This window comes from Chenopodium quinoa, unplaced genomic scaffold, assembly GCF_001683475.1.
Source record: "Chenopodium quinoa cultivar QQ74 unplaced genomic scaffold, ASM168347v1, whole genome shotgun sequence".
Classification (NCBI taxonomy): domain Eukaryota; kingdom Viridiplantae; phylum Streptophyta; class Magnoliopsida; order Caryophyllales; family Amaranthaceae; genus Chenopodium; species Chenopodium quinoa.
The window spans coordinates 2,345,524-2,401,506 of record NW_018743285.1 but is presented as its reverse complement, the minus strand read 5'-3'; the positions used below and the strand labels follow the sequence as shown (position 1 = coordinate 2,401,506).

General features: G+C 37.9%; 1 protein-coding gene, 1 long non-coding RNA gene and 1 pseudogene across 2 annotated transcripts; all 3 read left to right on the top strand.

Annotated features, from left to right (window-relative positions):
• Window positions 1–11,111: 11,111 nt before the first annotated feature.
• LOC110735804 lies at window positions 11,112–12,749 on the top strand. The gene has a single exon (XM_021915990.1). The coding sequence runs from the start codon at window positions 11,112–11,114 to the stop codon at window positions 12,747–12,749; it is 1,638 nt and encodes a 545-aa protein (XP_021771682.1).
• Window positions 12,750–14,091: 1,342 nt separating this feature from the next.
• Window positions 14,092–15,703, top strand: LOC110735711. Its single transcript, XR_002514157.1, has 2 exons — window positions 14,092–14,419; window positions 15,218–15,703. It is a non-coding gene; the product is annotated as an uncharacterized LOC110735711 (long non-coding RNA).
• A 31,327-nt stretch (window positions 15,704–47,030) lies between these two features.
• Window positions 47,031–52,657, top strand: LOC110735710 (annotated as a pseudogene).
• The last annotated feature ends 3,326 nt before the right edge of the window (window positions 52,658–55,983 follow it).

Below are 55,983 nucleotides of genomic sequence, written 5' to 3'. Positions count from 1 at the left end.
GGGTCTAGGTGGGTGGTTTCGGGGGTCGGGAATGGGTGGTAGAAGACGGCCGACCATTTTTGGTGGTTAAGGAGGGGTGGTCGGCCGTTTTCCGGCGAGGTTAGAGGGTGGGGTTAGGGTGCCGGCGTTGTTAGGGCAGGAATGGTGGAGGAAGTGTAGCGTGATGGGCTGTTGCTTGGCTTTGGTGGGAGCAGGGGATGGTGATGTTGGTTAGTTGGTGCGGTGTAGGTTAGTTGGTGTGGTGTAGGTTAAGAGTTGGAGTAGTGGAGGTTAAGGGGGGCAACAATCAGGTTTTTTTTCAAAGATTTTTTGATATTTTTTTAATTTGAATCAATCACATGTTGACACGTGTCATGGTTGTTTCGGGGTTTTTTGAGTCCCTCGAGAGAGTTACAATTCTGGAAATGCGCGCCTGACGTTTGTACCTGCAAAACCACGAAACTCCGGTTGGATGGAGCTCCGCCTCCGACGATCAAGTTAGTATGATTCCGGATTGGTAAAAGTGCGGAAAGTAAATGGGTTTTTCTCCCTGATTCAGATAGATTCCGCAGTTAATATTGCTTGGTTTTTTGTGTATGTATTTACGAATGTATAATAAATGAGGAATTTCCTCTATTTATAGCAAATGAAGATCTGCTCCCCTATTAGGGTTACAATGCCACGTGTCAGCATCCGATTGGATCCCAATGGGCCTTTGAAGGGCTGCCACGTGTCAGCACGGTATTAGGCCACATGGCATAGGGGTTTTTACCCCAAACATTTGCCCCTCACAGGTGTGACGTGGCTTGCCACGTGGCGCTTGTGACGGTTCGCCTTCTGCCCCCCTCCTATAAATTGGAGGCCTCCTCCTCTCATTTGCTACTTTGCAAATTTTCACAAAAATTACTTTGAAAGAAAAAGGCTCTGACACCGGCTGCTTATTCGTGCAACTAGCTTCTTCTTTCAGACGCATCCGATTACCGGTTGAGTACTTTTTTGACCCTTTCTAAAGTACCGTCTGACTTGATCAATTTCTTAATTTCAGTAGAGCCACAGCCGGTCTTACTCCATCTGGGGCACTTTTAAGCAATTTATTTCACCAATTGCATGCAATAGACCCACAGCCGGTTTTACATCGTCTGGGGCACTTTTAAGCAATTTATTTCACAAATTGCATTCCATAGACCCACAACCGGAAATATTCCGTCTGGGGGATCTTCAAACAATTGTCTTCGACAACTTGCATTCAACGGAACCACACCCGGAAATATTCCGCCTGGGGCATCTTCAAACAATTGTCTTCAAAACTTTCATTTCATAGACCCTAAACCGGAAATATTCCGTCTAGGGTATCTTCAAAAAATTGCCTTCAAAGATTGCATCCAATGGACCCACAGCCGGAAATATTCCGCCTGGGGCATTTCTGAGCAATCTTCATAATTTGCTTTCTATAGACCCACAGCCGGCCTTGTGCCGTCTGGGGCATCTTCAAGCAATTTTTTCTTTTTTGATTTGCTTTCATAAGACCCTCAGTCGGCCTTGTGCCGTTTGGGGTATTTTTGTGCAATTTTCTTCAAATAATGCACCTTAAGGATCCGCAGCTGGTCTTATACCGTCTAGGGTATCTTGGAGCAATTTTTCAAAAAATGCGCCCCATAGATACCGTCTAGGGTAACTTGGAGCAATTTTTCAAAAAGGCACTCTATAGATACCGTCTGGGGTATCTCTGAGTCATCTTCATAAACTGCTTTATTTAGATACCGCCTGGGGTACCTTTGAGCAATCTTCAAAAACTGCATTCTATTTGATACCGTTTGGGGTATCTTTGGACCACCCTAATTATTCTAGGAATCCAACCGTCTTTGTTCATGTGTAGGACAGAATGGCTCGGACAAGGAAAACAGCGGTTGACCCCGAGTACCAATCAGATGATTCAGCCGGAACTTCGTTTGAGGATGTACCTTTTGACCAACCCCGCGTACCTAGCACGCCCGGAGATGAGATATTAGAAGATCCCGGGAGCTCAGGCGTTGAGGATACCGTCCAGCAGTCCGACTCAACAGAGTCTACAATGACGCCGGATGCCCCTCAAGAAGATGAGGAGGCCTATAACTAGCCATCAGCAAATAATCCGACAGAGGCGCACATGAACGCCCGGGATGTGGTGACATTAAATGCAACCCTCCCGGCTTTTTTGGAGAAGCGCCATGTAGGGGCCAGATGGGAGGTTGGCGTCCCGCCTGCTGATGCAACCGTCGTCTGGGATGACGACCTGGAACACACTGATAATTATTTCGGCTGCTATGAGGCGGCATTCAAAGCCGGCCTCCGGTTTCCCCTCCACAAAACAATCAAAGCCATTCTAAGGGGTTACGACCTTGGCGTCTGGCAGCTCACACCCAACTCTTGGGTGAATATTTTGGGATGTATTGCCGCCTGCGAGATGCAGGACGTGACGCCTAGCTGGGAGGCGTTCGCGCACATGCACTACCTGAGCCGTGCCCCAGGTGGTTGGAATGCGTGGTACACACTGACCACCCATCCGGAATAGATGATGACATTGGAGAAACCCTCCAAAGGGACTAGTTGGAAGAGCAAGTTTTATTTCGTCTCTTCCCCATCTACGGCTGCAAATCACCGGCTACGCCGTTATAATAAGAACCCGACTCTATTGGGAAAGAAATGCGCCCTCCCCAAGGTACCGGTTGAATCTTGGGATGTCATTATCACTACAAGAAATAGGCCTAATTCCGACAGAATGTTTCCGACCGACACATATTTTCGTCGGAAACATCAGAAATTCCGACGGAATTTTTTTCCGTCGAAAACTTCCAACGGAAGTTAAAAATTCGTCGAAAATTTCCGACGGAAAAAAAATTTGTAGGAATATATGGTATTTCCGACAGAATATTCCGTCGGAAAATTAACTTTCCGACAGAATATTCCGTCGAAAAATTAACTTTCCGACGGAATTAAAATCCGTCGGAAATACCATATATTCCTACGGATTTTTTTTTTCCGTCGGAATCTAATTTAAAAAAAAATTAGAAAACCCTAATTACACATACACCGCCTCTTTCTTTCTCTTTTCTCCTTCTCTTTCTCTCTCCTCTCCTATTCTCTTCTCCTTCCTCTCTTCTCAATAGTCTGTCCTCCTTTCTTCTCTTTCCTCTCCCCCCTCCTCGTATCTTTTCTTTCCTTCTCCCTCCTCGTCCTCTTTCTCCCTCCCTCGTCTCTTCTCTGTCCTCTCCTTCTCACCCAAACCGACACCGAAACCAACAACAACAACTCCTTCTCCCTCCACGTCCTCTCGTTTTCCTTCTCACCCAAGAACCACCAACACCGACACCACCAACAACAACTGGATCTCCCTCCTCGTCCTCCTTCTCACCCAAAACCACTAATACCGACACTAACAATAACAAATTTGCCAAAAACAAAGGTTTTCAAGTCAAATTCGATCATGAAAACTCTAGATCTAGAGTTTTTATGGACGAATTTGACCTCGTAAACCCAATTTATCTGTTGTGTGGTCGAATTAAGGTATGTTTCTTTTTTTTTTCTTTTTTTTTTGTTATTTCATCATTTTTTTAATATATACGGTTGTGGTGGGTTTAGGTGATAGATGATGGGTCGCGTTGTGGGTGGTTTAAGGTGGGTGGGTTCGAATTAGGTGGGTTTAGATGATGGGTCGTGGGTTCGAATTAGGTGGGTTAATTGGGTGGTTTTAAGGTGGGTGGGCTCGAATTAGGTGGGTTAATTGGGTGGTTTAAGGTGGGTGGGTTCGAATGTTGGTTAGGGTGGTGGGTCTGGTAGGTGGGTTCGGGTTAGGGTTTGGTGGGATAAGGTGTTGGGTGGATTCGGGTTGAGTGGACTCGGGTTAGGTGGATTAAGGTGGTGGGTTAGGGTTAAGTAGGTTTGGTGTGTGGGTTCAGGTAAGGTGGTGCTGGTGGGTGGTGTGGGTGCTGGTGGGTGGTGTGGGCTGGTTTGGTGGGTGGTGTGGGTGCTGGTGGGTGGTGTGGGTCTGGTGAGGTGGGAGGTGGGAGGTAGGTTGGTCTGGTGAGGTGGGGAGGTGGGTGGGTCTGGTGAGGTGGGTTAAGGTGGGGAAGTGGTGGCTGGATAGGGTAGTTAGGTTGGTGTTGGGTTTTTTTTATGCTGTTTTCGACAGAAGTGGTGGCTGAAATAGTCGTTTTTCCTACAAAGGGTCTTCCGATAACATGTTCCGACGGAATTTCCGTCGGAACAATGTTTTCCGACGGAATTCAGGGTGTTTCCTACGGAACTTTTCCGTCGAAAATAGCCTGTTTTCTAGTAGTGTATGGAGCCGGGGCTGTTTAAGAAGACTACAATGCCACTAGATGATGGGATACAAATCATTGTCCCCAAATTCTGGGTCCCTCACCCGAACTGGTTCAGAGACGAGGCGTTCCTTTCCGCCTGCGGTTTTAGCACCTTTTGGGACAAAGGTTTACTGCTTAATCGGCGATTTATGCCGCCTGTATGGTCTTTGAATGCTCTTAACATTTTTCTTCACTATTTTGCAGAGAAAGGACTTGAGATGACTCCTCCAAAGAAAACGCCGGCTAAGTCAGCCGCTGAAATTAGGAAGGAGCAACTTGAGCAGAAACGGGCCCAACTTGTGGCCAGAGGCGGAGGGTAAGTACCGGCTGATATTTAACCGTCTATATGTCTTGCAAACAATGTTGGTTCTAACTTGTGGCTTTGCTATCTTTTGCAGACGGGGAGCCAGAACGTTCCTCGTTCCTTGAGGTAGATGGTGAAGAGACCGGGGGAGGAACTTCCCCGCCTGCTTCACAGAGGCGGAAGGTCCCAAGTGGCCCCGCACCAACCTCAGCCGGTAGAACACCGGCTCCTGATAGGCCCACAACCGCAGGCAAAAGTCTGCAAAGCTTGGGTCTGAGCTCAAGGCCGGTTGAGGCCGGATTTAAGGAGCCTGAGGTTCCTTCTAGCCGGGTGCTTGTTGTTGTATCCGACTCAAATGCGGCTGGGGGTGGTCTCACCCCTCAGCTAGAAAACGAAGGTACGAATTTCCCTTTTGACCCCCCTTGGCCGCTTGGGCCTGTTCGAGTCAAGTCCCAAGTTTCTCAGTCGGGGGATTCTTCTGGAAGACGGCTGAATATAGGAGCCGCTTATGCCCAATACTTAACAAATATCTCTCATGATGCAGATGTTGCTTCTCGTTGGCCGGATATGCAAAATTACGCCAAGAGAATGCTGAGGACCCTCACCCGGTCCGAGAAGGAAGCGGTACCGGGTGTCAGCTAGGTCAACCTTGACTGCATCACCTCACTGCTGATTGAGGTAAAATGCCGGTTGGGGTACTTTTGGGCAATTTTGCTAATTGCCGGATGGGGTATTTTTGGGCAATTTTTCTAATTGTCGGTTGTTATATAACTTAACTAACTTCTTTTCCGGCTGACGTTGCAGGTGATGTTGAGGGTTGACGGGATGAAAGCTCCCTTGCGAAAGAAGCAAGGAGGTAAAGGATGCCTAGAGACGGGCAGCCGAATTAATTGATGTCTGTCAATATAACTCCCTTATGCTTGAAATCCAAACTAAAACCTGGGAGATGAAACAGAAGGAACTCATCTGGGAGCTTACGGCTACTGCTGATACGGCCAACCAAAATGCTGCCGATTGGAAACTCCAAGTTGACAAACTTAAGGCTGACGTCAAGGCCTTGGGGGAGGCTGACAAGGAGAATGCTGGGCTGAAAGACAAGGTCATCCGGCTGAAGGACGAGCTGGTAAGGACCAAGAAGGAGCATCTGGACCAGCAGTCAGCTGAACAAAACCAGCTGGTCACCGAGAATGAGCGTGACTGCGAAGCACGCATGAAGATGGCATGGTTCATGATCCACCCGGACACCGACTATGCTTTCTTCGACTTTAGGTACAAATACGCAACAGAGGTATTTGATGCTCAAGTACTCGGGATCCAGCAGCCGGCGCCCTTCGAGGAGTGGGCCGACATAGGGGATGAGCAGGCGGAAGATGAGGCGCCGGGTGGGGCAAGAGAAGCCCAACCCCAGCATACCCAAGATGCTCCTAATGCTGGTCAGGATCAGCATCCAGAACAATAGCAGCAACAGCAGCAGCAGCAGTAGCTCAAAAAACAATTTTAACTCCTACTTTCATCCGGCCTGCGAGCCGTGTAATTTTGTATCACTTTCTCCGGACAGGGGTCCGGCTAACATTTTAACTTGAAATTTTTATATATATATGCTGACTGTGTCGGTTTACTTTGCCACTCTGTTTCAATTTTCTGCAATTTTTGCCTTGATTGAAATTTTTGTTGCAATTTGAATTGATATATGCCGGATGCATTAGCCCTATTTTCCCCTGTATGGTTGTTTGCTTAATAGTTACCAACTTGGAGCAAGCAGCCGTCCATAAGCATCCGGATGAATATATAGGCGGTCCTTGACCGTTTTAAAACAGAATTAAACCCAAGTCAAATTTGCCGGCTGCGCCGGCTAAATCAACTTAGAATACGCGCTTAACCGGCTAGGGTTTTCCCCTTAGGTATCCGACAATGCCGTTGGTTGGCATGCAGGCGGCCTGTGGCCGGACGAATGCATTTTAAACAATTGCAGATTAATGATAATGATAATGGAAATGGTAGCTGGCTGTATTGCTTTTTGGCAAAAGTCGGCTGAAGACCAAGATTTAATTCACCGCCTGTATTGCGTTGGGGCAATAACCGGGTGTCCCTTGATTTTAACAAGGTTTTGACCTTGTTTATGGAAGCTGGAGTCGACTATAGTGCTTTTTGGCAAAATCCGGCTGTAGACCAAGATTTAATTCACCGTCTGTATTACCTTGGGGCAATAACCGGGTGTATCTTGATTTTAACAAGGTTTTGACCTTATTTATGGAAGCTGGAGCCGGCTGTAGTGCTTTTTGGAAAAAGCCGGCTGCAGATCAAGATTTAATTCACCGTCTGTATTACCTTGAGGCAATAACCGGGTGTATCTTGATTTGAACAAGGTTTTGACCTTGTTTATGGAAGCTAGAGCCGGCTGTAGTGCTTTTTGGCAAAAGCCGGCTGCAGATCAAGATTTAATTCACCGCCTGTATTACCTTGGGGCAATAACTGGGTGTATCTTGATTTTAACAAGGTTTTGACCTTGTTTATGGAAGCTGGAGCCGGCTGTAGTGCTTTTGGGCAAAAGCTGGCTGGAGATCAAGATTTAATTCAACGTCTGTATTACCTTGGGGCAATAACCGGGTGTATCTTGATTTCGATAGGTCATTCAAACAGCCATGGGTTATCTTTAACCTAACCGGTTAAATTCGTTTGAGTCTATGACCTGTAGAACAATGTACCACCCGGAAGGGAGATGTTCTCTTCGACGAATTCACCAAAATGGGCGTCGCCGGATGCCTGCTCATGGTTAGAGCAGGTGGTTTAAAATATGTAGGCCTTGGGCCTTTTGAATAACTAAGTTAGGTACTTAGCTTTCTACTCATTTTGAGAAAACGAGTGCCCAAATGTGCATTTCACAGGCGGGACTTGGAAGATGCCCGGTTGTGCATTGCACATGGGACTTGGAAGATGCCCGGTTGTGCATTGCACATGGGACTTAGAAGTAGCCCGGTTGTGCATTGCACATGGGACTTTATACAAAAACAATTGAAATGAAGTAACTTTTTTTAATTAATATACTCTATTTACAAAGTATTCACAAATCCTTAGAAGTAGTATTTTTTCAAGTTGTCTACATTCCAGGTTCTGGCTAGTTGCCTGCCGTCTGGTGTTTCCAGGCGGTAGGTGCCGCCTCTGACTTCTTCAAAATCCCGGTAGGGGCCCTCCCAATTAGGGGTTAGCTTCCCTTGCTCATTTGCCCTATCGGTTGCCTCCATCTTTCGTAGCACAAAGTCCCCCACTTTGAGGGGTCATTTGTGTACTCTTTTGTTGTAGGCCCTCGTCATTCTCAGACGGTATATCTTATGACGCAAAGCGGCATTGCCCTTGCGCTCCGGGAGTGAGTCCAATGCAAGACGCATGGCCTCCCAATTAGCCTCTTCATCATAGAGCATGACTCGGAGTGTTGGCTCATAAAGTTCAATTGGCAAGACGGCTTCAGTGCCGTATGTCATGAGAAACGGGGTTTCACCGGTTGCCCCTTTTTTAGTTGTTCTAATGGCCCAAAGGACGTGAGGTAACTCATCCGCCCAAAGACCGCCAGCTCTTTCAATCTTCTTTTTTATGCCGTCTGAGATGAGCTTGTTGAAGGCTTTAACCTGACCGTTTGCCGGGGGGCAGCCAACGCATGCAAAACAATGTGAGATTCCCTGATCTCTCAGCAGTCTCTTGAGGGTAGGTGTTTCAAACTGAGGACCGTTATCAAAGACCGTAGACATAGGGACCCCAAACCGGGTGATGATGTTCCTCCAAATGAAGGAGATGACATCCTTTGTCTTCATTCCCTTGACTGCCTCTGCCTCAACCCACTTAGTGAAGTAATCTACAGCCACTAGAATGTATCTTCTTCCGCCTGATGCAGGCGTATAAGGACCTAAGATGTCCATGCCCCATTTTGCAAATGGAACCGGGCTGTAGATGGCCGTTAGATCCGTTGCCGGACGGTGTATGAGCCGGCCAAACCTCTGGCACTTGTCACATTTCTTAACCAATTCCATGGCGTTTGCCTCAAGAGTGGGCCAAAAATAGCCTTGCCGCCTAGCCCTCTTTGCTAGAGTTCTGCCGCCTATATGTGAAGCACAAAAGCCTGCATGCAGATCCTCTAGCACCTCTTTTCCCCTTTCAGGAATAACACACTTCAGCAACGGCTGGAGGTAACCCTTTCTGAAGAGCTCTCCCTTGTACATTTCGAAGCTCAAAGCTCGCTTTTTCAAAGCTGTCGCCTCTTAAGGGGCATCCGGCAGAATGTCGTCTACCAAATAATCCCGGATGGGGTCCATCCAGGTAGAGCTTCGGTCAAGAACTCCAATGGGATCATGTTCAATGCTTCTTTTTTCCATGACCTCCCAAAAGACTGACCTAGGCGTATCACAAGTGGCGGATGAGGCCAGTTTGGATAATGCATCCGCCTGATGGTTCTCTGACCGGGGCACCTGACTTAGATGAAATTCATCAAGTGTCCTAGCCTCATCTTTGACCGCCTGCAGATACTTGATCATCGCCGGATGGGTGGCCTCATAGTCACCATTGAATTGGCTAACAATCAATTGAGAATCCGAGCAGGCGTCAACTTTCCTTGCCCCTTCCGCCTTACACATGCGTATACTGGCTAGCAGGGCCTCGTACTCCGCCTCATTATTGGAGGCCTGAAACTTGAACCGTAGTGCGTATTCATATTTCTCCCCTTCCAGAGTTATGCAAATTACGCCTGCACCACAACCGTTCATAGTAGAGCTTTCGTCTACCACTACTACATTTTTAATCTAATACAACGGTTCAAAATGAGCTAATACAAAGGCTAATTTCATTGTTGTATTAGACTAGGCTAATACAACGGATTATACTAAAACAGGTCTAATACAATGGTTTATACAAACCGTTGTATTAGATATACTAATCTGTTGTATTAGATGAGCTAATCCAACGGATTATTCTTCTAATACAACGGATAGTGTTCCTAGAATTATTTTTTTTTTTTTAATTTTTCAGATTGAGCTAATCCAACGGACAGTGGAGCTAACCCAACGGATCAACCCAAAATAAAAAAAGAAAAAAAGAAAAAAATGAATAACACCTAATACAACGGATGGTTAAAAAAAAATAAACAAGGACCTAATCCAACGGTTTTGTCCAAAAATAAATAAAAAAAACCGGGAAATGGTGAAATATTTTAGAGGCAAAAATAAAATTGAAACCCATTAAACTTCTCAGTTGCCCTCGCCATTGCACGCAAAGACTCTTCTCAGTCGCCCCCTCGCCATTGCTGCTCTGCTTCGTTCTCAGTCGCCATTGCAAATAATCTTCTCATAGGTAGGTCATTGTTGCTCGAATTTTCGTATAGCTTGAATTATGAATGGTTTTCGATTTATGAACCCTAATTTTTTTGGGGGGTTTATTTTCGTATACCTTGAACTAATTTTTTTTCTTGTCTTTCAATGGTGGCCAAGAAAGAGGAGAGAGAATTTGGCTATTGCTGCTGCTAAGACTTTCATTGCTCGAACATACACCCTCTCGCAACCTTTCTTCTTATCTCTCTACTAATTCCTCATCTAGTAAATTCCTTCTCTTTCTTTGATTTTTTGCAATTCTTTTAGCTAATTTTGTGATTTAATTTTGTTCAACAGAGAAAAGTTGCAATTTGGATTCTAAAATCTGTAATTTTTCTAGTTTTGTTTGGATAATTTTATGGATGGTAATTTTTTTATGATTTGTTGAGCCGTTTTAAGCCAATTTTATCAAGATGAATTAGATGATTGTATCTGTATTTTTTTTTTTTGGTATTATTGAATTATAATAGACGCTCAATTTTCAGTTAGAGTGATGGTATAAAGATAATTGTTGTACGGTGGTGAATAGTGCATATAACAATGACAATTTTCGTAATTGAAAAGGCTGGTTGATACTGATAGAGTAACATTGAAAATTATGAATTAGTACTTAGGGTGTAAATCATGGCTTGGGTTTGTGAGTCATTGGCATATCCTTCCTATGGCGTTATACTGATTGGAGCACTTTCACATGGAGAAATTTCAAATCAAATCATGTGTATAGTTTGTATATATATATATTTTTTTGGTACAAATAGTTTATTCTGTGATTACATATTTACATGTGGTATTTCAGGTGAATACGAATATAGATATTGAACTAAGATTACATCATTTTGCTTAAATTTTTTTGAAACGAAGAAATATTGACAATGTAATTGCATTTAGTATAGGCTAGCTTGGTGTTCATCTTGTGTTTTGGTAATTTTCCTGCATTATATGTTAGTTGTTTGACAATAACACTTCCTTATCTAGAAGGAGTGTATTTAGTGCTTGGTATAGAGTAGTTCATTGATCACCTTTGTGTTGCACCTCCATGAGAACACCTCCATGAAAAATAATGAGAGTTGTATAGGTTATGTGACTTTATCCTTTGGCACCTATTTACACTGTTAATTTCTATTTTTACCCTAAGGAATGGAAGGTGGAACTAATAATTGGTGGATGTTTGCCAAATGGAGCGATGAATATGAACAAGGAGTCGACGAATATGTCAAAAGGGCCTTTTCTATTAAGTCTCAAGGAAATCAAATTTGTTGTCCATGTCAAACTTGTCATTATCGTTTTTGGCAGTGTGAAGGTGTGGTAAGAGACCATTTAATTTGTAATGGTTTTGTTCCAAGATCGGATAAGTTATCAGATTTAGGGTTCAATATCCAAAGAGAAGAAATTATTTGGGATAATGATGAAGGGTCCATCCCAAATGAATCTAGCGATGACGTAGTGAGGTTGTTGCATGATGCACGTGATGCTTTTAGAGTGGGGCCAAATGATGAGGCAAAAAAGTTTTTGAGGTTAGTTGAAGGTGGGCAAGAAGAATTGTATCCTGGTTCCAAAAATCACTCAAAACTTTCCTTCATGATTCGACTTTTTATTTTGAAGTGTGATCATAATCTAACCAATGCCGTATTTGGAGATATATTGGAGCTTATAAGGGAGGTGTTTCCTGATGCAAAGTTGCCAACTTCTTTCAATGAAGCGAAAAGTGTTTTGAAAGTGTTGGGGTTAGATTATACAAATATTGATGCATGTCCAAACGATTGCATGATATATTGGGAAGAGCATGAAAATGCAACAAGCTCCCATGTTTGTAAAACACCAAGATGGAAATCAAAGGACAAAGAGGATGACATAGAAAATGGTAAGGGAAAGACCTATAGAATTCCTCAAAATATTCTTAGGTACTTTTCGATAAAGAAAAGGCTTCAACGACTATTTATGTGTCAAGAGACGGCGAGATACATGACTTGGCATGCGGATGGGCGTGAAACTGATCATCTTTTACATCATCCAGCTGACGGTCAAGCTTGGAGGGAATTTGATTCCTTGTACAAAGAGTTTTCTGATGACCCGCGCAATGTGAGGCTAGGACTAGCCACAGATGGCTTCAGCCCGTTCAACTCAATGAGTATTGTACATAGTACTTGGCTAGTTATGTTGATCAATTACAACTTGCCTCCTTGGATGATTATGAAGCCTGAGTATTTGATGTTAGCACTACTAATTCTGGGTCCTTCCCCAAGCAATGACCTTGACATATATTTGCAACCACTAATGAAGGACTTGAAGGATTTGTGGGAGTTCGGACTGGAAACTTATGATGCTTCGAGTAACCAGAGGTTTCACATGCATGTAACATTGATGACTACCGTGAGTGATTTTCCTGCTTACGCGATGTTATCTGGCTGGAGCACAAAAGGATACTTGGCGTGCCTTGAGTGTCATTATGAATTAGATTCTGAGTGGTTGCCTTATAGTGCTAAGAATGTGTATAGGGAAAATCGTAAATTTCTACCTCCATTTCACCCTTGGCAAAGAATTTGTATAGGGAAAATCGTAAATTTCTACCTCCATTTCAACCAAGAGAATTGGAAGATGGTGGCAAAGAATTTCCAAGATCCCGCTTTTGGATGTCATTGGAGCAAAAACGTAAGTTTTGCCACGTCTTCAAAAATGCCAAACTTCCTCAAGGCTATGCTTCTAACATTGGTCGATGTGTACAAGTTGGGGAAAGGAAAATTGCAGGCTACAAAAGCCACGATGCACATTTTATGATGAATTATTTGCTCCCAATTGCAGTAAAGACAACATTATCCAAAGATGTTTCTACCCCTTTGATTAAACTTTGTGCTTTTTTTAAAAGTATATGGAGTAAAAAGGTTGATCCTCAAAATCTTGAAAAATTGCAATCTGAGTTAGTTGAAACATTATGCCTACTTGAGAGGATTTTTCCACCTGCCTTTTTTTATATAATGGTACATCTACCTCTACACTTGGTGGGCCAAATTAAATTGGGTGGACCTGTAAGTTCAAGGTGTATGTATGGGATTGAGAGGTATCTTCATGGACTAAAGCAAGATGTTCGAAATAAAGCTCGTCCAGAAGGCTCAATGGCAGAAGGATATCTAGCCAAAGAATGTGTTGCCTTTGTAGCTAGATTTTTGAATGGATCAAACTCAGCCACACCTCAAGTTAATGATTGTAGTACATCACAATCATTTCTTCCTAAGGTAGGACGTCCAGTAAAAGGGAAAGGATGGACATCAAAGAAAAAAGACCGTGAACACATACTTGATCACAATCAATGGGTGCAAGCGCATCGTTATGTCTTGTTCAATTGTGACTGTGAGGAAGTTGAGAAATATATAAGGTTAGATTACCGACCAAAACGTAGTTTTTTTTTCTTTTTCTCTTGGTTTTCAATATGTTTTAATTGTAGTGTTAATAAAGTAATCTTTTTATATTTAATAGTGAGCACAAGGAATTTGTAAGCGCTAGAAGAAAAAGAAAATGGAATAGCGTTCAAGATCAAAGCAAGGATTTTGTGGATTGGTTTAGGAAGAAAGTTGATTTCATTCTTGAAGAGGGTCAAGACATCATCCCTAATAATATCATATGGTTATCAAAAGGGCCTTCTTACATTGCTAAAAAGTATACAGGGTACTCAGTCAATGGTTATAGGTTCCATACCATGAAGCGCGATGCTAATTGTGTAACTCAAAATAGTGGAGTCACTCTAACGGCCATGACACATAGCTTTGCGAGTTCCAAAGATCAAAATCATGTTGAGGCTAATGTCAATTATTATGGTTCAATAACAGACATCATTTCAGTATCTTACCATGGCTATTTCTGTGTCGTCTTATTTAAGTGTGTGTGGTTTCACTCTAAAAAAGACGATGATGAGCTTGTAACGATTAATATGTCTAAGACAATTTCTAAAGAAGAACCATTTATCTTGGCATCTCAAGCACATCAAGTGTTTTATGTTGAAGATCTTAATAGAGATGGTTGGCATTATGCTGTTCAAATCCCTTCTAAAGAGCTTTCTGATGGTTTTTTCCCTAACAATTTATATTACATTATTTTGCACTGCTTTCCATATTATATTATATTATATTGCATTGTTTTTCATATTATTATCTTTTATGGTTTGTAAACATGTTCTCATTGAATGGCTTTGCAGATGAAGGGGAGTAAAGCAAAAGCTTCTAATTCCCAAAGTCAGCTTCCAGACTATGAGTTACAAAGGCTCAGAAAATTGAAGCATAATGCTGAAAGAATGTCAGCCCAAGGATCGGGATCCTTGGCGAATAAGATACTGCAACAAAAAAACACGCGACATACTTTGTTTGAGTGTGAGGCAGACAGATGATGGCTCCTCATGAGACTCTGATACGGAACAGGAAACTCTTGGTAGTGAAAAAAGACAAGTATGTGAAAAGGTATCTTTAATAACTTGAATTTGCTTTAACGACATATACATTCCTGCCTTTGCTCTTCCAGACTCTTGGTATAAGTTGTGTAGGAATTATCTTAATTTTCTGGTCATTCTCCTCTATAAATTTAGATCCTGAAGTCTGCACTAGTCTCAACTATCAAGAAAATTGTATTAGGTTTACTAAGCATGAGCGTACATGAATCATTTTGGTTTATCTTATTAGTCAAGATTACATAGCCTCCTTCCAGCTATTACGTGTTGTTGTTCTGTTAATGAGCTTAGACTCGTTTGTCAGCAGTGCTAGCTTCCACGGTGCTCCTGAGGTTTATCATACCTGAAGTGTGATGACTGGCAGTGGCTTGAGCTAGTGGATCCAGGATGCGGAAGTGGTTGTGATGGGTTTGAGACTTACCTGCTTAGATGTAAAGGGTTACTTGACTCAGCTGGGTTGATTATGTGTGAATTTTACCTTTCCAAAAAATAAAATGCTGCCAATCTGGTTTAGTGATCACTAGCTCACAGACTTAGCTACTAGAAATATGATGATCAGTCTTGTTGCTTGTTAAGACTGTTTTCTGATCTTAATGTTTTTACTGCTGTTCTCATACATTTTTAAGCTAATGATTGGAATTTATATCTTTTAGCTTCATAATCGCTCTTTTTCTTTCTTTCTTTGGTTTAATGTATTGTGGGTTGATTTGATGATACACGGTGTCTCTTGGGTTTTTTGACGACATATACATTCCTGCCTTTGCTCTGCCAGACCCGTCACATAGTAACTTGTTTCGCTTTTGTTTTATAGGTCTCTTCTCAACAACATCCAGTTCCTACACGGGAAATTCAAAGGAAGCAGCAAGAACAACAATTGGGGTCAACAAAGGCATTTGTGAAGAAAAGAGCGTTCTGTTCTCCTGGCTCAATGTCAGCCTACCTCGAGTTTCGGAAACGACAAAAGGATGAAGCGCTGATGATGAGCAGTGAGGTGCATGAAAAAGGGCAAAATTATGATGATGAGCAGCTGAATGAGACCGATTGTGCTCTTCAGTTCGATTGTGAGGGCAATGAAGCAGCGGAACGAGCATTTATGGCACAGTTTGGAATGGAAGGTATATTCTGATCATTAATTATGAGAGTTTTCAAATTAAACGTTTGTTAATTAATTAGCTATTGAACTTTCATTTATAATTAGTTAGTATTGACACTTCGTTTACTTTTGTAATGCAACGAATATATATTATATGTACTTCGTTTATTTTGTAATGCAACGAAGATATATTATATGTACTTTGTTTATTTAAATTATAAATATACTAATATAATTTATATTTATTATTATAGATTTTTTTTAAAAAAAATTACCTAATACAATGGTTTTAAAAAAACAAAAAGAAAAAAAAGGGGTCTAATACAACGGTTTTTTTTTTTAAAAAAGGGGGGGGGGCTAATACAACGGTATTAAAAAAAAAAGGCTAATACAACGGATGTATAAAAAAATAATAATAAAGGACCTAATCCAACATATTGGGCGAAAAATCCGTTGGATTAGGTCCAATTATTCCCAAAAAAACAAAAGGGAACCTAATGCAACGGATTGAAGAAACCATTGGATTAGGTATCTACCTAATACAACGGATTGCTCAATCCGTTGGATTAGGTCTATTTTGCCGTTGTATTAGACCTAATCCAACCCTTGCAAATGTGACGGTTGGTAACCGTTGTATTAGGTCTAATACAACGGTTTTTGACACCTAATACAACAAAAAAAGCCGTTGTATTAGCTCTAAATGTAGTAGTGTACATATAACTTCCAAACCTGATCAACATTTTCCGGCTATGCCGGTCTTGTCATTTCAATAATAAAGTCGGAGAACACCTGACCCTTCACTGCCTTTCTAGGCTCGAAAGAAATTTCCAGACTTTGTAGTTCAATAGCTCACTTGAGCATTCTGCTGGATGACTCCAGGGTTGTCATTGGCCGCTTGAGGGGTTGGTCTGTGTAGACCACCACCGGGTGTGCCAAGAAATATGGTTTTAGCTTCTTGACTGCCATGAAAGAGCAAGGCCGAATTTTTCAACCAAGGGGTATCTCAACTCAGCATTTCGGAATACATGGCTAATGAAATAGACCGGGAGCTGGATTTCGTCTCTGTTACCTAGGAGAACGGCACTGAGGGCATGATCTGAGACGGCCAAGTACATGTAGAGAACCTCCCCTGCTATAGGGCTGACCAGCCGTGGCAAAGGGTGGAGGTGCTCCTTCAATTTCTGGAATGTCGCCTCAGCATTCTTCCCCCATTCAAATCTAGTCTTCTTCTTAATTGCCTGGAAGAAGTAAAGGCACTTGTCACCTGACCGGCTGAGGAATCTCCCCAATGCCGCCAGAAAACCGGTGAGTCTCTGGATCTCTCTGACAGTGCCGGGTGACTTCATGTCAATTACCGCTTGCACTTTGCCCGGATTGGCCTCTATCCCCCTTTGATCAATCAAGAATCCGAGAAACTTCCCAGACTCAACACCAAAGACGCACTTTTTGGGATTAAGCATGACATTATGCCGCCTGAGGGTGGTGAAGGTTTCTCGGAGGTCAGCAAGGTGATCCATCTGAAGCTTGGATTTGACTATCATGTCATCAATGTACGCCTCTACATTCCTCCCAATTTGATTAATGAAGATCGTGTTAATCATCCGTTGGAAGGTAGCAAGCGCATTCTTCAGCCCAAACGGCATCACCGTATAACGAATGTCGTCTTCTCTTGATCTTTTTTCCACAAGGGTATCCGATGGAAGCCTGAGTAGGCGTCCATGAAGCTCATCAAAGCATGGCCGGCTGTAGAGTCAACTAGACTGTCGCTCTTTGGAAGTGGATAGCTATCCTTCGAACATGCCTTGTTCAGATCTGTGTAATCAACACACATCCGCCAGGTTCCATTCGGCTTTTTGACAAGGACGACATTGGCTACCCAATCCGGATAGTAGCATTGTCGAATGAACCCGGCATCCAGTAGCATTGCCGAATAAACCCGGCATCCAGTAGCTTCTTGACCTCGGCGGCTGCCGCCTGAGTTCTCTCCTCGCCGTGGTTCCTTTTCTTTTGCCTAACCGGCTTCTTTTTTGGATCCACGGCAAGTTTGTGGACAGTAAGATCCGGGCTGACGCCTGGCATCTCTTCCACTTCAAAGTCAAAAATGTATTTGAATTCATTCAACAGTTGGTGCAAATCTGCACCCAACTTTGCAAAAGCAACCATCCCCACTTTTACGGTTCTTTCCGGACGGCTGTCGTCTAGAATAATGTCCATAGTATCACCAGCTGGTTGGGGACGGAGATCCTCTTATTGTTCCCCGATCAGTGATTGCTATTGCTTCTCTTTTTTGGCGGCCACTAGATGGTCCGCCTTTTTCTTTTTGCCGGCTGCCTTGGGGGCAGGCGCGGCTTCATTGTCATCAAGGTTCATGGGCTCCTCGTTATGGCCGGCTGGAATAGCAGTCGGCCTAACGTCTGAGAGGTAGCACTCGCTAGCCGTCTTCTGGTCCCCGCTCAGGGCACCGACTGACCCGTCATCCCTCTCAAACTTAATCAACATGAGGGATGGGATGATGACTGACTTGGACTCGTTGAGGGTAGGACGGCCCAAAATGAGATTGTAGGCGGTCAATTCCTCGACCACCAAAAACTTGACGACCATGTGTTGTCCTTCCCCCTTCTCTCCTAGCCGGATGGGTAGGTCAATTCTCCCCACCGAATGCACTACTCCTCCCCCAAAGCCGACTAGGGGGTGAGAAGCTTTGTGCATACTGCTAGGCTTATACTTGAGCTTGGCCAAGCACTGATAGTTGATCAGGTCAGACGAGCTCCCGGTATCAATGAGGATCCGGCCCACTCGTTGGTTGGCAACTTTGCATTCGATGACAATTGGGTCATCATGGGTCCGCATGACCATACCCCGATCCTTCTCAGAGATGAAGACCTCAGGAAAGGTGTCTTTCGACGCCTAGCCCTTATCCTCTGGGTTGGATAGTTTCCAGATGTTATCCTAGGTACCCCGGATGGTAGGACCTCCGCTTGAGAAGCCGCCTGCTATAGTGAAGATGTGCTTTTCATCAGTATCAGAACTCACAGCCGACTTCTTTGACGGTTGTCCATTGTTGGGTTTGGGGTTACCCTTGGACTTCACCAAGTAGGACTTCAGAGCCCCCTCATTAGCCAGACGGTCCAGTAGCCGCCTGAGGCTGTATCAACCATTAGTGTCATGGCCAACGTCCTCATGGAAGTGACAGTACTTGCTCTTGTCACGGTTCTTGATAGAACTCTTCATAGCAGCCGTTTTTTTCAAGAGTTAACCGGTCTTTGATCTCCATGAGGATGGAGGAGCAGTCCTTGTTGAACTCGTACTTGGGGACGTACGGTTCCAACTTTCTCTGTTTCTTCTGGGACGGCTGACCAGAGCGATCCGCCGCCCAGACTTCTTTTCTTTTCTTGCCCTCTTCTTTTTTGGCCAGTTGTCTTTCTTGTCAGACCTCCTTGGCTCCGATGAGTGCTTGATGGCACAGAGTTTCGTCGCCTGTACATAAGCTTCGGCTTCCATCAAAGCCTCTTGGAGGGTAGCCACCCTCTTGCAGACTAGGTCGAACTAGAAGGTCGACCCATCCTTCAGACCCTTGAAGAAATCTGTGTATGCAACTTCATCAGAAAACCGTTGAATCTGAATTCTCATCAGATTGAATCGCCTGACATAGGACCGTAGTCCCTCTTTGTCTCCCTGCTGAATAGCCACTAGGTCGAGACTTGTCTTTTTGGCAGGGATGTTCATGGAGAAGTTGGACGCAAACAGGTATGCAAGCGTCTTGAAGTTATTGATGCATCCGGCTGGCAGGTTGCCAAACCATCGTTGGGATATGCCTTTTAATGTAGCCGGGAAGCATCGGCACCAGGCGGCGTCATCCAACCCCTGTAGGTACATGAGGTTGGTGTATGCCATTAGGTGGTCTTCCAGGTTGGTGGTACCGTCGTAGGTACCAACCAACACATTTTTAACCTTGGCCGGCTATGCCGCCTCGGTTATCTCCCGGGAGAAAGCCGAAGGCTGTTCCCTAACGTTAAGCAGTCGGAGCTGCCAGTCCATAGGCTAGACCTAATGTGATGCCTGATCCCCAAAGGGGGATGGCTGCATGTATGGTGATCCATACGGCATGTATGGTTGTTGGGGCACATACGGAACCGACTGGATGATATGAGGGCCAGTACATGCAGACATGCTGCGTGACTGACTCCCTTGAAGTGTCTCCAAATGCTTCATTGAAGTATTGCGGAAACTGTTTGGGTAAGTCGACGTTGAGGCCGACTCAGACATTTGCCAACTTCTGTTCTCCTGGAAGAACATCCGGGCGTCAGAGTAAGTCTTTTTGGACCCATCCGGTTGTACTTGCCGGATGACCTTCCTTTGCCCTGATTCAGAGAAACGAAGTTTGGAGAGGTCGATCAGGGGCCCATTTGTCCCCTTGGGTTTGGGGAGTAGGCACCCGGTCTTTAATCTGCTTCTTCCCGGAGTGAGAAGGCTTCTTTGCCGACTGACCCTTGCTTGAGCCAGTTGACTTCTTCATTATGTCTTTTATTTCCCCCTTGAAACTCGTCATGAATTTCATGAGCTCGTCTCTGGTGACGGGGGTTGTGGGGTTGCCCAGCGTGCTTGCCGCCTGGGTTGCTGGGACTAGTTTTGTCTTGGCCCCGTTCCTTCTTCTCTTTGGAACGAGTGCGTCTTGTTCGAAATGACCCGTCTGGGGCCACATAGGTGTCGACCTCATAGTCTTCACCACTGTCATGGTCCGTATGGACCTCAAGTTCAGCCGTAGGTCGGCTGCCCTCTACAGGAGGTACAGTGTCAGATGCCATCTCAGAATTACTCTCCCCACAGACGGCGCCAAATGTTTCGGGGTTATTTTAGTCCCTCGGGAGAGTTACAATTCTGGGATGCGCGCCTGACGTCTGTACCTGCAAAACCACGAAACTCCGATTGGGTGGAGTTTCGCCTCCGACGGTCAAGTTAGTATGATTCCGGATGGGTAAAAGTGCGGAAAATAAATGGGTTTTTCTCCCTGATTCAGAGAGATTCCGCAATTAATATTGCTCGGTTTTTTGTGTATGTATTTATGAATGTATAATAAATGAGGAATTTCCTCTATTTATAGCAGATGAAGATCTGCTCCCCTATTAGGGTTACAATGTCACGTGTTAGCATCCGATTAGATCTCAATGGGCCTTTGAAGGGCTGCCATGTGTCAGCACGGTATTGGGCCACATGGCATAGGGGGTTTTTACCCCAAACAATGGTAACTTGTTATAATAGGTTGTTAACTTGGTGTTGACCAGTTGGGACTGTTGGAGACAAACACATAGCTTAGTTGGGATTTTTAGATAATAAACCTTAGTTGAAATTATTAGAAATAAATCCCCCATAATTGAAATTATTAAAGTGTATTTTTCCAAATAATCTATAAATTACAAATTATATTTATACATAAAGTTGAATGAAATCAATTTGGAATATCAGACACGATATGATTATAAGTATGTAATGAAATTACGACTTTAAGTCCTACTCCGTAATTTTTATTGAAGAATCTTGCTTAGGTGGAGCTCGTGAAAGGTATTGGAATATAGAAACAAATTTAGCTAGTATGTCACATGATAGTCACGTGACCTCAATCTCCCTCCTCACTCTTTTACTTTTGTTTCATTCCATACAAAACCAAGGTTTTATTATTATTTTTTTTTTTTTTTTTTTTGACAAGCAGCTACAAAACCAAGTTATCAATAAAAGTAATGGCACATTATCTTTTCCTTCTCTCATTTGATACCAATCCATTTTATGTTTCCTCCGATCATACCAAATGCACCAATTTAAAGTTTGTACACCCTCTAACCTCCCAATCTTCAATTCATGACAATTGGTATTTCGTAGGATAGAGAAAAATGTGCAAGATTCTTATATCTAGTATTGGGTCTTCCTCGTTAATTAGCACTAAGAAGCCTTAGGCAAACAAAAGGGTGTCATTCAACCATTGGTTACATCTAATGTAAGGAATTTTCATGAACTACAAAATGGACTTGATTCGTAAAAACTATTGGTTATATTGGCCTTATTGCGCTTGAACTTCTAGAAAATAGCATAATTATTAAAGGGTCATTATCTTTTATAATAGTATGGCAATGATGATAAAAGCTACATCATGACGAAATGTGTCCATACTCCTTTATAATTTCTTAATATTTTATACTATGGAGTAATATTCTTGTATTATTTAGCTCTAAATTGAATAATTAATCTTGTCAAAATACAAAGACTATTTTTTCGTTATGTACTCATTTTATTCTATCGCTTGGTTCCATGTTATGAGAAACGGCTATTATGTAGCTCATCATCTTGCTAAGCTAGTTCCTTATGAAGTCGAGCAAACCTGGGAAAATCATTGTCCCCACAATATTGCTCCATATGTACTCATGGATAATTTATCCCGTAATTAATGCTAGCTTTCGTTTCTTTAAAAAAAAAAATGAATGTCTACTGAAGTTTTGGGCTTTAGTTGGTTAACAAAGAAATTAGAAAAAGAAATAATAACATTTATTTACAAGAATGATAAATAATACTTGTATGTACAAGAATAATGAATCAAAGGAGCATAACAATTGCTTCATGCCATCTCATCATATAATTAGCTCATACATATACATGCTCCAAAAAAGGGAGGTCCAAAAAATTACAGGTATAAATAATTTTACAAAGTATAAATGACAAAAGTCATCAAACAATCATACCAACAATCATACAAGTATACAACCATACATAGCAATATTAGCAAACAACTAGTTTAACAAATTGCCATGCAAAAGGGAAGAAATCTAATTAATTCATAACAAAACACATACGGTGTACATGAAGTCATGAAGATGGTCGTCGATCGACAATGAACGTAGGCCGGCCCGATGCCCCGAATCAATAATGAAACACATACAAGGAGATGATCAGCAAGATGTGGTTTACACGACGTCTCGTCGATCTTCTCACCATTGACAGAGATAGAGAAGTGAGCACTGCCCTTTTTAGGGAGGCAAAAAAATATATGTTCTTCAAAGAGATGAAGAGAATTTTGAGTAAGTTGACATATCTCTTGTTATATAGAGGCTCAAAAAAAGATTTGATGGATCATGGTGAAGGTGATAGCTAGGGTGGTTGCTTAGCTTAGCTTCATGCATATTAATTAGCATGTTTGTGAAAGAGATATAGGTAGGCAATTAATGGTCTTAATATGGCCATTAGGAGATTAGAGAAGACACTAATTATATTAAACCTTTCACTGATATAATGGCCCCCTTGTTAATTAAATTAATTATATGACATATAAATCCATGTATATGTCACACTCATTTTTTCCTCTCTTTGGTCCCCCTATGTCTAAAGTTTTTAATATGTATAAGAATATAAGATCATTTTTTGGGGGTTATGGACCTCCACTTGATAGGTCGTTAGTTAGTTAATTAAGTGCTGATAAAGACTATTGAAGTAAAAGATTAGTAAGTTAGACAAATAAGAGTTTTTTTTATGAGTCTACAAACCAATAACTTTTGTTCATTCTTTGAATTTTTATGAATAGTTTGAGGTCTACAATAGTGGTGTCGTTGCTAGACATGTGCATGTGAGAGTCGTAGACAACCAACATCACATGTCCTCTAAAATTTGAGTGGTTGCTAAAAATGGCTTATGAATTCTAACGACTAACACTATTAAGATATCTGAATCCTCATACTTGAAGAATTTTTTTAATTGGTTTATACTTGTTAATAGTCGAGTTCAGTACAAATTTGAATCATCATAATTCATAATAATATTTAGATTTAGATTATAAATCTCGTACTGTTATAACTCAATGTAAAATAATTTTTAATTTGTTTTTTTTTTATTAACTAATTATATTTGGCGAGCCGTACGATATTATTCATTTTAATGAATCCAATACCCACGTTTTTAACTTCCACATAAAGCTAGAGTTTCTACATCTTAATTATGTTGATTGATAAAGAGTTCATCCATATTATGATATGCATTATTATCACTTTCTTCATCGATTGAATTGATTGGTTACACCATGAGCAATTTGTATTTTCCTGCATTTCATACGTCGTAATTATCAAATCACTACCCCGTAGTGCAATTAACGTCAATTCTCATTCATGCATCTTTGAATGTGGACACCAATTGTTAAATCAAGGCTTATCATTAACACAATCATTATCAATATACTGCACTTTATTTAAATGGAGAATTAATCAATACTTGAAGAATAAAGTAATGATAAGACGGGATTACAAAGTTTTACTACGTGAGATATTCCAATAGCTTTTCCGTTACTCTCACCTTATCGTGGTATAGAACGTATACTGAATTTTGATCCTGTGCAATCCACGAGTTTAATTCAGATATAACTTGTCATTTACTAATATATATAATTTGCGGAGAGAGAATCAAAGAAATGTTTCATTGATAGATCGTTAGAGCAATTACTATATAATTATAAAAAGAATTATTATGGAGATAATTAGTTCAATTATTTAGAAGATCAATGGTAACGTAATATGTATTGCTAAAGACTAATTATTATTTGTGGACTAATAGGATTAGGCATACTACTAATTAATCAAATTCTATTTGGTCATAAAATAAGTGACGGGTTGTAGCAAACACACCATGCCCATGATGGGCTCAGTGGCTAGTTGGAAGGAGTAAATTAAGAGTTAGTTTACAACCTTAAATAGACGATAAGATTATATATATAGGGATAATACTATAATAGTGCGTAGATTGTTATATAAGTTCGGGTGCACAATGCATCCAAGGGTATTTGTTTGCTTATTTGATGATAAAATGAGCAATAATTATTGAAATGAGCAAACAATATCTTTTGGTGTACCGTGCACTCGGGTGTATATAACAATTTAGAGATATAGTAGAATTATTCAAACACAAATTGAACGTAATATCCCTCTTACTCCACACCACCCCCTTCTCCCCCAAACTGCCCCCAAAATAAAGAAGATTTGATTGACCTTCTTCCCGAACTAGCATTTGTGGAGATTCGATCTGTCCTTGTAGACTGACAATAAAGAAGTAACATTTGAGCTCTAAACTTCAAGAAAAAAGTAGCATTGGAATCATGCATCAAAGGATTTCACTCCGTATTTATATTTCTAATTAGGGATATTCTATTTGGTGGCCTCGTGGTTTTAAAAATTTTACATGGAAGACGAACTTTTTTTGGACTCTCTTCAGTGGCACCAAGGTTTAGAAAAATTGACCATAATGGCCTTTTTTAGGTTTATGGCTAACCTTTTTAGTTAAAATGGTTAACCTTTGAATTTTTTTTTTATTAAAAAATTATTTAAATTATATTTTAAAATAATAAAATTAAAAAAACTAAAAAAAAAAAACAAAAAAATTCCCAAAAATTCACAGCCACCCCACAAACCCTAACCTTGCCGGAATCCGACCAGCCACTAACTCCCGACCACCGAAACCACCTCCCAGCCAGCTCTTGAATACCAAAACCAGAAAACCCACAACCTTCGCCCGCATCGCAGCCCGCATCTCCACCAAACAACCACCATAGTCGCCCAGCCCGCATCTCTTCACACCACAGCAGCACACGCAATCGCACAACCCCAACAACAACCAACATCGCAATGGCGCAACCCCAACAACAACCAACAACCAAAGCAGCGCGCGACAGCCACCAATCAAGAATTGCAACCCAACAGCCCCGTAAGCCTGCAACAACCGAAATCCCTGCGTGATTGTTTGTTGTGGGGAAATTAAAGCGCGGTGCCGGCGGTGGGGGAGGGGGTCTGACGTAGGTGGGTGAGGGTCGTGGACTTGGGCTGAGCTGGCAGGAGGAGGACGCCAGACGTGGGTGTTGGTGGGGCTGTCGTGGGTATGGGTTGGGTTTCTGTGGTCGGGTTTTGGTGGCTAGCCGGATTCCGGGAATGTTAGGGTTTGTGGAGTGGCTGGGAATTTTTGGGAATTTTTTTGTCTTTTTTTTATTATTTTTTTAATTTTTTTTAATTTATTATTTTAAAATATAATTTAAATAAATTTTTAAACAAAAAAAAACCAAAGGTTAACCATTTTAACTAAAAAGGTTAGCCATAAATATAAAAACGGCCACTATGGTCAATTTTTCTAAACCTTAGTGCCACTGAAGAGAGTCCAAAAAAGTTCGTCTTCCATGTAGAATTTTTAAAACCACGAGGCCACCAAATAGAATATCCCTTCTAATTATTTATGTGATTCGTGTTATTTATATGCATGTCATCCATTTATGCAAGGTCGTAAAAATATGAATTTTAAAAATCCGTTACTCGAATCTAAAACCCAACAAGTGCATTGGCATGTGTGTCAAATTTGACTGTATAAGTTATTTAGGAACGGAAAAAATGCTTTTTTATTTCCATATTTTTAAGGGTGTTTGTTGAAAATATTAAACAATTACTTATAACGTCATTGCATCAAAAAATTTCTTTCTAACCAAAGATTACAAAATTTACTTGAGGTATCGCCCGGAATATTCACTAGTTTTATGATTACAGTGCCCGGAATATTCACTAATTTTATGATTACAGTGCTAAACACTTATGCTGCACTGCACATAATTCGTGTTAAAAAAGACTGTTGGATCAAGCTCGAAGTTTGAAGCTTCTTTGTAATATCTATAGGGGGTGCTCATTGATTGAATGTAAAAATTGTCTAGTTTTATACAGTCAAGCTAAAGGAAAAGTTCAGCTAAATGTAGGGTGATAAGATAGTCCTATCAGGCCATGAATATTAATTTTTGGTGGAGCACTGGAACCCCAGTGAATGATTGAGGATTAATTAATTAATGGATTTTGTTTGAGACAAAAGGAATTTATAAGATTTTATTAGACTAATGATGGCTAAAGGAGATTGACCACAGCCACTTTTAGCAGAAAATACTAGTATATCATTAGCATTAAAATTAATATTATTAGATTAATGAAGTCACGTAATGCAGTGCCTAGTGGACAACCGGAGATATGTTATGATTTCAAATGGATATCATACACAAATGTGGATATTATATAACGGGTGTATAATTAGACCTAGCAAATGGGTCATTCGGGTCGTCTGGGTCGGGTCACTTTCGGGTCGGGTCATTTCGAGTCAGCTAACGTTTGGGTCGAGTATGGGTCGGGTTGATTTGGGTTTTGGGTCAACTTCGGGTCATGTATCGAGTCAAGTCCGGGTCGGGTCAATTTCGGGTCAAGTATGTTCGGGTCATATTTGAATCAGGTCAAAATTTGGTCAGGTCATGTTCAGATTGTTTTATTTGTGAATTAAGCTCAAATGAATAATTTTACACGGAGTATATATTTTGTTATTATTATAATAAAAACTATCAACTTAGTTTATGAGCTTAGCTACGGTTGAAAATGAACAATTTGAGTTACTTTTGGTACAAGACATTTTAAGTTCAATTATAAGGTAATTTTAGTTTGGGACATGTCGGGTATCGGGTCTGTTCGGGTCAATTAGGTATCGGGTCTATACGGGTCAAACTCTTCGGGTCAATTTTGGGTCAGGTCAGGTTCGGGTCAACTTCATTTACGGGTTAGGTATGGGTCGGGTCGGGTCAATTTCTGGTTTCGGGTCAGGTCATCGGGTCTGGGTCAGGATTGTCAGGTCTAGTGTATATAGAAGTAAGTACGTCTAACAATTTGAGAAAACATCTTCATTATCGAGAATGAGGTATAACTCAAGTGGTTAGAGCTCCCCTTTCGATTTTTGGAGATATTGGGATCGATTCTCATCACCCGCCCTTATGGTCTGGCTCTCTAAACAAAAAAAAAACAAAAAAATAAAAAAATAAAAAAAAGAAAGACATCTTCATTTAGATCTTATATACTTTACCTAAAGAAAGAAATAAGGTATATATTCTAGTCTAAAATTATTAAGGCTTGATCTATTTAGCTTTAAATCTTTCTAGTTTGGTTGTATTAGATCTCATGTACTAGACTAATTAAAGATGCATTCTACAGTATAAATTTATTAGATTTTTACTTACTTAAATTTTCTTGAACTCGTTCCAATTAATTTGAACTTATTAAACAGTATGTATTAAATTTTATGGTAGTTAGCATTAAACTTGGATCACGTTCCTTAAAACTAATCTAAACTTAATTTTTTGAATTTTTCTTATCGTCTCAACTTACTTTTTTTATTTATTTTTTATTTTAATATATATAAACATATTAGTTTGGTGTCCTGTGCGACGTCTGAGTTAGGGTCTGTTTTGTTCACCTTATTTTCACTTATTTAAGGTGTAATAAGTTCAGATAGGTTCAATTAAGTTCAGATAAGTTCAGTTCAGGAAAATAAAGTTATGATAAGAGTTACCCAAATACAAATACAACTAAAATATTTTTTAATAAGGTCTAATAAGTTCAGATAAGATCAAATAAGTTCAAATAAGTAAAAATCGGATGAATAGAACACACCACCTTTTTTTTTTGAAAAGGAATAGAACACACCCTTATTTATTGAATGTTAAGATACACTTTTTTTTTTATCTATGTACCATTTTAAAACATATCATTGATAGGAATTGATGTGATTTTGTAACGATTTAAATTATGTAGTAGGCATGTAATGACTATAAATAATATTGGTGAACATGTTCAATTTTTTTAAAAAAAAAAAAATAGCAAAGTAAGCTTGAAATATTAGAAATTTTTAAAAATTAGCCAAAAAATTTAACAAAAAAATTGTTCTAAGCCCGTTGGGTTGACCTGAACCCGAAACTTTGGGCTAGCGTCGAATATTTCTTGACCCGTGACCTGAAAGACATGAAATAACACGCGATCTCACTCAATTGACAGGTCTACCTACATTCATAACATCATATTAGATTGTGAAGTATTTTATTTCAATCGATTAGAATATATTAAAAATGAATGTTGTATGTTTTGAACTACTTCCTTCGCTCCAAAAAAATATGATATAAAAATAAATTTATATGGTAAATTATTTAATTGTTTTCTACGTGACACGACATGGGTTAAAAGTTGAAACGCCAAGTGTCGCTGTCACGTGATCTGACTAAATTTATAATTTATTTTTTACCTATGAAATATTGGTATTTTGTCAGAAATAAAACTCTAAACCAACAATTTTATCCTATAAATCTATCCAAATTTATTGAAAATAAACTCTAAACTAACCTTTTTTATCCTACAAAATCTATCCAAGTTTTTATCCTAATAAAAATATACAGCTTTTTTATTCATAAAAAATATATCCAAATAAACACAATTTTTTATATGTGGCTGGCCACACCATGTGGCAGGGGTTACTTGTTTGGTCAAGGGTTACTTATTCAGGGGTTACTCGTTTGGTCAGGGGGTTACTTATTTAGGGGTTACTCGTTTGGTCAGGTGTAAATTATAGGGGTTACTTATTCAAGGGTTACTCGGTCACTCAGGGAATAAGTAACCCCTACAAGTAACCCCTGAATAAGTAACCCCTACAAGTAACCCCTGAATAAGTAACCCATGCAAGTAACCCCTAACACACAATGTGGCCATCCACACAGAAAAGTTTCTACCAAATAAATCATATATGTCATACTAATATTTAATTGTTGCTTACGTGGCGCGACACTTGCGAAAAGTTGAAACACCAAGTGTTCCGTGCGATGCCTTGGTTGTTTATTGAATTTTAAGATAAACATCTATATGCTAAATTTTAAAACAAATCATTGATAAATGCAATGTTTATTATAGAAAAATATACACACTGTATTTGAGAAAAATATCTATGTTATTCGAATTTACTACTCATGGATTAATAATCACTCGATAATCATATTTGTAAAATAAAAATATATATAGTACGTACTACAACTCATAAATCTGTTAGTGGTTTTGGGAAAGAATTTTAACTACCTGGTAGTTTTTGAAAGTAACGCAAATAGCATGATCAGAGCAATAAGAAGAAATCAATTTTTTTTACGGGTAACTCACTAAATTTGATTGTGTGCTTATTTATATCATATATATACATTCACCGAATTCGAATAATTTTATTTGATAATTTTTTGTAAGAAAGTAATTTTATAAGATATTAACATTATAATGATAAATTTTGTGGAACAATGATAATATTTTTAACTTTTTATAAGATATGTTAATAAAAGTTATAATAAATATTGAAATTTTATTGGAAGTACAATTTTAAGAACTTTTTTATCAAGCGAATTAGCTTATTTGGCATCAAATGGTCATGCTAATGCTTAGTTATGATATGATTTGGTATATTTTTGTTATTACTTATCAAAAATAAAACACTAAATTTTTTTATCCTAGAAAAATCTATCGAATTCGCTTATTTAGCATTTTACATTTTAAATTAATTCTAATATGTCGTCTACGTGGCGCGACACTTGACGAAAAGTTAGAATGTCAAGTGTCGTCTTGTGGACAGACTAAAAGTTTAGCTTTATATATTAGTTACTAGTTTTGTGTCGGACGATTCTCAGATGGTTGATAAAATTTATATATGTGCCCTTAGATCATGTTAATTAGACGGTTCATATGCTTCCCGTGTCATTAATGGCATTTTCGTAATATTTCAACTTTAGTAAGTGATTTCTAGTTTCATTTCTAAAAAGTGAATGAAAAGTTAGTAAAAGTAAATAAATTCAGTCATAAAGTAAATGAAATTGTCTTAAAAGTTAAAAAACTGGAAAAAAGTTTCAAAAGCCGCAAAATTATGAAAATGTCATTAATGAATGCGAGTGAAACGTGACCCGTTATATGGAGTGCGATTAAAGGTTGAGATTGGTTCCTAGTTCCTATTATTCATCTTGTTTATATATATATATATATATATATATATATATATATATATATATATATATATATATATATATATATATATATATATATATATATATATAAGAAGTATATCGATAATAACAATCTATACAACACTTTTATCTTAAAAAAACTATCCAAAATTTGCTTACCTAGCATCATATGTGACATAACAATATCTATTTGTCGCCTACGTAGCGTGACACTTGGCAAAAAAGAGGAATGTCAAGTGTCTCTATCTCGTGGCCTGGTTGCGAGACCGACTTTATTTATTAGTGATATGATATGACGTAAAAATAAGGTGATAAGAATTAAATTTTGACAAAATAATATCAAAGAATTCCAACTCACGTTTCTCATTAAACTTCTAGCATATAAATACAAGTTTATTTCCTAATTCTATACATATCACAAGTTAGGAAATATTATCATATATCTCTAAATATTCTATGCAATCAAAGATATTCACACAATATTTTATCTTTGCCAATATGATAGAATTAGTTTCCTAATTCTATCTCAACATCCCCCCCTCCCCTCAAGATGGAGCATGGAGATCTCGAATGCCCATCTTGTCCAAGAAGAACTCAAACTGTGCCTTTCCTAAAACCTTTGTGAAAATATCCGCTAATTGAACCTTCGTCGACACATACGAAGGACAAATGACACCCTCTTTGATCGCATCTCGAATAAAATGACAATCTGACTTTATATGTTTCGGGACAAATTAGAAAATAACACCTGCTAAAGACCTCGATTTTGTTTTTAACACCTGTTAAAAAAAAGTTTTATTATAACACCTCCAAAAATCCTAAAATTTTGGTTTCACCACCCACGAAAGGATTTTTGGGTGGAAACCGTTAGCGGGAGCCACCATGTACACGTGTCAGTTGTTAATTGGTTTAAAAAAAATTTTAAAAAAAAACCTAACCCCCTAACCCAGCCACCCACCGCACCGGCACCACCTGCGGCCAGCCACAAACGGTGGCCTTCTCCCCTGCCTACCCCAGAATCAACCAACCACCGAACACCAGCCATCGATTTTCGCCGCCGAACCACCTCTAACATCAGAAGTCGGCTCCCCCACCGTTAACCCACCTCGAAAACCGCCATCATCCTTCACAAAACCGCCAAAGTACCGTTCCCCTCCCTAACGCAACCCCCTTAAATGGACCTCCTCCCTTCCTGCACTGCCGAAACCGGCGCCCCCTCCCTTCCCACACCACTGAAACCGGCCCCCCCTCCTTTCCTTCAACCCAGAAACCGACCTCTTCCCTTCTCACCTTCGAAAACGGTCCCAAGCTCCCGACGTCTAAGGTTTCTGGGCTAGGTTGGGGTGGGGGAAGCAAGGGAGGTGTCGGAAATTGGTGATTGGCACCGGAAATTGGGAATCAGGGTAGGAAATAGGGAAGGGGAAGGGAAGAGGCGGCTGGCCGCAGGTGGTGCCGGTGCGATGGCTGGCTGGGTTAGGGGGTTAGGTTTTTTAAAAAAAAAAATTCTTTTTTTTTAAAATTTTCTTTTTTTTAAGCCAATAAACAACTAACACGTGTACATGGCGAGCCCCACTAATGGTTTCCATCCAAAAATTCGTTAGTGGGTGGTGAAACCAAAATTTTGGGATTTTTGGAGGTGTTATAATAAAACTTTTTTTTTAACAGGTGTTAAAAACAAAATCGGGGTCTTTAGCAGGTGTAATTTTCTAATTTGGCCTATGTTTCGTTCACTCAAGGAACACTGAATTTTGTGCAATATGAAGTGCTGACTGACTATCACAAAACATCCGTATACCTTGCTTATGATCAACACCCAAGTCTCGTAGTAATTGCTTCAACCACTTCAACTCACAAGTCAAAGCTGCCATTGACCTATTCTACCTCTACAGAAGAACAAGAGACTATTTGTTGCTTCTTAGTCTTCCAAGACACTAGAGAGAGACCAAGTAACACAAACCACCCAGTTAACAAACGACGAGTCAAAGGACAACTCGCCGAATCCAATCACACCATCCTTCTAGTTGTAATGCACTTTCAGAATGAAGCAAAATACCTTGACTTGGACATTTTTTTTAAGTATCATACCACTCTCAAAGCTGCTTCTTAATGCTCCTCTCGCGGAGCTTGCATAAATTGTGACAGAATATGCACCGAATATGCTAAGTCTAGACGGGTCACAACCAAAAATATCAAACGACCAACCAGTCTCTAGTATTTCTCCCCATCAACAATCTCTTTCCTCCCTGCCAGAGCATGCTTATGATTTTGCTCCTTAGGGAAGTCTGCAGGTTTCGCGCCTAATAAACCTGTTTCTGCAATGAAATGCAAGGCATACTTACGCTGACAAACGTAAAAGCTATGTTTGCTACGTGCCACCTCTAAACCCAGAAAATATTTCAAATCATCCAAGTCCTTCATTTTAAAGCATTAACTCAATTATGCTTTAAAACTCTTTAAAGCAAACTTATTATTCCCTGCAATAGTCATATCGTCAACATAAATAAGCACACTCAACTGCAATGTGCCCTTCGAAAGAGTAAACAAGGAATAATCGGAATTCGATTGTTTGAAACCATATCCTTTCCAAAGTTGTAGATAATTTTTCAAACCAACATTGAGGCACCTATTTTAGACCATACAATGACTTTCTCATTCTGCAAACTTTCTTAGAATAGTTCTACTGAAATCCAGGGGCTTTCATGTAAGTTTCTTCATCTAAGTCACCATGTAGAAACGCATTGTGCATATCCATCTGATGTACTTCCCAATTTTTCACAGCTGCAATTACAAGAAAGGTACGAACGATCGCCATTTTTGCCACTGGAACAAATGTCTCATTATAGTCAATTCCTTCCTCTTGATGATTCCCTAAACACACTAGTCGTTCTTTTAATCGAATCAATTTTCCTTCCTCAACTCTCTTCTCAGTATACACCCATTTGCTCCCTATTGCTTTCTTTCCTGCCGGAAGTGTCTCCAAAGTCCATGTTCCTTGATCTTTGAGAGCTCTTATTTTGGTCACCAAGGCTTCTCTCCATCCCTCATTCTTCATTGCTTCGTTAAACGACTTCGGTGGTTTACTTTCCGTCACCGCTGCAATATAATTTCTGTGTTTGGAAGAAAACAACTCAAAATTAACAATATATGTTATAGGATAGATAATACTTGACGAGGATGATGCCACAAGTGGACTTGGAATATTATTTTACCGTATTGTAGACACCTAATTTTGGCCTCCTCTCCCGAAGGGAAGTGCGATGATGTTACAAAAACTCGTTCTTCATGCTAGATCAAAGTTAAAGTGTTTATGGACTCTAAAATGCATTATAAAGTAAGTTAAAATCTGTATTTGAGACTAAATTATCTTAGAGCCTAGTCTGATTACTAATTAGGCCTAAAAATGTTCATACATGCTTAATCTTGATTAATAACAGATCTAAATGCGTCAAATGCAATGATTGAATCAAATGGATCTTACATTGTTCAAAAACTGAGCCAGCCAGATAAAAAAAACTATCCAATTTCTGTGAAAGGCCTATACAGCTGGGTAGCCCTTTCAAAGATCTTTCCAACGGTATATAATAAGCCCAATTCCGAGTTAAAACAAAGAAGTTATCATCAAAATACTAAACCGGGCCCTAAGACCGACACCCTTTCACTCAAACGACCATATCTTTTGATCCATAACATATTTTAACCTAATTCCAACGGTATTGTAAAGTAGACATTTAGAGCTTTCCAATGATATCTTATTTTCCTTAATCTAACTTCGCAAGAAGTTTTAAAAACGCATTTTTGTATAAGGCAAACCGCACCGCGCGTAAATTTGAGTGCAAGTCTTAGAGTTGCGCTCGGCATTCCAGCGCGACTCTGAGAGTTGCGCACGCCACCTGTCGCCGCGGCTCTACAAGCCTAAACCTAGATTCCTAAACCTATAAATAGGGGTCTTTTCTTAGACCTATACACACAGAAAAAATCAAATTTTAAACCCTAAAATTCAATAAACCCTAATCTCTCAAATTCTATTACTATCATACTACTTTTCCCCTATCTTCCCAACTAATCTTCAACCCTAATCCATTCCATTGAAATCCTTGGAGGTACGAAGAAGGAGGAAAGTCCATAAACGCATAAAACAAAGACCTAGCAAACAAAGGAGAATAGTTAGTTTCCTGAGCACTTAGATAAATCACTTTTCTTTTTCCTGTTTAAATAACTTTAATTGATTAATTAGTGTTGTTTGACCACTTTAAACAAACTTTTAATTAATTAATTTCATATACTATCTTGCGTTAATTAAAGACTAGAATTGGAATAATTAATTGTTGTTTTATCACTTAAGTCAAGACGAATATTGTTTATTTCTTGTTCTTTTTGCGAATTTGAATAACAAAGAATAATGACAATTGTTGCAATGTAATCTTTGTGTGATCAATGCTTGTAAATAAAATCAACTAACTTAGTTTTAGGTATCGCGTTGCATATATTGTTTGGTGATGAAACTGTGAAAATGGAAAAGCTAGTAGAGGGCGCACTTGGGCTAGAATAGCGATTCCCCCCTAAAGGGAACGTTAATTTAGTACCCTCGCTCCCGAACTTGTTTCTGGTCCAAGTAGACTAATTTGGGCATGGGTAAACTTATGATTCTTGATAAATTTCCCTAGAACTCCACTTGGGAGAAAGGCATGAACGAGGTTTATGAGTTTTACTAAAATTCATTGGCGACTCCTTATTAGTTTCTTACAAAAAAGCGTCATGATAAAATCAATTCTAATTCAAGGCCTCCCAAATAGTCTAATTCAAATCCTAACACACCTTAAAAAGTGTAAAGTCCTAGGCTTTTAAAGGGCCATGGACATAGAGGAGAAAGATCCCCTACGATGGGCAGACCCTCCTCACAGTGGCGACTCCGCTGGGGACTTAGAGGATACAAGATTAGCTTTTGGTTATGGTTCAAGGTTTCCAACTTAGGTTACTTATGAGTTGTAACGAAGGCTAACTTGGATAATCCTCTAGTTAGAGAGCAAGACTTGAACTCATAATATCTTCCTTTTTCACAAAAGTAAAAACCAAATAAGCAACATTGCATCATGCATGATCATAGCACACTTTAACCATTGGAGATTGGCTCATCGACTAGGGGTCGCCAACACTAGGCTTCTTTCCCGAAATCAATAACAATCATCCCACCCATATCGCCAACAAAATGTTGGGAGAATCATGACATGGGTCAACACGTTGGGTGATTGATTCGTGCATCGTTCTTAAGATATGGTACCTTTGGATACCTAAGCCTTGACCATAGAATGGCATTGTATGCTTTGACGGTTCCCTTTATGTGCTTATGTGACTACAATGAACATGTGCTTATATGCTTCGTGTCTAATATTATTATTTCCAACTTGTTACCTAGAGATATTAAAAAATTCGAAAAAAAAAATGTGGTTCGACCAAAAAAAAATAATAAAAAAAAACACAAAAAATCGTTTCAGAAAAAATAAAAAATCAAAATGTCGAACCTGCCAGGTGGCGCGCGCAACTTTAACAGTTGCGCACGCCCTCCAAGTGCATGTCCAGAAGTTGTGTGCGGCTCTTTCGCGCAACTCTGGTTCTTACGCGCGCCCACTATTCAATGTTAATTTTGACTCATTACGAGAAATGTTATACGGAGTGAACGATATTACCGCTTCAAGGTTAATCGTTAAATAGGTGCTAATCATATTTCTTTGGCTAACAAGGTTGTCTAACTTAGTTGTTTTACTTTGTTCGTCTTTTCTTAAAAAAAATCCAAAAACATGTCTTTGATCGTTCTTTTATTTTTGCGTTTTTTTAAAAAAAAGGCGTTATCTTATATTTTCGAGGAAAAAAAAACGCATGTGGCAGGCGCTACTCTCGAAGTTGCACTCTCTACCTTAGTGCAAGACGGAAAAATGCGCCGATACTTTTTTCAATTATGATGATTCGTTTACGTACTTCTTAATCGAACTAATGACATTACTTCTTATAAGGTTCATCATTAGAAGTTCGCATCCCTTAATAGAACGTCATCAATATTCCCGTTCTTAAATGTGCCTATTTTCGTGGTCGTCATTTTTTAGTTGTAATTAATAAACCTTGATTTAATAGTATAATTTATTTACCTCTTCAATGGTTTAAAAAGAAAATCCCGAGAACCTTACTTAGGATGATTGTCTCACAAAAAAAAAAGAGAAATAGAGCGGAAAAAAAAAATCAAGAAATCGTTCTAAAAAAAAAAGAGAGTATGATACAAAAAGAGAAACTAAAAAAAAAAGTTATTATTCTCAACAAAAAAAAAAGAAAGAATAATGAATGATAAATCCGAGAAAACGATTAAATTATTACTTGGATTTTACGTTCGGAGGCAACCATTCTATTTAAACCAATAATAATTATCCTTTAAAGATGAGCAATATGAGAATCTAAAAAAATAATAATAAAGATCTCTATTTTAATCTAAATGATTAAAAAAATACCACATTCAAGTATATTGATCATTTTAAGGAGTGTATTCAGGTTGATTAATATTTCTAAAAATTTGATGAACACATCAATCCAACTTCCCCTTTCTTTCTCTTTCACCTTTTTCGAAAACAGTTCACTTAAAGTAAAATCCTTAGATGATTACCTTGTTGAACTCAACACAAATCATGACAGTCCATTAATAATTGTTCGTGAATTTTTTGACATTCTTCATCAACAAACTTGCTTAAAGTGAATTCGTATTACAATGATTAAAAAAACAATCATTTTGACTTTTGTTCATTGTTTGAATGCTTGGCAGAAAAGACTTTAAGTGAACACGCTCAATTTCTCGTGATACACCGATTACGAGGCAAAATCGCCCGACAAGGCGAGAGCCGCTCGATCAGGCGCGAGAGTGAAGGTCGACCAATAGTTTAAATCGCCCGATCGGGCGAGCATCCGCCCGACCGGGCGCGAGAGGAAGCAAAAACACGGGTTCGAATTTCGCCCGACCGGGCGCGAGCACAACAAAATCAAAACGTCAAATCGCCCGACCAGGGGCGCCTATTTCTTCCCGTCTTTTTCCTTTTCTTTCTTCCTTCTTTCTCCTTCTTTCTTCTTTATTTCTTCCTTATTTTCTTTTTCCTCTATTGTTTCTCTCTCTAAAACCTTATTTTCTCTAACTTCTCTCTAAGATTTCTCCTCCATTTCTCATCCAAATTCAAAAAAATTTACATATTCTTCTTCCTCTCCTCATCCTCTTTATTTCTACACTAATTTTGTTTGGTTTTGAAACAAAAATTTGTAGACCCATATTCAACATGTTTGGCAAGAGGACAAGAACTCTAGGTGGTGGACGTGGTTCGGGCACTAGGGCGACGGTTAACCCAGCTCTACAATTAGACCAATGGCCGACGATCAAAATCATGACTCCGCAACAACGAGAATGGCTCATAAACCTCTATGAACGGGAGGTACATCCTTCTCGGTGGTTACACCGAGAAACCCTACAATCTTTAGGTTTATATTAGCATGTTATACGTTTTATGAATGATATTGGCATGCGGAAGTTTGTTGATTTGCACTACCCTACATATAGAGAATTAACATGTGAATTTTTATCCTCTCTAAATGTAGTTCAATCCAATAATGGCCCTAATTTGCATTTTCGCTTGAATAATAGATATAGTAGTTTAACTTATGTCGAATTTGCACGATTATTTGAGCTTGATCCCGAACCCACCACCCAATGGCATGAAGAATATAAGGCCAATGATATATACTTTGCTTTGATGGGCAAACCTTTCCCTAATTCACAACATGCTAGTGCACTCCTTTTTCATCACCACCCTGTCCCAAAAATCTTTCAAAGATTTTCAAGGATTTGTTTCCTAGCTTGCCATGAACCCTATAACACCCAAACTATGGAGCTAGCTATCCTAGTACATTACGTGTTTGGGTATGGAAAATTGAACATTGCTAAATTCATCATTACCCATTTGAGTAAGAATGCCAATGCTTGTAGTAACAATGTCGAGACCCCTATTCATTTTGGTGGCATAATCACTAGGATAGCGATTAAGAAGGCGGGGTTCAATGAGACTAGCTACGAGGGGGAGTTGACCAACTGTGGGGGGGGGGACTCTTATGAACTTGACTTACCTCCAAGGCTTAAACTAGGTTAAACCAAACCCGCAAAGTCCTACAGTGACATGTGAGGGTAGGGAAGGATTACTTACCCGTTTTCCCTCTCCCTAACCCAAAGTTGACCGCTTTCCCTCTTGGGCAGCATACCTACACATATGATATTCTGCTTGCCCAGGCACATCCCCAGGTACATGTGCCTCAGCCACCCCCACACCAGCCTAGGCCGGACCCTAAGACCATTTGGGACCTACAAAGTATAGGTCAGGCTATAGGTAGAATAGAGGAGGCCAAGGGGGAGCTTAGGACAAAGGTTGGGGATATTAGGAGGATAGTTGGTTCCCTTGACCAGAGGGTAGGCTATGTTGAGCGGAACACGGGTAAGGGACTTTTTCCCATGTACGACGACAATGCTCGTCGTGGTGCTATTCCTGTTGACTCCCTTTACCCTAACTGGTTCCAGCCACCACCCCAGGGATACGTGGATCCCGACTCCCGTGGTATTTACACAAACTACTCCTCATTCTCTGGTTACGGCCAAGACTTTCCTTTAGGGGGGATGGGGAGTAATGTTAACCCTAATTATTTTGGTGGGAGTTCTTCTGGTGCAAGTGGTAGCGGTGGAGGGTTTGGGACAATGGATGAGGATGGTGGTGATTAGCCATGTTGTGGCTAGTTCCCAAGCCAATGAGGACATTGTCTGATTTTGGCTTGGGGGAGATTTTTGGATTGAGGTATCTTCTTTCTTTTCTCTCTTTTTTTCTCTCTCTTTTTGTTTTTGGTGTGTTTAGTATAGATTTTATTACTTTCTAGTGTAGATTTTTATTGCTTTGAAAAATGAAAAATACAAAAAAAAAAAAAAATACAAAAATACGATCCAATGAATGATAAATCATGCTTCCCTCTGCCCCATACATGAAAATTGTTTTGATTCTTGGTACATGATGATGAATGTTGTGGATAGGTTGGCCATGATTTAATGTTTGATTGCTTTGATGCCCTAACATGAGTAAATTTTGTCCAACTATTTGTGGATTTGGTGCTTGACTAGTTGATTTGGTTAGGAATTGTGTGTTAGTTCCTGGTATGTCAATGAAGTTGAGTATTGGTTTGCAACTTTGAGTAATGTTTGTATGGCTCATTATTATACACATTAAGGAGGACGAAAGCATTTGTCATGAAAGAATGCCCTCTTCACGCATAAGATTGATGACACAATTGAATTTTATATGGAATTCATGACTAGTGCTCACATACATGACTAGTCATGAATTCCATCTACTAGTCACATTTTATATCAGCCACATAAAAGATTGAAGAGTGTGTGAGCACTAGTCATGAATTCCATATACACTTGTGGTTCGCTTTGTTTGACAATTGTTAGGGTGGATGAGTAGTTGGATGGATTTGATTGGTTGACTTTGATGCATATTTGTTGGATTTTCCTTGAATTGATTGTGCTTGGTTTAAGTTGATTTTGGGGTGAAGTATGTTTTATTTGTTCATTGATAAGCTCTTTGCTTTGGGACAAACAAAGGTTTAGCTTGGGGGAGTATGATATGTCTATTTTATATAGTGATTTACCCCTGTCCCTTGGTCATATTTTGGAGTATTTTTGGCTCTATGAAGCTACTTTTATTATTAATATACGTTTTCTAGTGTTTTCGTAGCTTTAGTATTGTTTTATTGGAAATTGCAGATTTGGAGCATTTTCCCAGATTTATTTCAGCCACTACAAGCACTGCAGTAGGATCGCACATATGACCATATTCCGTAGCCTAAGATCGCGTTGGAGCAATCAAACCGATGATTAAGGGCTCGGTGAAGAAGAAGAGTCCGAGGCTTTAGACCGAGTTATTAAAGACCCAAAGAGGAAATTCGGATTTGGGCCAAGAAAAATAGCCCAAGTCGAAAGTCCACGTTGCCCGGATGCTCGCCCGACCGGGGAGTGCCCTCGCCATGAGGCGCGCCCGGCCGGGCGAGGCATATAGGAAATTAGCACTTTGCCCTGAAGCGCGCCTTATCGAACGCGTGATGAGAATCCCACCAGCGAAAGCGGGCCCGACCGGGTGAAATGGCGCCCGACCTGGCGCGTGTTTTAGAGGGGTGTTTTGTGACTTTTAATCTTCGTTTAAGTTTAGGATTTCTATCTTAAGTATAAATACGCTTTTCTAAGCAAGTGACGATTACGTTTTTTCATTAGTTAATTTCCAGATTTTAGTTCTAAACTTTTGGTTAATACTCTTGTTCTCTCAACACTTTTGGTTTATGCAATTCCATTTTTCCATTTATTTTGGTAACGATTACTTTCCCTTTTATTTTCAATAATTTAATTGCTTTGATTAATCATGTCTTGTTTATTCATTTTGCTTAGTTTAGATTTAAATATGTGTGAGTAGTTTTATTTGAGGGTTGTGGGGATCCATAAATAATATGAAGGGGTGATTTATAATTGTTGATTTTCAGTGTTTTGGTTGATTTCCTATTGATTGATTTAATGCTATGCAATTAGATTTGGCCTGGTTTAATTGTATGAGTTATGCAATATTGATTCAAGATTCAAGAGATGAGAATTGATGTTTAGGCTTTGTTTCAATAGGCAGGTTAATTTATAAATGGTTAAGTCAAGATTCGAGAGGTGTGATTTAATACTGGTAGATTAATTCTGTGATTGTAATACGTAGCGAAAGCCCTGTATAATCTGATTGATTGATGCATTGATAATTGATTATTGTGTTTTACCCTGGAATATTATTTATTGGTGAACCTATACCTAGGCTTTGATTTATTGATTTCTCCCTAGTTTAATTTGCTTTAGTTTATTTATTCTCCTTAGTTAAATTCTCACATAAAAAATTCGATTACTTAATAGAATTAGATTATATTAATTATTTAGGAATAGAAAGACTTGTTTCCCTGAGGATTCGACCCTACTTCCCTATTTACATTAGTTAGAGTTAGTAGGTAACTCTTTGATTAGGAGGTACGACTTTATCCTGACAATTAACACGATTGTATCTCAAGAGGGTAAATTTTTAATTTCAACAAATAAGTTAGGGTCAATATTGTAACTTTGTAGAAGAATGGAAGAAGGTAGAACTTCAATGGAGATATTCACAGCTTCAATGGAGTAATCGAAACTTGGGAAATAGTTTCAATGGAGGATGACGATAACCTTTTTCGTTTGGGGTTAACCATGCCCTAATTTCTCTATTTTTTTTCTTAGGGTTTTCGTTTAATTCAGCGGCGAAGCTACCGGAAATTTAGTGGTGGAGGTGGTGGTTTATGTGCAGTAGCTCCAATGGAGGAGGAAAAATGAGTAGATGGAGGAGGAAAGTACTTACAATGGTGATTTGCGAAGTTCGATGACGAAGTTAGACAATGAAGATGAAGGAGCAAGAAGGAAAAGGGAAATAAAAGTACAACAAAAATAATATAAAATATTAAAAAAAAATATCTTAGGAAATTTTGGAAACAACTACCAATTTAAGGCCCCGTTTTGAAAACAACTACCTTTTAAAAAAAATTAAAACTACTACCACAAAAATATTAAAAGTTAGAGTAGCACTACCACATGTGAAATTCCGGCAAGAATCTCCGGCAACTAGGTCCCACATTCTACAATTCCCTCCAATTTGACCATGCAAAATTACCTTATTACCCCTCTTTAATTTACACCCAACGACCTTCCCTTCCCCTCAATTAGTTCCCGCCTAACTCTCCCCTGTTCTCTGTTCAACCCCCATTGTCAAGGTTTTCTGAAATTCTCATAAAATATTCGCATTTTCTCACCTCACACTTAGGTCATTGAATTCGCCCCACTATTCCCCACTTTTTCTGTCTTTGTCGCGGTAGTCCAAAGTTGCAACGAAAGTGGAGTTGTCGTTTCCACATTGGGAAAGCTGGAGCTTTAATGGAGAAGGGGATGATGGTGACAGCCGGTGAAGGACAAATTCCCCTTAAAGTCAGGTATAGTATGTAATTTTAATTAAAATCTATGGCGTTTTGTTTGGGAAAGTAAAGTTTGACTTGAACCCTAATTAAAATCTATGGCGATTCATAGGATGAATTGGACATGATTCAATTCGCAAAATTCTGCAAAAACATGTACAACAACCAATTAATAAACCCTAATGTCAATAAATCAATTCAATCTACCCAATTTTCCCAATTTCCCCAATTTCGAATCCAAATTAGCATATAAGATTCTCAAATTACCTGAGGTAGTGTTCAAGAAATTATTCTTCTTGCTCAATTTGTGAAAAAAGGGAGAAAATTTGAGAAATTTTTTGGGAATTTTTGTTCAATTAAAGCTCGAACAATAGCAGTTATATACAGAGGAGAGAGAAAAAAAAAATTGGAGGGAATTGTAGAATGTGGGACCCAGTTGCCGGAGATTCTTGCCGGAATTTCACATGTAGTAGTGTTACTCTAACTTTTAATATTTTTGTGGTAGTTGTTTTAAAAAAAAAATTAAAAGGTAGTTGTTTTCAAAACGGGGATTTAAATTGGTAGTTGTTTCCAAAATTTCCATTATCTTATTCAAAAACTTTTGCATGCCCCCGGTTTACAATAATTTTATTGTAAATCGAATATTTTTGCGAAAAGTGACCCTTTTTTCTTTACAAAAGTGACCTTTTTTTTTACAAAAAGTGACCCTTTTTGTTACAAAAGTGACCTATATTTTCACAAAAGTGACTCTTTTTTTCACATAAGTGACCCTTTTTTCCACAAAAGTGACCCTTCTTTCTCACAAAAGTAACCCTTTTTTTTTTTTTTTTTTTTTTTTTTTAACAAAACAAAACAGAGAAGTAACAAAGGAATTTCATCAATAACCACTATCATTCGCTTTAAATTCGAGAAGCAAAAAATCCCAGATTCACCAGAACAATCATCATAAATGTTTGTGGGAAACACCATAATGAAGACTAACACTGTAGCGAAAAGAAACGAAGATTAATTTGCCATATCAAATAGCCATTTTTGTGCCGCTTCGATAATGATTTGAGATGAAGCCAATCATCTATTTTTGTGTCTGGAGGTTCTTAAATGTTGATAGAAACAATCGATTGAATTTCAATTATATAAATCAAAAACTCAATTCAAACAAAATTTTGAGAAAAAATCGTCATTTGAGAAATTGGGTGATTTCTTAGGCACGGAAGATGAAGAGAAAATGAAAGAGTAAAGAAGTAGAGAGAGGAAAGTAAGAGTAGAGAGAGAAACTGAAAGAAGAAAGAAAGATCCAGAAAATGAAAAATAAGGAAGAAGGTGCAAACACTTAGATGATAACTTACTTTATTTGAACCGATTTACAATAATACTATTGTACACCGGGTGTTTTTTAATATTTGTATATCTTATTTATCATGCCATTTTAAGAAACAAAATTGTTTCTCAAGTAGAGAAACTGGGCAGCCTCTGTTAAAAACTAAATATAATGGGTAGTTATTAATCTTCTTTAAATAATAGGTAGTTATTTAATTAATTGGTAGTAAAAAGGGGGAAAGCTTAAAATTTAAGAATTGGCGGTTTCATAAAACGCAACAGTGATTCACAACCCTATAACTTATTTTTCTCTCCTCTCTTCTGGCTGCTGCCTCCGGCCTCTCTGTCGACTGCTGTAGTCCCGTCGACGGCCAGCGGCCAGCGTTGCCCACTCGCTCTCCTCTGCTCCTCGTCGTTTTAAGTCTGCTCAATTCTCCTCGTCAAACTCTTAGTCTGCTCAATTCAATAATTCAGGTTTTTTTTTATTGTTTTTTAAGTTGTATATTATTAATTGAAGTTTTTATATTGTTAATTGAATATTTGAAGTTGTGAAATCACTGAAATGCTAGATTGAATTGTTTATTGATTGAATTTTGATTTTTTTTAATACTTTGAAATTGTTCATATTGTTGGTTGAATTGTTGATGTTGTTTTGTTCAAATGTGGTCTGTCCCATGTGGACTTGTGGTAAAAAATGAAGTGAAACTGTCAAAGAATGTATTATTTAAGGCTGTATTTTTGCATGGTTTACATTTTAAACTTTAAATAATTAGAGATGAAAGGCTTAGTGTATTTTTGGAAAGAATGTGTGTCAAAATCACAAAAATTATCCGTTTGTACCTATTCTAGATGAACCGCCCCACAATGAACCTCCAACACCTCAAAATTATTTTTGCACATGTGTTGTGCACACTTGAATTATCAATTGCAAACTTTATTTTGAATTATGATATTTGATTTCAATGAATTTGTTTGGAGAGTCCGAAATCATAACAATAAATTCCTGGATTCGCCACTGTGACTAAGGGTAACTTTCTGATCAAAAGAGGGTTAAATTTAATGAAAACTTTGTTAAAAGGTGGATCATAATTTATGGGAGATGTTATATTCTCTTATGTTTAGGTAACATTGAAATCATTAATAGGTATTAGGTAGTTGGGAGGTTTATTGTATACTAAATTTGAATTTATATTTTTAAAAATAAGATTTAAAATTCAATCAAACATTAAAAGGTTCTTTTTTAGCCAATGAGAGTATAGTGTATAGATTTCTTTGTGCACTAACAAGACATTTGATATGAGAGATAGAGATAAGGAAGATATGAAGGCGGGATAAGGAGATTATTAGGTGGGATAAGGATAAAAAATGATGGTCTTCCTTATTGTGTATGTAATGTAATGTGAATTAGATTAGGCTAAGTAAAATTTTTACTCAAGTACTTAACTATCCTTACTTATCTTTCTCCTCTCTCCTCCTTTCCTTTCATCAAGCGTAAAAAGGTACCATCATTTTTATCCCTACTCCTTATCCCCACCACACTTATTATCCCCATCCTTATTAACAAACAAAAGAATCCTCAAATCACTTCCCCTTCTTTTATCCCTCTTAACAAACAAGCCATAATTGTAAATCTAATACCTTACTAATGAAACTTTCATATCAAGAAAAGGTCTCATATGTAGGGTAAAGTCTCTCATTTCAAGGAGGATATTTTTCCTTGCATAATACTTGAATTTTATCCCTATCTTAACGTGAAATCAAGCAAGGGTTGTATGGGTTTTTTATTAGATGGTTTTGGGAGGGTTATGTCATGAGATAATTTGAGTTAAGCATTTGGTTGGTCTACTAGTGGAACAATGAGTTCAAATGAATTCATGAAGTACAAGAGAGGCATTTTTTCTTTAACTTCGAACATTGATTTGGAAGGAAAAGAGATGTTAGATTCTACTAACTACCTAACACCTCCGTGATGGATCACTTTTGGATGGCTCTTTCATTATGCTAAGAGTCGGTAATTATGTTATGTCAAGGGAATTTAACCTCAAATTAGGTGTAGATGATGTGAGTATTAGGGAGTGGAGTCCCCTAGAAATAACATTTTGTAAAGCATCTTGTTGTTCAGGTGTGGTGATTGATGCCTAGATGAACAATTAGTGTACAAAGAAATTTGTACATTCTTCTCTCATTAGGTAAAAGAGAATCTTTCAATTTGTGGCCCTTTATATTTTCATTCAATTTTCAATCTTATAGTTTTTTTTAAAAAACTTTGAATTCAAATTTCAAAAATATTTACCTCCTAATACCTATTTTATTGATTTTGAGAGAGAATACACCACCTCCCCTAAATTATGGTCAATCCCAATGTTTTCAGTATATCTCTATTGATCATGAGACATTACATTGTCTCTAAAATTTGTAAGAGTTAATTCACTAAATCTGTAAATTTTGACACCTTTTTACCCAAAGTTTATGCCTGAGACATTTTATGTGAATTGTAAAAAATGTATTTGACACCATTAATTGCCGCAATACTTCTAATATGTAATTTCGTAATTCATGCTAGAAAATGAATGATTTTTCGTTGATCACTCCTGTTGTCGACAATGCTATCATGAGGTTCCATCCTTGGTAATTGCAGCTTCTACTAATTGAGTCATATGTTTCTCTTTTCCTTTGTTTCTAGCATTTACACATGTGTACACACTTTGTCTTGGGGGTTACTTATCCTTTTCCTGGTTTCAAAGTATATTACATGATTTGTATCATTCATTAGGATTGGAGTTTACATGTAATGAACGAAACCTTGCTTATCCTTTTAGCATATATGTGCTTATCTTTTGTATTTCTTTTACTGTGAACCAAGTACGATTTTGGTTTTGTCTCTTTAAAGCTTAGTTTTGACTATGAAATTCAGCCAATAGCATTGTGTGAATCAATTAAATGGTTGTCCCACATCGTCTATTGCTAGTCAACTATCTGACAGGTCACCTTATTTTGTGTTTTTGTGATTGATGCAACTTGTAAATGGTTTTCGATGTCTAATAATTTGGTTATGACTCATGCATGCTGCTTATAATACAGGTTTCGTATTTTAACTAGTATTTAAATGATCTATATAGGTACATTTGGCCCCCTTTTTTCACCAAGTAGCGGTTTATACTTACTCAAAACCACTACCTTGGGGCATTTGGTATCACTGTACTTTTCAGTTTTTTGGTTTTTTAATTTGAAAGTCATATGATATATAAATAAATAATTAATGATTCATTAAAATCATGGTTATTAAGAAAACTAACAACCTAAAAGTTAAAACTTCTTTTTCTAGTTTTGTGTTTTTGATTTTTTGTTTTAGAAATAAAAAACTCAAAACAAAAAACGATACTCCTAAGTCGTAACTAGCAAGCCCCCTCTCAAGTCATAACCATTCGCAGCTTCATACACCGTACTTCTTCTTCACTGGCGTTTTGTCGCCACTTCAAGGTCGTAGCTCTCACGCCTCGCTCTTCACCTACACTCACTTCCGTCTCTCTCCTCTCGGGCTTCATTCTCTCTGCTTTATCAAGGTACTATTTTTTGTCAAATTTTTTGGTTAATTTGTTTGCTTTAGAAATTCCGAAAACAAACCTGATTCTATGAACAACAAACAATATGTTATTTTTTCGATAATTCATTTAATAAACATATGTTTTGATGCCATTTTTAATCTCATGAGTTTGATAAGCTTGATTTCTGAGAATATTTGTTCAATAGATGGGTTAATTTGTGCTGAATTCTACTGATTATCTGTGAGTAAAGGTTATTCGTTTACTCATAACATAGCTAATTTGCTTGTAATTTGATACTGTTGTGCATCCTTTCACTATATTTGATGACCTGGAGCGATACTAGGTGCAATTGAGGTGTATAGTGGATGAAACTTTGGATAAATGTTAGTTATTCAAGATGAATGTACTATTTGTAATATATTGCGCTTATGCTTTGTTAAAATTGGAAGTTGTATAAGAAAGTTACTCGATTTTGGGCTTCGGCATGTGGCGGTTGCTCCACCTTAGTTTAGATTTCTATAGTTGGTTGCATTTGTTCTGTATCTATATTTTTGAAATGAGAGTTGCTGGTTTGGCAGCACTACGTATGGTTTGTTAGAAATTGTGGTTTGTTTGCAGGGGTAATTGTAGCTTATGAATGTAATCGGGTTGATCTTTGACACTTCTGAAATATTGAAGATGCTGTCATGTTTAGACTCATCTCATATATGTGATATAAATGAGTAACCCATGTCTTAGTGTGGTAAATTGCAGATTGGGAAATGAAGGTTATGTCCCTTTAGCACATCTAGTAAACGGAGATATTTGTAGTTTTGTTGGTCTTGTAACCTGCGACACAATTTCTAGCTGTAAGCTAAGTGTATGCGGGTTATCTTTCTCTATATTGTATAGAGAAAAATGTGTTTTCCTTAAGTACTTGTCATGGATGTGGCAAACTGTGAAAGTACTTCTGAAATAACAAGGCAGCTTACTTTCTAAAATAAGAAGCAGGAAAAATGTCTGTTAGAATTCTATTTTTGTCTCACAAGGATAGTGGTTTGGTTTTAGTTCTTAGGTATATCATAATAAACATGGAAGAGCTCGTAATCTTAAACGAAGTTTTATGAAGTCCTATTTTAGTAAAAAAAAATCTGCATTCTTGAAGATTAGAAAGAAAATGGAAGCAAATTTCATCCCTTGTTGATGTCACCGTAAAAATGTTTGGAAAGGGGAAAGATATGAGGTAAAGATGCAAATGACTTGTCAGCAAGTCAATGTGTTTTAGGTTGTACTGCACAACGACTTAGAGATAGAGTTACTGCAAAACTGTTCAATGCCATCAATTCTCTCTAGTGAAAATAATGTGTAACTGATAGTATTACCTTGAGGAATGGAGAATATTCATTAAATAAATATTCAGAAAAATGGATTATAATTATCTGAGCTGAATCTAATTACCTTCTTAATCCGATGAATTGGTGTATGGAGCAATTCCAATTTGGTATTTTCTTTGGACAATTTTGAAAATTAATGCATATTAGTTTTGCTCATTTCTTGTGTAGGTTAATCTGAATTAGCACTAAGTTTGCATGAAAGAGAGTTTTGGAATTCTCATTCAAGGAAGCTTCTTTTTTGTTTAGTACAATATGAGACGATAATTGATCTATTGACAATGAAATCAAATTGAACTGCACATCTCGTGTAATGTACATATTATGATGTGCTTCATGCTGACTAATTATGAGTTAGTACACTGAACAATAATGGAATTTAGGTTAATTGTGCCTGTATATACTCAGCCATGACTTCTATGTAATCTGATAGGTGGTTATGCAAGATTGGTTTTGTACTTCGATGCGCTCTTCTATTTGAATAGAGTTAAATTTAATGGATATGCTATTTTACATTTCATTAGTTCCATATTTTTGCTGTTAACTGTTTTTAAATGGAGAATGTCATGGGTTAAATAGGTTGGTTAAGTGCTAGTAAATACTTCTTTAACATATAAAATTCGCTTTACTTCTGCCCAGAAGACAAGTATGTTTGTCTTCACTGCTTATCTCTCAGTACTGAAAATTTTTGGGCTGATAAAGGTATTATTGAATCTGCTTTCAGATCATCTTGAGGAGACTTATTTTACTTTGAGTGAATAAGAAGACATTAGCACTGCTTTTTTGGAACTTCAGTTAGCCTTGTTGGGATTCAAAGGAGACTACCATGCATCGTCAACGTGGATATTTACTTACAATTTGCAGAGTTGTTCAACAAGATCTCAAATGTAAGCTAGGGGCAGTACCCAATTTATCAGTTTCTCAATTCTCTTCACATTTGCCCTCCATGTTTTCCCTCCAGCCTGGCCATGTTCCGTGCTTTTCACCTTGAAAAGACTCAGTTTTATGTAATCAAAGAATAAAGCTTCATGAACTTCATAAGAATTCTGAAGAGCCACCAATGAACTTTGATATGACTGCTCTCAAGGTTCAAAATTTGCTTAAAGAATTCTCAAATAGTTCAAATGAAGAGCTTGTTCAAGGTCTTGATAATTGTGGACTGTCTTTAAGTGATGATTTGGTGCTTGATGTGCTTAGACGATTTCATTCAGATTGGAAATGGGCATTTCTGTTCTATAAATGGGTGTCTAATAATCCAAGTGGGTATTTACCAGGATCTAGGGTTTACAGTGAACTCCTTGGGATATTGGGGAAGGCCAAGCAGTTTCAGGAACTTAATCAAGTATTTGACGAAATGTCGAAGAGAGGAACCATGAATGAGAGATCATATGGGATTATGGTTTATGCTGCTGCTCATAGGATTGATGATGCAATTGAATTTTTCGATAAGAGGAGGCAGTATGGCCTTCAGAATGATTTAATTGCTTTTCAAACACTTTTGATATCCTTGTGTCGGTACAAACATGTTGAGGCTGCTGAATTTTTGTTCCATTCAAAGAAATGTGAGTTTCAGTATGATACTTGGAATATTATCCTTAATGGTTGGTGTGTGCTAGGCAGTCTACGCAAAACAAAGAGATTTTGGAATGAGATTATCCGCTCTAGATGTACACCTGACAAAATTACATATGGGATTTTCATAAATGCACTATGCAAGTTAGGGAAAATTAGTACGGCAGTGAAGTTGTTACATGTTATGTGGGAGAAGGGTTGCACTCCAGACATGGTAATTTGCAACAGTATCATTGACGGGCTGTGTTTTAAGAAAAGGATTCCTGAAGCCATTAGAATATTGAGGGAGATGAATGAGAAAGACTGTGAGCCTGATGTGGTGACTTACAACTGCCTTATTAAGCATATGTGTAAGATTCAGAGGACGGAGGTAGTTTTCCAATTCTTGGATGAAATGGAGCAGAAGGGTGGAAATTGTTCCCCAAATTCTAGGACTTATTGTCACTTGTTGACTTATACAAAAAGACCAGAGGAAGTTCAGACTTTGCTTGAAAGAATGAAATCAAATGGATGCGAGATGACTGGAGACTTGTATAATTTGCTACTGAAGTTGTATATGAATTGGAATTGTGAAGAAAATATGCAATTAACTTGGGCTGAAATGTTGAGAGACGGCATGGGACCTGATCAGCGATCTTACTCAGTCATGATCCATGGGAGATATGACCAAGGAAGAATAGAAGATGCTTTGGATTATGTCGAAGAAATGACATCGAAGGGAATGGTGTTAGAGACAAGGATGAAATTGTTGGTTGACACCATGAACATCAAGATGAAGGAGAAAGGTTTAGAAAAAACTATCAATACTAAATTGTCTAGCTATGCGCATAGGAGAGAGAGAGCGGATACGTTGCTCTCCCGTTGATGAAGTTTTGGCAATGATGAACATTTCTTTGGTTTCGTATATTCATCCTCCGATATTGTACTATGTTGGAACTTGAAGAATTAAAATTATGCAGGCGTTCTGTGAATGAAGAGCTTTCAACAAAATTACGTGGCTTGACTGGAGCCATTTTTTATGCTGCCTCTAACCCTTCAATGGGTGCTATTGCATGTGGTGGAGCTGACCGCCCAGTCATCGTCTATGGTCCTCAAAGCTTGGTAAGCGATTAAATTCTTTTTTTATTAACTGTTGAGGCACCTTTGGTGATACTCCATTAAATCATGCTTTACTGCTATCTCAGATTTGAAGCATGTTGGTTTGCAGGCCATCAGTTGTTAGTTTTTATCTTATCTATGATAACACCAAGTTTTGGTAACTTGATGAATTAGCATATATCTCCTAGCTTCTTGATACGTTTCAAGTCATCCGTGACTTTACCATTGAGGTTGTTAACATTTGGGGTTGATACCGTCTCAAGCTCTCAACCCCTAAGTACAGTGGAAACTTCTTTTTTTAGTTTTTTTTTTTTTTGGAGGGGGTGGGGGGGGGGTTGAGAACTATGATCTAGCATTATGAAGTTTCTTTGTTAGGAAAGAGGTCCGATATTTCACCTTTTAGGGGACTAGATGTTGGTATTCACCAAAATAAATATGGATAGCTTTCTGGTATGGATGTGGATACATATAGAAAATATTCCTGACTCATTTTTCCTAAGAACCATGGAATAACACAAGGCAAACAAAATAATTACTTTTAATTTGTCCGTGTATAATAATTTTCTGTACTCAGTTTCTTTTGCAAAGTTGTTTACTGTCATCATTTGAATGAGATGAGAGAGTAGACCATCTTCTTTATTGCATGCTAGTTCCTACAATTGATGAAGAGATTGACATTACCATGCAGGTCTTTTGAGGACAATGGAGCAAAAGCATGGAGGTTTTTTCATTTAAAGGAGACTTAAATTGGCTTGGATTCACTAAGCTAAGTGCCCATCTTCTGCATGTATACAGTTTCAACTTGCTAAGAATCTTCTAATATATTGTTTTAGTATTTTGGCAATAAATTAAATCTCCTTAAATCTTTGTATCGAAATACAATCACTTCTAAATTATTTTAATTTACGAATTTCCACTACTTACATTGGACGAGTCCCTAGAAGAGTTGAAGCTGATGATTATAATGGGGGACTTGCCTTTGAATTTTTGAAGATTTTCATTTCTTTTGAAGAAAAAATTATGGGTCAATTAGGAGGACCAGACTCTTTCTAATGTATATTACTGAGCACATTGTTTTGTTTGATTTTTTTTAGTTAATTAAACCATTCTGTTTCCCTATCAATTCATGCAGAACTATCTGTGTGAAATTGACCACGCTCAACCCAAACACATATCCAATTGATTCATTCTTTTCTTCTTTGTCTTAACCTGTCTTCCTCGTTTCCTGTACGCTGTTAAATTGATCATATATTGTTTCTGATGACCTTACTACTTCAAAGTGGAGCATACATTCTGTTCATCTTCTTTAATTCTCAGCATAGATTGACAGTTGGTTTGCATTCTGATCACTCCTGATTTCAAAATCCAAACCATATTCTTGAGAAAAGCCTTGTGGTTGTCTTGGTTCCTTGTTATTTTAATTTTTGATACTCTGGTTCTACAATTTGTAGATTACTTCTGGTATTTAAGCCATAAAAAAAACATTTGGTCATTGTATTATGCTGCTTGTTGCATAAATAAATCATGATTCCTTCTGTCCATAAAAGTTAACTGACCTGCAAATATAGTTACTCGATATAGAATGCATGAGTAGATAAGCTAGACAGGAACATCATAGGGTTTGATATGTTATCAACATCATTTGCCATAACTACCAATGATCGAAATAAACCGATAACTTTACTGATTTCGGCAATGCCCTACCAAAGACATGGACATTCTTGGTAGGTGGTGTGATTCAGGCAGCAATTTTGTGGATGATATTGTTGTTTATGTTGCAATGGTCTGTTGGACGAGTTTCCAAGAATTTGACCATTATTGCTAGAGCCTCCTTCATCTGTATCAATGTATCATTGTATATTTGTGTGTGCTCATTAATTGGCAGTTGACTCTAAAACACAAGTATGGCCCTGCAGGCCACATGTTCATGTTATGCTCATTATATTATGGTTTTGAGTATGTTGAGGCCCATGTTTTGGCTACGAGCTTCAGACTTTTGTGTTTTTTTTTTAACTATACATATTTGATGAGGTGTCGCGACTGTCGTCGGCAACATACATATACAAAATAAAATTGGACATCATAGGGTTTTGATATTTTGTCAGATTGCCGGACTGCCCCATACAATATTATACTCCCTCTATTTTTTTTTTATAAGTTAAAGTTGGATTTGCACATTTATCGAGTCACAATTTTCACCATCAATATCTTTAATTAGAGGTTCGTAAAAATTATGAAAAAAATTAATTTATAAAAGTTGACATCATGACTAATCCAACAACATATTATATGATTATATTTATATATTATATATTGGTAAAAAATTAAATCAATAATGACATAAATAATGGAAAATCCCAACTTTAGCTTATAAAAAAACCGGAGGGAGTATTAAGTACATTGTATAATACTCTTTCCGTTACGTTTTAAAAAATCCTGCAATTTTGACATTGCTTAAAATTTCTGCATTGATTATGTGATTTATTTGCTATATAAAACACAATCGTTTGGAAATTTGTTGGATTTGTCTCTATGTAATTTTAAATACCATTTATTGTATATAATTACAGATATTAATCCTTAAAGCTTTACATTGACAATCATGAAAAGGTAAAATGAAATCATTATCTTGAGATGAATGGAATTTTTAAAATCAAGCAATAAGGTACACAACTATTTGGTACTCCATATAACCATATTATAACTGCAATTCTAATGGCAAGTTAGATCAAATTTAGAACATACGTTATTAGAGGATTCAAATGTTTGCACGATGACATTTACTTGAGTAAGATTTGTGATATTTTGGTGATTTTACAATTGAAAGAACTTATCGATAACAATGAATTGAAGAACATGTTTAGATATGTTCTTTAAGTCATTGTCAACTGGTGATGATTATATGTGTTGATAGCTTATTTTATAAATTTGTGTTGATTTATCAAACACTTAAAGGATTATGTACAATTTACTACGTATATAAAATCCATTTTCCTAATCAATAGATGAAATATGCAAAATCTTTCTTCATTTTCTAAGGGTACATAAATCTAGTAATGGTATGGATTTGGTGGGCTTCGTGTTTCCATTAGTATAAACTATTTGAAAATTTGAACTACACTTGGAGTTGGCAAAACTTCAATCCGAACCATCAAATTCAACCCTTAAGTGATATGTTATTCTTTGCTTCCAATTTTTGAGGGTTGTCATTTTAGCGTTGAGGATGTAATGCTTCTAATTATTGGTGATCCCTCGATGAAAACTATAAGCTTTATAAACTAAAAAATTTAGAATTACGGTTTCAAAAAAAAAAAAAAAAAAAAAAAAAAAAAAAAAAAAAAAAAAAAAAAAAAATTAGAATTACTTAATTTTAGTATTCACTAGAAAAAAGACTAACCATAAACAATAAGTTTGTGTTGATTTTTGTACAACTACCAAAAAATAAATCATAATTTACAAATGCTTCTATAACTATATAAAAAGAGAATCATAGGTTTGGCTCAAAAGGGTACTTGTATAGTATTTTCTTTTCCATAGGTGTCCTCTTCTTTTGTTGATACTTGTGTATACTACGAGTAGTATTTCCACTTTTCTTTATTTTATCACACGGTTGTATCAGAAGTAGGGTCACCGCCAAAAAATAAGGTTGGTAACTTTTTTTTCCAAAGTAAAAAAATAAGGAAATTTTGTATTTTACTATCCACAAATAACACATTTTTTGAAATTACCACAAAATAATAATTTTAAAATAATACCTAAAAAAAAAATTTACCATCAAAATCGTTAAATATATCTAACGTTTTACAAAAATTTATTCGATTTTCGTGCCTAAAACATGTTCTTTAAAGGTTTTGGGGGTCATTTTTACCCAAAGAATGATGTCAAAATTGACAAATAATTATAAAAAAATGTCTCATTTTGCGTGTCATGTATATTGAGGTATTTTTAGTACACATAACGAGGCATTTTCAATCATTTTTTGTTAATTTTGACTTTAAATCAAGCCCAAATGGCAAAATTGACCCCAAAACCTCTAAAGAACATGTTTTTTGCACAGAAATCGAAGAATTTTTTTAAAACGTTAGATTTAACGATTTTTTAACGGAAAGTGTTAAATGGTGATGAAATCTTCTTTATTTATTTATTTTTTGTTTTGTTTTTTGTTTTTTGTTTTTTGTTTTTTGTTTTTTAGGTGGTATTTTAAAGTAATTTTTTTAAGTGGTAATTTTAAAAAGCGGATTATTTTTTAGTGGTAAAATACAAAATAACCAAAAAATAATGTAAAATAAGGGTATGAATAACCTAAATCAAGAAATAACACTTTTCAAATATGGTGAGATGTATGCACAGTAGTAGGAGTAGTCAAATCTCAATAGGGAAACTTTTGCATGGTTAAAATTAATTAGACAAGTGCCAAAGTAAACTTAAAGGCAAAATAAAAATTAAATAATACCTCTATACTCCGTATTTTTTTACTTGCTTCATTTCTCTTGGTACATATGTCGATGCAAATATTTTATTAGAATATTTTAATTTATCAATAAAACTAAATTATAAAAATTAAAAAATTATTATCTATTTATTGAGGCGATTCCAACAAGTACATACAAGACGATCCCAAAAAGAGTATTTTTTCTTATATATAAATCACAAACAAAA

Bases quoted from the DNA above. Each gene is read 5' to 3' on its own strand.
- LOC110735804 (XM_021915990.1), top strand. From the start codon at position 11,112: ATGGAAGGTGGAACTAATAATTGGTGGATGTTTGCCAAATGGAGCGAT.